The 72,089-nt window shown below is 43.4% G+C and overlaps 1 long non-coding RNA gene across 1 annotated transcript; it reads right to left on the bottom strand.

Moving 5' to 3' along the window:
* Positions 1-19,924: 19,924 nt before the first annotated feature.
* Positions 19,925-58,529, bottom strand: LOC138750316 (uncharacterized). Its single transcript, XR_011349256.1, has 5 exons — positions 58,061-58,529; positions 55,646-55,745; positions 32,394-32,534; positions 21,327-21,391; positions 19,925-20,466 (listed from the first exon to the last, which is right to left on the bottom strand). It is a non-coding gene; the product is annotated as an uncharacterized lncRNA (long non-coding RNA).
* Between the last annotated feature and the right edge of the window lie 13,560 nt (positions 58,530-72,089).

The raw sequence follows: 72,089 nt of genomic DNA on the forward strand, positions 1-72,089 counted from the left end.
AATATCGTGCATTGCATCGAGCCACAAGGCACTCCAATTTGTTTTGGAGGGTTGGCATTTCACTGTGTTCACAGACCACCAGCCACTCGTCTTTACCTTCAGCAAAATAACAGATCCATGGTCGGCAACACAGCAGGGCCACTCTCATACATTTCAGAATTTACCACGGACATGCGCTATATTTCTGGTAAAAACAATGGCATCACGAATATTCTGTCCAGACTGACTGTATATCATATTCAGGGTGACTTTGATATTCCTGAATTAGCCAGTGTCCAGGCAATGGACCCCGATGTTCAGGCATACAATACGGCCATTACTAACCTGGACATACAGCATGGGGCAGCACAACTGGGTGGCCAACCTTACTTTGTGACATGTCTTTGGGCTACACTTGACCAGTGATTTCACCATCTTGGAGGCAATGCCTTATTGACCAGATACACAGCTGTCTCATCCATCCATCAGAACATCTGTCAAGCTCATGTCAAATAAATATGTAGGTCATGGACTGAAAAAAGGTGTCGCGCCATGGGTCTGCACATGTACCTCCTGCCAGACAGCCAAAATTCAGTGGCACACTAAGACACCTCTTCAAACTTTCACGGCATTATGAAGGCAGTTTGAACACGTTCATGTGGACCAGCTTGGATCATTGCCAGTATCTCAAAACCTGAGATATATTCTAACATAACATAACAATTACAGCACGGAAACAGGCCATTAGGCCCTTCTAGTCCACACCGAACCAAACACCCCTTTCTAGTCCCACCTCCCTGCACAATGCCCATAACCCTCCATCTTCTTCTCATCCATATACCTGTCCAACCTTTTCTTAAATAATACAATTGACTCCGCCGCCTCTATTTCTCCTGGAAGAGCATTCCACACGGCTACCACTCTCTGAGTAAAGAAGATCCCCCTCATGTTACCTCTAAACCTCTGCCCCTTAATTCTTAACTCATGTCCTCTTGTTTTAATCTTTCCTCCTCTTAATGGAAATAGTCTATCCACATCCACTCTGTCTATCCCTTTCATAATCTTAAATACTTCTATCAAATCCCCTCTCAACCTTCTACGCTCCAAAGAATAAACACCTAATCTGTCCAATCTCTCCCTATACTCTAGATGCTTAAACCCAGGTAACATTCTGGTAAACCTTCTCTGCACTCTCTCCACTCTGTTTATATCCTTCCTATAATTAGGCGACCAGAACTGCACACAGAACTCCAAATTAGGCTGCACCAACGTCTTATACAATCTCAACATCACCTCCCAACTCCTATATTCCATGCAATGATTGATAAAGGCCAGCGTACTAAAAGCCTTCTTCACCACCCTATTCACGTGAGTTTCTACCTTCAGGGAACGATGTACCGTTACTCCTAAATCTTTCTGCTCTTCTGTATTCCTTAATGCTCTCCCATTTACCACGTATGTCCTATTCTGATTCTTCTTACCAAAATGAAGCACCTCACACTTATCAGCATTAAATTCCATCTGCCATTTTTCAGCCCACTTTTCTAAGCAGCCCAAATCCCTCTGCAATCCTTGAAAACCTTCTTCATTATCCACTATTCCACCTATTTTAGTATCGTCTGCATATTTACTAATCCAATTCACCACCCCATCATCTAGATTATTAATGTATATAACAAACAACAATGGGCCCAATACAGATCCTTGAGGCACACCACTGGTCACCGGCCTCCAACCTGACAGACAATTATCCACTACCACTCTCTGGCCTCTCCCTTTCAGCCAATGTTCAATCCATTTGACTATCTTAAAATTTATACCTAAAGACTGCATCTTCCTAACTAACCTTCCATGTGGTACCTTATCGAAAGCCTTACTGAAGTCCATATAGACAACATCCACTGCGCTACCCTCATCCACATTCCTAGTCACCTCTTCAAAAAATTCAATCAGATTGGTCAAACATGACCTTCCTCCCACAAATCCATGTTGAGTGCTCCTGATCAGACCCTGTCTATCCAGATGTTTATAAGTACTATCTCTAAGAATTTTCTCCATTAATTTACCTACCACAGACATCAAACTTACAGGCCGATAGTTGCCAGGCTTCCTCCTTGAACCCTTTTTAAATAACGGAACCACATGCGCAATGCGCCAATCCTCCGGCACTATCCCCATATCTAATGACATTTGGAAAATTACCGCCAGAGCCTCTGCTATTTCCTCCTTCACTTCTCTCAATGTCCTGGGGAAGATCCCGTCTGGTCCCGGAGACTTATCCACCTTTATATTTATATTTATATTGTTGAACGTTTCACGCACTGACCAGAGGCCATCTCGTTGCCATCCAGTGACATTGAGACAAGTGCCAGAGCATTCATTGTCAATTGGATGACTAGATTTGGTTTTCTGACTCACATTACTTCACACCACGGAGCACAATTCACCCACAGTCCAATGGCCTTATAGAACATTTCCACCGGCAACTGAACTCAAACTTAAGGCCTGACTCACCGGTCCCAATTAGGTCAACGAGTTGCCATGGATTCTATTGGGAGCGTGCATGGCTCCAAAGGAAGATATGTCTGCATTGTCCGCAGAGATCGTTTATGGTACGGTCCTTACATTTTCATGGGACATTCATTTCACAGCCAACTCTGATCTGAATGTTCTTCATCAGCTTTGACATGGTGTCATGATCAGCAAACCTTTTCCTACCCACTGGCATGGATCCCCTAAACAGAATATGCCCCCACCACTCCTGGACGCTGATTTTGTTTTTGTGTGCAGACAGATCCCAAGAGCGCCGTTACAATGAACGTATGAAGGCCCTTTACGCGTGTTGAAGAAGGATGAGGTTGTGTATACATTGGACATTGGGGGACATTCACAGCTGTTTCTGGCGACTGTTCGAGGGGAGGGGGGTGGTTGGTGTAGCAGCTGTCTAGTGGCCGAGCTGGCAAAGTTCTTTGGCAGGCGTGCAAAATAATGAGACAGACAGCTGGAAACTCATCCATTTATTTGACCGCTCATGCATGGTGCTGCGTGCTGTCGAATGGCACCTTCTCTGTAAATTCTCCTGCCAGAAGGTGCAGAACATTCACAGGGCTTAGTTTAAATCTGTGGTCCCGTGGATTGGCAGCAAACTCATAATGATGTCCCAGCTTGTCCCATGGAGCCCGGGACATGCTGTAAATAAAACAAAGCCTGTAAAGTCTGAATAAAGCAGTCGTGTGTTGACTAAACTGGTGTGTGTATGTGTGTTGCTTTAGTAGCTCTATCAAAGTAGCTGCTACATATATAAATATTTTGGGTGATTATCGCACTTCTAGCTATTCCCTAGCCTGTCAGTCCTGATTTTGATGATGGACATGGTTATAGATGCTGTTCACTGGATGGAAATGGTCATTTTATAATTCCTTGAGCCCTATTTGAACAACGCTTCCAGTAAATGCAATCTAAAGAAGTAAGGGAGACCCCAGTGATCCTCACAACTCTGCATAATTCCTGTCTGATGCTTTACAGCAACTAGACCATCCAATGATGCAGCCAGACAGGAGACTCAACTGCACTCCTGTAAAATCTCAAGATAAGAGCTGTTGGCCTTAACCTCCTCAACCTCCTTGGGAAGTGTAGGTACTTCTGACAAATAAGGAGGTGTGATTGTTTTGTGTATTAATACATGTGCAGTATGGATGGGAATTTTACGTGATTGTATTGTCTATTCTTGCTGTTTAACAATCTTTAGTGGATAGAAGTAGTCATTGTACTTTAGGATGTACAATCATGTACAGATTGTCATAAAATAGCCATTTGGCCCAGATGTCTATTCAGTCGAAGAATACTTTCGACCACAGGCAGATTTTGAACAATAACCCCATTCATTCTGCAACAACTGCCACTTAATTTTGCCAGTTGTTCAAAGTTAAGCTCTATGGGGAAAACACCACTGTCAACTCTTCTACCTTAAAGGAGTAAATATATTGAAATGGGCAGTAGATCAAGAGATGGAAACAGTGAAATCAGACAGAGGTAAATGGCTGCTTAAAATTAGAAACATTCGTGTTCATGCTATAGAGTTTAAGGCTGCCCAGGAGGAATATAATGTGTTTTCTATAAGTTTATTTGCCCTCACCCTGGCGAAGGATGGGGCCAACAGATATGTTGCTGGAAGGGTTCGGGAATTAATATTTTAGGCCACAGGAAGCTCAAGGTTCGATCCACAGAGCACAGGTGTTTAGCAAAATGGCCACCCAGACTGTATTTGGTCTTGCGGATATCGAGGTCAACTAAGTCTACCAAATATAGTAGATTAGGTTCGATGGGATGCATGTGAAACATTGCCTCACCTCGAAGGTCTGATTGTGACTTTGGATGGAGGTGAAAGGAGATGTAGGGACAAGTTTGGTAATTTCTGCAGTTCCAATGGGGAGTGCGTCAGGTGGTGGTGGGAGGAGAGGGTAGTGCTGTCGAGGGAGTCACAGAAAGACATAACCCTGTGAAAAGAGGATATGAGTGGAGCAGGTTAGATGTAGCAGGTTATAGGATGGTGCTGAAGTTGGAAATGTCCAAGGATAACATGTCAAATGTGGCAGCTGATGGGTGGTAAGTGAGAAACCTAAGGGATTTTGTCATTGTTCTGCCAGAGCGGAGGTGGGGTAAGGGCAGAAAAAGAATTTGAGATAAGGGTGTAGGCTTTATCAAAGACAGTATGGGGGAATCAGCATTTATTGAAGAAATAACATATTTTGGGTATCCTGGAGTAGAAGTCCTCATCTTGGGATTTTTACAGGCCCAGAGGACCCCAAAACCTAGCAGCAATAGAAAATCACCAAGACAAATGGATACTTAAACAAACATCATTTTTAATTATCTTTGAACACAAAACAGGATCAAATTTTAATTTAACACTATTAACTTAATAGCCTCACATTACCCCCTTCTAATTCTAAGTGCCGGTGTATTTAATGTGTATAAAGTTCTTTGAAACAACTCCAAGTTCACCGGTGTCTATCAATTCTTAAACTGTGCACAGAATTCAACATTTATGAATTTTCACCAAGCTCTGGTACTTAAAAGTAAATGTTTACCCCTCCAGGAAGGCTCTTGTTGGTTTCAGAGAGGACTTACTTGGTCATTGGACACACAAAGACTGATTCCCTCTGATCAGCCACTTTGGAGTCTTGCCAATGAAACCCATCAGGGTTTTCCAAATGATAACCTCTTCTGCAGGTCAACATAGAGTTCCCTTTGTTTCCCTTATTTCAGGTGAAACACTCGAGCCAGCTATTTCCTCTTGCATGGATGACAAAGTTTTGCAACAGGCTGAACTGAGAACTCACAACCCGTGTTCAAAATGGGTTTCAACAAGATGCCAGCTTGCCATCTCACTCTCTCTCTCTCTCTCTCTCTCTCTCTCTCTCTCTCTTAGAAAAAGTCTATTTGGTGTCATCTCTCTGCTTGCAAAACCACATGAACTTCTTAGAACAGCAAACTGGAACATGCTTTTGAAATTCTTTAGCAAAACAGTCTCCTTGTTTTGTCTTTGCAAATGCTCTCAGTACCTGCATGACTCACTCTCAGCAAAGCCTTTGCAATTTAAATAAGAGCTGTTTTGTGGAGTGTTTGTGTTTGTTTGTGACCTAAATGACTCCTACAATCCATCTCTTTCAAAAACATATCTTTGTACAATGTAAAATGTATAATCTGTCACAGGACAAATGCAGTAGAGGAGTTGTGATAAAACCAATGGTGTCCTTGCAAACAAAAAGTGGGAAGAGGTATACAGTTAGTTCTGGTGAGTGGAGTTTGTAATAGTTGAAACGTGAAACTCTCTCTAGTTCAGGAGACAATTTCACATAAAATTGCTTTTTTCCTGCTGTAAGGTAGACAGATTCGCCATTGGCAGAAATTGCTGAAATGACTCTTGCAGTCTGAGAAAGAAGCAAAAGAGAGTAATGCTCTCCCCCCCCCCCCCCCCACCCAACCATCCCAAACCCTGGGCCAAGTTACTGAGGGTCTGTGGATTCTCTTTCAATGCTCACAGACCAATCCAAGTCATTTGCAATGTGAGCTACACTTTTTAACCTCTGACACGATTAGGAACCATTTAGCACCCACTCGTATCCCAAGTCTGATACCTGATACACTTTTAGCCAGTTTTGAACCAGTCTCTAGCAATCCATAGCCTAGTGTGAGTTCCTTGACTACTTTGTCCAGAAGCCCATAGCCTGCATGGGTTCCTCTCCTCAAGTCACCAACAGCCTGCCACCTTTGTGGGTCCTTCAGCTGCAAAACCCCTCACTGGTCTGCTTCCATAGTCACTGACTCATGGAATGAATCCTCTGCTTCTGAGATGTTGATGGGGTGTGGTCTTTCTGTTTTCTGGTGCCCTGGACTAGTCGTCCGCTTCCCCAGATTTCACAGTGGCGAAGAAATCTAACAAATCTAAATAAAAAAAATTTAACTAAGAGGAGAATCTCACATGTGTGGAGGGATGGAAAGGGCATTATTACAAATTGAAGCCTGATATTTGAATATTCAGGTGCCAAATTTGCAAAAGCATCGAGTATATATTTCTCAACCTATATGTAATTTTTCCTAAAGGAATACAATTTTGAATTTTTGCATGTCATCTTAGCATCTCTAAAAATATATCTGATTTCCAAGTAAGTGCAATACATTTCCTCATCACTGCAAATGCTAATTTAACAAATTTCAATTGATATATGAATAGTTTTAATTTGGGCCTTGTTCCTTCAATATTTCCTAATAAAAAATAAAGTTGAATTTTGCGGAGAAACAACTCCTGTAACTTGTTCCACAAAATTTGTAATTTTCCCCAAAAAGATTTCCATTTGGACAAAGCTAAGTTGAATGCAAAAAAGTTGTGACATCTTCACCACACCTCAAACATTGATCTGATCATTCTGATTTTAGTTTATTCATTTTCTGTGGTGTAAGAAGTAACTGTAGAAGAAAAACTAGTTGTGAATTCCTTCCTCACTGCTGCAGTGTGGAACGATGGTCAATAGTTCCAGACTGCTGAGTTGAAGTGAATTAATACAACTCCCCTGGATCACATGATCTCTGTTTCCAAATCAGCTTCCTGTAGAGCTTTTCAAATCCAAGTGCCTGAGTTACTTGACTCCAGGTGCAGCTTTCAGATAAAATCCTTGCTGACATCTGCTACATGACTGATGTAAAAACAATTATACTGAACTAATTTATATCTTATATTGAGATCCTTATACGGATCTACCCATATTTGCCAATCAATTACAATATTCAGATCCATTTCTCACCTTTGTCTGGACTTATGGACACATCAAAGTAATTTTTTAACAATTCCTCTTTATAAGGAATTTCTATTTCAGTACAACATGGTTGGTCCTAACTTATCCTTCAAATATGCTCTTGGGTGGAAATAACAAAAGAAATTGCTATGAGGTATACGATATTTATTTCTCAGTTGCTCAAATGACATTAATTGACCCCTTTCATAACAATCTTCAACATTTATAATCCCCTTACGAAACCAGCTATTCAGAAATTGATGATGCTTTGAAAAAGGCGAGGATTTTGAATCATAGCCATTCTGGGTGATGTACATCCACTTAAACCAATTTCATCATTTATTTTATTCCATATATTAATCAAATGCTTCAACAATTGTGTATCTTTATCACCAACCATTAATTTCTATTCCCACTTATCTATAAATTCTTCTGCTTTTCCTCTCTTCTATTTTATTTGATACAATTTTAACCCATGGCAATTATTCCCTTTCAAACAAAGAAGCAAGAAATCTCATTTGAGCAACTGGACACTAATTTTTAAAATGAAGAAGCTGTCGTCGTGTCAATGTAGAATTTGCATTGAGAGAAACGCAGCTGTCTTTAGTTACCTTATTGAATTGGCTAAAATGGCAGAACATGAGAGCAAATGTCCTGGAGGAGTGTGGGTCACTTGTAACATGGGATTAATTCGGAAATGTGTTCACATGAAATAAACTCATGATGCAGACTGTTTTCTAAGAATGGAATACAAGAGGAAGGTTGACTAGGTCTCCAGCAGAATATAGATTACAAGATATAGGAGCAGAAGTCAGCCCACGGACCAACTTTCTCCCCTTAACCCTTGATTCTTTGATGAATCAAATACCTGTCAATCTCTGTACTAAATACACCCAATTACCTCAGTTCCATAGATTCATGACCCACTGACACAATCAATTTTTCCACATCAGTTTTAAATTGACACCCTTATATCCTGTAATTATGCTCTCTTGTCCAAGCATCCTCCACCATGGGAAACATCTTTGCCAAATGGACTCTGTACAGGCCTTCCATTATTTTAAATGGCTCTGAGGTCCCCCTTATCCTTCTGTACTCCAACTAGTACAGTCAAAGAGTCGACAATTGTTCCTCATACACTAACCCTTTCATTCCTGATATCATTCCAGTAAATCATCTCTGGCCTTCTCCAACACCAGCACATCTTTTCTCAAATATGGCACCCAAAACTCTAAACCTGATTGAATGGAAAGGTAATTCTCTAATAACACAAACACAACAGTTAAATGATATTATGTCTTGTTGAAAATTACAAAAAATTATTAAAGAGTCAAATAAAAATTTCAAAAGATGCCGTGGCTCATTTATGGACTCTTATCATAACCTAAAGAATTCAGGTTGTTCTGCTGTGTTACGAGACCAGAAGATCCCAAAACCCACAGCAATAGATATTCACCAAGGCAAATGGTTACTTAAACAAAAGTTGATTTTAATGATCTTTTAACATGAAAACAGAATTACACTTTAACTTACTTACTTTACCTAACTTATCCCCCTTCTAATTCTAAGTTCAGAAAAGTTCTTTGGTTCACAGTCCAATCTCACTTCTCATTCATCCAAGTTCACTGGTTGCAGGCCATTCTTATACTGTGCACAGAATTTAACATATATAAAGTTCACCAGGTTTGGTGCTAGAAAGGTAAATAATTACTGTTCAGAATGGTTCTTGTTGGTCTTCAAAGAGAGGTGTGTTGTTCAGGGAAGTATTAGGGTGTTTTTGACTCAACGTTACAGCATCTGAGGTCCGTTATCTCTTCAGAAAACCCCTGATAGCTTTAGCATGGAGCAGAGCTGAGCCAGGACTTTGCAGGTGTTTAAGGGAGTGTGAGGGCAGGGTTTGTTCTCACCAAATGTCTCTGCTTGAAATCAAGATTCAAACCATTTTGAGGAATACAACAGGAATTGTTCAACAAGAGCCTGGTGATCCCTGAGGAGTTTTCTTTCAATAGTGGACATTATTTTTTCTTTTAAAAAGTCCATTAATCTTCCTGATGCAGATCTTTGTATTTAACTTTCAGGTTGCTATCTGTTGTTAACTTGGAGGCCTTTAATGGGGTGACGGGGTAGAATCTTAGCTTTAACCAAGCAGTTCGCTTGCAATTTTCCAGCTGTAGGATGCGGTGCAGTTGCTTGCAAGTTTAGCAAGTGGGATTATGATGTGAATCTGCAAGTCACAGTGTCATTTTTGTTTTTGAAAATGCCAAGGTGAAAATTTTAACTTTGGTCTCCTTGGTTTGCCTAAGTTTACAGAGAAGACAGAGTTGGATGCCCATTTGGCGAATCGGCTGGGCAAAGCAGAAAGCACAAAAAATAATGAAGCAGACTGAAGTGACATTGAACCCAAACCCAGGTAAAGAATTTAATTTTGTGCTGTGTACTTAAGAGATCAAATGATTTGGGCTTTTAGTGGTGACCTATTTAAATGAAAAAACTCTGATTAGAATTGAAGTTTATGGAATGTTTGGAAGTTACCAAAAAAAAATGGAGCATATAAATTAGATGTTGTAATTAAGATAAATGAACAATACAATGAGCCTGGTGTCACAGTATCTGCCTCCCTCTACCATACATCACCATTAAACCTTCTCCCCAATATGAACCTGATGTCACAGTATAGGCCAGAATTTATTGTACATCACTGTTAAACCTTCTCACTACAGTGAATCTGGTGTCAGCAGTATCTGTCAAAGTTAACTGTACATCACCTTCAGCATTCTTCCTATTCTGAACCCGGTGTCACAGTTTCTGTCCCAGTCTACTGTACATCACCATTAAACGTTCTTCGCACTGTGAACTTGTTGTCACAGAATCTGCCACAGTTTAATGTACATCTCGTTAAACATTCTCCCCACTGTGAACCTGGTGTCAAAGTATCTGCCACAGTTTATTGTACATCACATTAAACATTCTCCCCACTGTGAACCTGGTGTCACAGTATCTGATACAGTTTATCGTACATTACTGTTAAACCTTCTCACTGCTGTGAAGCCAATGTCACAGTAACTATCTCAGTCGTCCATATATCAGCATCTCTCCACTGTGAATCTGGTGTCACTTTGCCTGCCACAGTTTATTTTACATCACCGTTAAATTTAATCCCAATGTGAAAGTGGTTTTCACATTATCTGACGCAGTTTATAGAACATCACTGTTAAACTTTCTCACGACTGTGAATCCTGTCTCACAGTTTCTGCCTCAGTAAAGTGTACATCAATGTTAAACCTTCTCCCCCCTGTGAACCTGGTGTTACAGTACCTGCCTAAGTCTACTGTTCATCACCGTTAAAACCTACCCACTGTGAACCTGGTGTCACAGTATCTGACACAGTTTATCGTACATTAATGTTAAACATTTTCACTCTCGTGAACCCATTGTCCCAGTGTCTATCTCAGTCCACCGTACATCACCGATAAAAATTCTCCCCCCTGTGAAGCTGGTGTCAGAGTATCTGCGTACGTCTATCGTACGTCACCATTAAACATTCTCCCAACAGTGAAAACAGTGTCACTTTCTCTGTCACAGTTTATCATACAGAACTGTTAAACGTTCTCCCCACCGTCAATCCCGTCAGTGTCCCAGCATCTGCCACAGTTTCTCGTGCATCACCAGTAAATCTTTTCCCCACTGTGAGGCCGGTTTTACTGTACCGACCACAGTTTATTGTACATCATCATTAAACCTTCTCCTCACTGTGCACCTAGAGTCACGGTATCTACCTCAATTCACCATATATCATCATTAAATTTTCTTCCCACTGTGAACACAGTGTTACAGTATTTGCCTCAGTCTACCATACATCACTGTTAAACCTTATTCCCCACTGTGCACCTGGTATCACAATATCAATCTCAATTTACCGTACATCACCGTTAAACCTTATACACAATGTGAACCATTTGTCAAAAGTTCCTGCGAGCATTTATCATACATTAAGTTAAACCTTCTCCCCACTGTGAACACTGTGTCATAGTATCTGCCTCAGTTTCTGTACATTACCAGTAAACCTTTTCCCCACTGTGACCCCTATTTTACTCTACCTACCGTAGTTTATCGTACATCACCATCAAATCTTCTCCGCTCTGTGCACCTAGAGTCACGGTATCTTCCTCAATTCACCATACATCATCGTTAAATCTTCTCCCCACTGAGAACACAGTGTCACAGTATCTGTCTCAGTCTACTGTACTTCACTGTTGATCTATCTCTCAACTGTTAATCCAGTGTCACAGTATTTGCCACATTATATCATACATCACCGTTAAACATTTTCCCCACTGTTGATCTGATGCCACAGCATCTGCTGTAGTTTATTGTACATCACTGTTAAACCAACTAACGACTGCTGTGAACCCGGTCACACAGTATTTTTCTCATTCTTCCGTATAGCAACATTAAACCTTCTCCCCTCTGTGAACCCGGTGTAACAGTATCTGGCTCAATCTGCCGTACATCACCATTAAACCTTCTCCCAACTTTGAACCTGTTGTCACAGCATTAGCCACAGTTTATCGCACATCTGTTTTAAACCTTCTCTCTTCTGTGAACTAATTTTCATGGTATCTGCCAAAGTTTACCATACATCACTGTTAAACCTTCTCACTACTGTGAATGCCGTGACACTGTATCTGCCCCAGTTTAACGTACATCACTTTTAAACCTTCTCCCCACTCTGAACCCAATCTCACAGTATCTGCCACAGTCTCCCTTGTATCAGAACTAAACCTTCTCCCCACTGTGAACCTGTGTCATGCTTTGTGCCGGAGTTCGTTGTACATTACTGTTAAAACTTCTCCCCACTCTGAACCTGGTGTCACAGTATCCACCTCAATATAACTTATATCACCCATAGACCTTCTCCCCACTGTGAACCCGGTGAAATAATATCTGCCTCAGTCTTTTGAAAATCACCATTATAATTTCTCCCCACTGTTAAATCTGTGTCTCTGTATCTGCAACATTGTTTAGCGTGTCACCTTTAAACCTCTTCCGCACTGTGAACCTGGTATCACACTACCTGCCACAGTTCATTGAACCTGAATGTTAAACCTTCTCACTAATGTGAACCCGGTTTCACAGTATCCGTCTCAGTCTCCCATCCCCTCTGTGAATTCGGTATAACAGTATATGCCAGAGTTTATTATACATCACTGATAAACCTCCCCACTGTGAACCGGGTGTCATAATATCTGTCTCCATGCACTGTACATCACCATTGAAGCTTCCCCCCCACTGTGAACTGAGTGAAACATTTTCTGACACATTTTATCATACAACACTGTTAATCCTCTCATTGCTATATAACCATAAAACCATATACAGCACAAAACAGGCCAGTTTGGCCCCATTAGTTCGTGCCGGAACAAATCCCCACCCTCCAAGTTCCACTGACCAGCACCTGGTCCATACCCCTCCAATCCTCTCCCCTCCATGTAATTATCCAGTCTTCTTCTTCTTCTTTGGCTTGGCTTCGCGGACGAAGATTTATGGAGGGGGTAAAAGTTCACGTCAGCTGCAGGCTCGTTTGTGGCTGACAAGTCCGATGTGGGACAGGCAGACACGGTTGCAGCGGCTGCAAGGGAAAATTGGTTGGTTGGGGTTGGGTGTTGGGTTTTTCCTCCTTTGCCTTTTGTCAGTGAGGTGGGCTCTGCGGTCTTCTTCAAAGGAGGTTGCTGCCCGCCAAACTGTGAGGTGCCAAAATGCACGGTTTGAGGCGATATCAGCCCACTGGCGGTGGTCAATGTGGCAGTCTTACATTAAATGTAAATAACGTCCCTGCTTCAATCACCTCCGCCGGAAGCTTATTCCACATCCCAACCACCCTTTGTGTCACAAAATTTCCCCTCGTGTTCTCCTTATAATTTTCGCCCTTCAACTCAAACCATGACCTTTGAATATCCCCCACTCTTAACTGAAAAAGCCTATCCACGTTGACACTGTCCCTTTTAAAATCTTGAACACCTCCATCAAATCCCCCCTTAATCTTCTACGCTCCAGAGAAAAAAGCCCCAGCCTGCTCAACTTTTCTCTGTAACTCAAACCCTGACATCCTGTCAACATTCTCGTGAACCTTCTCTGCACTCTCTCTATTTTGTTTATATCTTTCATATAATTTGGTGACCAAAACTGGACACAGTACTCCAAATTTGGCCTCACCAATGCCTTGTACAATTTCATCATAACCTCCCTGCTCTTGAATTCAATACTCCGATTTATGAAGGCCAACATTCCAAATGCCTTCTTCACCAAACCATCTACCTGAGTATCAGCCTTGAGGGTACTATTTACCATAACTCCCAAATCCCTTTGTTGCTCTGCTCTCCTCAATTGTCTACCATTCAATGTATATGACCTATTTAGATTTGCCTTTCCAAAATGCAACACTTCACACTTATCCGTATTAAATTCCATCAGCCATTTCTCAGCCCACTCCTCTAGCTTTCCTATATCTCTTTTAAAGCTATGGTAATCTTCTTCATTGTCCACAATACCACCAATCTTTGTATCATCTGCAAACTTACTTATCCACTTCACCACCCCTTCTTCCAGATCGTTAATATATAGAACAACCAATAGTGGACCCAGGACTGATCCCTGAGGAACTCCACTAGTCACTGGCCTCCAATTTGACAAACAATTTTCTACCACGACTCTCTGACACCTCCCATCCAACCATTGCTGAATCCATTTCACTACCTCCTTATTTATACCTAATGCCTCTACCTTTTTACCTAACCTCCTATGGGGAACTTTGTCAAAAGCTTGACCAAAGACTAAATAGACACATCCACAGTCTTCCTTTTATCATTCTTTTTTGTAACCCCCTAGAAAAACTCTATAAGGTTTGTTAAGCATGATCTACCCCTGACAAAACCATGCTGACTACTACCGATCAATCCCTGTTCTTCCAAATATTTGGAAATGCCATCCCTCAGAACACTTTCCATTAACTTCCCCACCACAGACATCAGACTCACATGTCTATAATTTCCAGGCTTACATTTGGACTCTTTCTTAAACAGCGGAACAACATGAGCCACCCACCCTCCAATCCTCTGGCATTACCCCCATGACCAGTGACATCCTAAATATCTCTGTTAATGGCCCCACTATCTGTACACTAGCCTCCCTGAGTGTCCTTGGGAATACTTTGTCCAGACCCAGAGATTTGTCCACCTTTATCTTTTTTAACATTGCCATCACTACCTCCTCGGTTATCCTTATATGATTCATGACCTCCCCACTATTTTTCTTTACTTCAACTGGTACAATATTTTTTTCCCTAGTGAATACCGAGGAAAAGAAATCATTTAAAATTTCCCCCTTCTCCTCTGACTTCTAACATAGCCTACCCTCCCTATCTAAAGGGGTCCAATTCTATCCCTCACTAATCTTTTACTTTTAATGTACCTATAGAAACCCTTTGGATTTATTTTTACTCTGTCTGCCAAAGCCTCTTTGTGCCTCTTTTTGGCCTTTCTAATTTCTTTCTGAAGATTTTTTCTACACTCCTTGTAGTCCTCTTTCAATTTCTCATCACCCTGCTGTTTATACCTCTTGTACACCTCCCTCTTTCTCCTAACCAAATTTCTAATATTCCTCGAAAACCAAGGGCTCCCTATGACTTCCAGCCTTTCCTTTGATCCTCACTGGGACACATCTACTCTGTACTCTCAAAATTTCTTCTTTTAATATTCTCCATTTTTCATTTACTTCCTTTCCTGAAAAAATCATGTCCCAGTCAATACTCCCCAAATCCATTCTTATTCCTTTGAAATTTGCTTTTCTCCAATCCAGAACCTCAACTTTAGGCCCTTCTTTGCTCTTCCCTAAAACTACCCTAAAATTAATAGAGTTGTGATCACTAGACTCAATTTGTTCTCTAACATTAACCTCAGACACCTGACCTATCTCGTTCCCTAACCGGAGATCCAGTATTACACCGTCCTGAGTCGGTTTCTCTACGTATTGATTAAAAAAACTATCTTGTACACATTTGACAAACTCTAGCCCTTCCAGCCTCTTACTGTATGGGTATCCCAATCAATGTGAGGGAAGTTAAAATCTCCCATGATCACTACCTTATGTTTATTACACATATATGCTATCTCCTTACAAATATGTTCCTCCAATTTTCTTGTCCCATTTGGTGGTCTATAATACACTCCTATTCGTGCCCTCATGCCTCCTCCACCCCTCAATTCCACCCAAACAGCCTCACTGGACGATCCCTCCAAACCATCCTGCCACCTGACAGCAGTAATGTCCTCCTTCACAAGTAGAGCAACTCCTCCCCCTTTTTACCCCCTGTTCTATCACATCTAAAACATTTGTATTCTGGAATATTGAGTTGCCAGTCCTGTCCCTCCCATAACCAGGTCTCACTAATTGCCACCACATCATAATTCCAAGTGCCAATCCAGGCTCTAAGCTCGTCTACCTTGTCACTCTGCTTTTTGCATTGAATGACATGCATTTCAGTATCTGTCTCAGCCCACTGTACAACAACATTAAACCTTCTCCCCACTGTGAAACTGATGTCACAGTATCTGACACAGTTTATTGGACATCAGTATTAAACATTCTCACTACTGTGAAACAGGTATCACTGTATCTGCAACATTGAATCGTGTATCACTGTTAAACCTCCATCCCACTGTGAACCTGGTGTCAAATTATCTGTCTCAGTCTACTGTACATCACCGTTGATCTATCTCTCAACTCTGAATCCATTGTCACAGTATTTGCCACATTATATCATACATCACCATGAAATCTTTTTCCCCACTGTTGACCTGATGCCACACCATCTGCTGTAGTTTATTGTACATCACTGTTAAACCTTCTAACTACTGCTGTGAACCCGGTCACACAGTATCTTCCTCATTCCTCCGTTTATCACCGTTAAACCTTCTCCCCACTGTGAACCCGGTGTAACAGTATCTTCCTCAGTCTGCCGTACAGCGCTGTTAAACATTCTCACCTCCATTAACCTTGTGTCTCAGTATTTGCCACAGTTTATCTTATATCACCGTAAAACCTTATTCCCACTGGAAACCTGTTGTCAGATTTTCTGACCCAGTTCAACATACATCAAATATAAACCTTCTCCCCACTGAGAACCCGTTGTAACTGTGTCTGCCTCAGTCTGCCGTACATCACCATTAAACCTTCTCCCAACTGATAACCTGGTGTCACAGTATCAGCCAGAGTTAATCGTGCATCAATATTAAACCGTTTCACTTCAGTGAACTCATTTTCCTGGTATCTGCCAACATTTACCAAACATCACTGATAAACCTTCTCACTACTGTGAACCCTGTGTCATAGAATCAGTCTCAATCTACCGAAAATCACTGTTAAACCTTCTCCCTAATGTGAACCCACTGTCACAGAATCTGCCTAATTCTACCATTCTTTGTTCTTTCTTTGGCTTGGCTTCGCGGACGAAGATTTATGGAGGGGGTAAAAAGTCCACGTCAGCTGCAGGCTCGTTTGTGGCTGACAAGTCCGATGCGGGACAGGCAGACACGATTGCAGCGGTTGCAAGGGAAAATTGGTTGGTTGGGGTTGGGTGTTGGGTTTTTCCTCCTTTGCCTTTTGTCAGTGAGGTGGGCTCTGCGGTCTTCTTCAAAGGAGGCTGCTGCCCGCCAAACTGTGAGGCGCCAAGATGCACGGTTTGAGGCGTTATCAGCCCACTGGCGGTGGTCAATGTGGCAGGCACCAAGAGATTTCTTTAGGCAGTCCTTGTACCTTTTCTTTGGTGCACCTCTGTCACGGTGGCCAGTGGAGAGCTCGCCATATAATACGATCTTGGGAAGGCGATGGTCCTCCATTCTGGAGACGTGACCCATCCAGCGCAGCTGGATCTTCAGCAGCGTGGACTCGATGCTGTCGACCTCTGCCATCTCGAGTACCTCGACGTTAGGGGTGTGAGCGCTCCAATGGATGTTGAGGATGGAGCGGAGACAACGCTGGTGGAAGTGTTCTAGGAGCCGTAGGTGGTGCCGGTAGAGGACCCATGATTCGGAGCCGAACAGGAGTGTGGGTATGACAACGGCTCTGTATACGCTTATCTTTGTGAGGTTTTTCAGTTGGTTGTTTTTCCAGACTCTTTTGCGTAGTCTTCCAAAGGCGCTATTTGCCTTGGCGAGTCTGTTGTCTATCTCATTGTCGATCCTTGCATCTGATGAAATGGTGCAGCCGAGATAGGTAAACTGGTTGACCGTTTTGAGTTTTGTGTGCCCGATGGAGATGTGGGGGGGCTGGTAGTCATGGTGGGGAGCTGGCTGATGGAGGACCTCAGTTTTCTTCAGGCTGACTTCCAGGCCAAACATTTTGGCAGTTTCCTCTACCATACATTAATGTTAAACCTTCTACCTACTGTGAAACCGGTATCACTGTATCTGCAAAATTGAATCGCATATCACCATTAAACCCCCTTCCCACTGTGAACCTGGTGTCACAGTATCTGCCCCAGTTTATCTTACATCACTGATAAACCTTCTCCCGACTGTGAACCCGGTGTCACAGTATCTGCCCCAGTTTTTCTTACATCACTGATAAACCTTCTCCCCACTGTGAACCTGGTTTCACAATATCTGACACAGTTTATCGTACATTAGTGTTAAACCTTCTCACTGCTGTTAACCCAGTGTCACAGTGTTTGTGACAGTTTTTCGTACATCTCCGTGAAACATTCTCCCCACTGTGAAGCTGAGGTCAGATTACCTGCCTCAGTCTGCCAGATACAGCACCGATTGCTCTCAGCCAAAGGTGCTGTAGTTGAGTTCGGGTGGCCAGAGGTATCTGCTCAAGAAGGCCAGGGGCTGCCATTGCCCTTCAATGAATTGCTCCAGTGCGCCCCCTACTGCTGTGCTGGAAGCATCTACTGTGAGAGTGGTGGGTGTCTCTGGCCTGGCATGTACCAGAAGGGTGGTGTTGGCCAGTGAGTCCTTGGCCCTCTGGAACACCTCCTGGATGTCTCTGGATGCTCTGCTCAGTGGACCACCCCACAGTATCCCATCAAGCCTAGAGTCTCTGTGTCAGCAATTCTCTGCTGACCACTGGCTGATGGCTTTGTGGTCAAATGTGTTTGTCTATGAAACCATTCCCAGGAAGGTGAAGGGGCAAAGTCTTGCTGACTGGGACATTGAGTGGCACCCGGGCCAGACCAATCTTTCGCAACACCTGAGCCAGGTAGAACCTCAGCACATAGTGCCATTTGGTGCCCTTGCACTTTGGTTCCATGCACAGCCACACACAATGATGGCCATGCTGGTTACACCCTTGCCCCCATTGATTGACCATGTACATGGACCCCCACATGAATAGGAAAACTGTTTTGAGAATTGCCAGGGTGGAGGTGTGGGGATGCCCCACATGTAGCAGTACCGAGAGTTCCTTGTACCTTGCAACTGATCATCAGGTTTTATCTGATTGACAGAGTTGGGCATCTTTGTGGTTCTCCCTGTCTCCTGGAGCTGGGGGTCTCTGTACTGCTCCCCATCTCCTTGAGTTGGTGCATTGTTCTCCACCAGCCCCACAAGACAACCAAGACCCTTGGATGGAGGGCAGAGGTGCAGAGAGATCAGTGAGAACATGGGTAGTTTCAACAGTGTGGGGACCATCCAGGTGCCTGATAACAGGAGGAAACCAAGGGGAAGGCGAATGCAGGACATTTATTCGCAAGACATTGCGAGAGAGTGGATTCCTCGAACTCCTGAGGGGAGAAGGTGCTGATCGATCCATTGGTTTAGCTGGGCCAGGGTCTTGATATGGCAGCTGACTGGAATTGTCAGCGGGATACTGAGACTTGGGAGAGGAGGGGAAGGAGGGTGCAGTAGTGTTCTGACGAGAGAGTGCTGAGGGAGATGCAACATGGGTGGAAACTCAAGGCAAGGGACCCCTGATTGTTTGCAGGGATGGGATTTGTAAATAGACTCATAGATATCCAGCACAGAGCATCTTTGTCCCCCTGCCATCAGGAAGGAGATATGGAATAAAAGCAGGACAGCCAGGCAGCTTCTTATACAGGCCATGAGATTGACAAGGCAACATGAACTGGATGGGAGCAAAGAATAAAAACGGGGAGAGGAATATGGACTGAATACAACAACTCAGCCAGCAGGAGAGAGGGGCCGAAGAGCCTAATTCTGTGTTGTCTATCTGGACCAGCCTTTTGCATTCTAGCTTTAAAAAACCCAACCATTTTTAAATTTAATAATAATGGTACAGAATGAATCAAGAGACAAGATATCTGTCCAGCAGCGAACGTCTAAGGCACTTCCTGAAACGGAGGCTCTGAAACCACAGGGAGGTTCTGGCCGGAATGAGGCCCGACTTCTGCTAGAAGGAGGAGAAAAGAAGCAGGGATAATGTGGGGAAAGGGGTGGGGAGGGGAAGGGGTAGGGATGGCTTCCTCCGTTTACCTCTCCTTACCTCCACCCCGTTCCCTGTCTTGCGTAAACTTGTACTTCTCACTTTGTTCGTTTGAGATTGGTCACAGTGTTTGAGCTACCGAAATAAAATAGACACCCACACCGAGAGCAGTTCAGTTTAAACAAATGTTTATTACAAATTCAAAAGTGGATTTCAAACTACAATATGCAAGCCCTTCCCAATTATACTTATCAACGCCTGGACTGGTCCCAACTGCCGAAGCGAGGCAACGACTGCACACTTGTCGTAGGTTGTCGGTCGCCGGTAGCAGCTTCTCCACCTCCCTCGACTGGGACGTTAGCTGGACTCCAGAAATTCTTCTTCTTGCTGACGGATGTTGCCACTTCTCAGAGAGTCTCAAACTTCAGCAGCGGGACCATAGCTTATATTACCCGAAAACTGCTTACCCAAGCATCTATTCCCAGCACAGTAAGAAAGATAAGCGAGTAAGCTAGCATGTTAGGCTTCGATTGAATAACATAATTCTCAGCTTATCACTTTGAATACAATGGTTATTTTGCATCAAGGCAAGGCCTCTGACAGTCTGTGACCAAAACAAGCAGGAAGATTAAATGTTCTTGGTACACAGATGTCCTTTTGTCAGATAACTGCATCTCTGGCCCCTTGGTGGAATTTAGCTTATGTCTGCTGATTGTAAAAAACAAGCAGGTTCTCAGCCTTGCAGAAGCAAAGTCTGCAAAAGTATAAAACATGGTTTAAATCTTCCATTACATTCCCCTCCCCCTTTCCTTCCCCCGCTCGCCTCCCGGTTCCCCTCCCCCTTCCCATTCCCCTACTCCTAACCTTAACCCCTAACAAACCTTAACCTTAACACTACCGATACCCCCTATCACTACTCTTCGTCCCCTAACTCTACCCCTACTCCGTCCCCTAACTCTATCTCTACCCCTATGCCGTCCCCTAACCCCAACCCTAATCCAACCCACCTTCTCCTAACCCTCACCCTACCACTACCTCCTACTCCCTTCCCCTAAACCCAACACAAACCCACATCCCCGAACTCAAAATCTCACCCTTAACCTACACCTAATCCGAGCCCATGTCTCCTAACCCTAACCATAATGCTACCTCTATCCCAGCCCTCTCTAACTCTAACTCTACCCACCTTCCCCAACCCAAACGTAAACCCTACCCCTATCCCCTACACCTATCCCCTACACCTATCCCCTTCCCCTAACCATACCCCTCACCCATACCCACACCCCCAACACTACCCCTTACTCTTACCCTTACCCCCTTCCATTACCCCCTTTCTCCTACCCCCTTCCCCTACCCCTCCTTCCCCTAGATTAAGGTTGGAAGGGGAAAGGGGAGGGGGAAGGGGGAGGGGGAAGGGGAGGTGAAGGGAGGAGGGCTGGGGTTAGGGCAGAGGTGTGAGGGAAGGGCAAGGTGAGCGGGAGGGGGTTGGGATCGAGGAGGGGTAGGGGAGAAGGGGGGGTGGGTGAAGGGACATGGAAGATGCAGGGAATGGGGTTGGCAGGGCCAGAGGGAGAAGAAGGGGGAGGAATTCAGGACATCATGATGTTATCTGACCTCTGATCAGCTGGGATACGAGGTTCTTCTGGACTTGTGTCTTGTCTCTGAGATCGCTCCTTCTCCTGGGAAGAGAAATATGGGTGATAGAGATGCTGTCTGCAAAGCCTGATCACGATGACTTTGGAGGGTCCCAACTCTTCCCCTATCACCCCCCTCCCTACCCCTGCACACTAGGGCCTTCCCCCTTCCTCTGCTTTACCTGAGGAAGTGTGTTTTGGAGAAAACCACGATCTATCTCTGCAGAGCTCAAAGCAACGTGTCTCCATCAGGCAACACCCTGGTTCACCACGACATGGCAGCAAATGCTGGACAAATCATAGATGGATTGGTTGAATCCCTTCAGCTGACCCATATGAACCTACCCCACAACGATATTACCCTTTCCTCCCTCACACCAGTACCTTCTGTTTTTCATTTATTCCTGACCCCATATTAAAATCATTTTCATGCCTTTTATGGACCAGCCTCCACTACTACCCCTGGCAATGCATTCCAGGCACCCACTATTTTCTGTGTGAATAAAATATACCCCTCACATCTTGACTAAAGTTCCCTCCTTATTTAGACGTCCTCTGGTATTCTCGCTCCAGGAATGCAAACAATATTCCAAGTGTGGTCTGACTTGAATTTTATACGTCTGCAACGTTACCTCTCAGTTCTTGAACTCAATCCCCTGACTCCTGAAGGCCAGCACACAATACACCATCTTAAACTCCCACTCAATTTTCATAGCAACATTGAGCGATTAATGGAGCAGGATCTAAATATTTCTCTGTCCTGCACACTGTTCATAATCCTGTCACTAACCAAGTGCTCTGCCCTCACGTTCTTGTAATCCGCATTCAATAAAGAAATTGGTCTATATGAAGCTACTTTTATGGGTATCCAACCTTCTTTGGAATAACTTTTATTCGTGCCCTTGAAAATGACTCTGGAAATAAACCTGGACCAGTTGCTTATTTAAGTACATCTGTATTTACAGGATTGAACTCCATCTGCCAATTCTCTGAAAACTGGATGACCTATGACAACCTTCTACACTGTCTACAACATCTCTACCTCTGTGTCATCCCCTGACGTACCCACCCTTTCACTCCCATCATCATTCATAAAAATCACAAAGAGCAGGGGTCCCAGAGCAGATCCCTTTGGAGAGCCACTAGTCATTGTTCCATCTACTACTACCCTCTGTTTACTGCAGATAAGCCAATTCTGAATCCACACAGCCAAGGCTCCATGGATCCCATGCCTCCTGACATTCTAAATGAGGCCACTGTGAGGACCTTGTCAAGCACCTTACTAAAATCCACATGCAGCGCATACACACCTTTACCTTCATCTATTTCCTTTGACATCTCCTCGAAATACTCAATTTGACTCGTGATGCAGGACCTGCTCCTCAGAAAACTATCCATGAGTTTCCCCAGCATGTTTGTGCATTGCCCTCGGACCCAGCATCTGCAGACTTCCTGGCCAGTCCCTCCCTTACCCCTTCCCAGAGCTTCCGCATCCATTACAACATCAAACATTGCTGCCCAGTACAGGCCCTTTGGCCCATAAAGGCTGGACTGACCTTTGTAAACGTTCTCCACAACCAACTAACCCTTACCCGTACCACACCCATAACTATGGGTGGATAAAATATCCAATTAACTTCTTTCTGAAATAATGCATCATGAATTTTATGTTGATTCCAATTTTGAATAACTTTTCATAATTCTAGTTGAGCTCCTGTAAAGTTAGATCCATTATCAGAACATAATTCTTTGACTTGACCAGGTCTAAGAATAAAACGCTAAAGAACATTAATAAAAGAGTCTCTGTCAAGCAATGACGCTACTTCAAAATGAATTGCTCTCATAGTCAAACACGTGAAAATAACTCCATATCGTTTTTCAACACTTCGTCCTCACTTTACTTGCAAAGGACCAAAATAATCAACTTCCACGGATGTAAATGGGAATTCATCAGGTGAAACTCTGTCCTGTGGTAAATCTGCCATTTGTTGTTGTCTAGGTTTTCATTATCTCTGTCAGTCACAAAGAGATGAAACTTCATGATTTCATTATTAATATATTTAAGCACTGATGGGTAGACGTGTGGTTCCACCCTTCCCCAGTTAGACTATTAAATGCTTGATTTTAAAAGTTGTAAAAGTGGTTAAAAATACTGTTTATAGACTTTGGAATAGTGGAGGATCGAAATGGCTGCAAATGTGAAAAAATCGAAAACTCAGTTACAGAAGAAATTACCTTACAAAGTGTTGAAGAATCGAGGCCTAGTTCAAGTTGAAGCAACGGAGTTGTCAACTGGAGTCCCCAAGTCTCAGAGGACTCCTGCCCGGCTAAGTATCTCGTCGGTACCACTTGCGCTATCGCAGGATGGCGCCAGCTCAGTGATGTGTTCAGCGGTTTCGACTCATGCACTCGTGAGGGCGGGCCAGCAGAACACAGGCGTGAGGGCGGGCCAGCTGAGCGAGGACAGGCCCGTGAGCCTGCAGCATTGCCTGGTGGTCAGGAGAGGTACAGTGTAGCATCAGAAGACGCACCTGCGCAGTCGGTGGCCCTACCAGGCATGCACAGTGCGTCGAGGGTCCACAAACCTTTGGAGAAGGTGTGGGCTGTGGGGGAGCCTGAGCGACGGTGAACTGACGAGGTCGGCACACTGTTGTCGGGTGTCCAGACCTGCAGCAGCACCGGAAGAGGACCTATTGCTATGGAGGAAGAGGATGCTCAACTTCATTAGAACTTGAAGAACTGGGGACTGAGGCAAAAGAAGGTCGGCCTCAAATGGAGGTTATGGATCCTGCACTGGATTCTGTGTTTCCAATTCTGGAAGGGATTGCTCAGCTCATGGAAGTTATGTCAAATATGTCAATGCAGATGACTCATCAGATGACTCAAGGATTTTTGGAAATGAAAACTCAAATGAACACTGTGTGTGAAGAAATAACTTTCATGAAGCAAGATATTAATGTAGTTAAGAGTGATGTTACGAGATGGACACGATCAGTGGATACTGTGCAAGATCATTTTAAAAAGATTGTGGAGGCTTTTTTGAATGCAAGAGTCAAGTGGAGCGTAATAGAGATAAAATGGAAATAGTGGAAGATCCTTTTGTAGATTGGGGGATTCAGAAGAAGGAATTATTGAAGTTTGACATTAGAAAACCAAAGTCGTAGAAATAATGTTAAGATAGTAGGTCTTCCGGAAGATATGGAAGGTTCGGATCCGGAGAAGATTTTGAAGAAATGGAACCCAGAAGTGTAGGGCAGGTAATTCATTCCGGATGGACTGGAATTAGATCGAGCAAACAGAGCGTTAAGGAAGAAACCGTTTCCAGGCCAATTACCACGAGCAGTTTTGATTCGCTGTTTTAAATATCAAGACAGAGAGGTGATCCTTCGATTGGTGGTGCAGAAAACACGGCAAAATCAGGATCCACTGATGGTTCAAAATAATAGGGTTTGTTTAATGCAGATCTGAGTCAAGAAATTATCAGAAGAGACCGAGAATTTAATTCAGCCTAAGAAGTATTGTGGCGAAAGTGATATAAATTTGCTTTTAGTTATGCGGCAGTATTGAAAGATTTTTATGGGAATTCTCAATCTCAGTTTTTTGAAAATGACCACGATGCTTTAATATTTGCAAATTCATTGCCAGATGTACGAGGAAATGGGCGATCTTCACCATTGTCACCGAAAGGAAGGGTCAATGGGAATGGAAATGGGAAGATTGGAAAATATGGAAAGAATGGGAAAAAAGTTGAATTGACGCAAAGTCTTCTCGATATTGATGATCCGGAACAATCATTGGGATTGGAATCACTGGGTTGAATGTTTTTGTTTCAGGACTTTGTAAAAGTCTGACTGGGGATGGGTGACACTGAGTCCTTTAGTCACCTGCCACTTGTGGACTTTACCACACCCAGATTTTTAGGGGACTGCTACTTTTGAGCAACTTGTTTTGGGATTGATTTTTCTCTATTTTTGGAATTTTTTAAATAGGTGGGATTCAATACAGTGAGACTTAGAAGGGGAGTATTATTTTATAGTGGGATGCACATTTGTGAGAAGGTTTAACAGTGATATACTATGAACTGTGTCAGATACTGTGACACCAGGTTGACAGTGGGGAGAAGGTTTAACAGTAATGTACGATAAACTGTGAGATACAGTGACACCCATTCACAGATGTGTAAAGGTTTAATGATGATGTATGGTAGACTGATAAGAGATACTGAGACAATTGTTATATAGAGAATTTAGGTTAAAATGACTTAAGTTAAAATGTGATGATTAATCATAAAAAGGGAAGCCAGAACGGACAGGGAGCTTACTAGCAGCCAAGGACAAAAGGTTCAGCTGGATATGTTTTTTTAAACCTATCTTTCCATGGTCATAGTGAGAGACATGCAGGAGACAAAAGATTGATAAGAAGGGTGAGAAACAGAATTTAGTGTATGTAGAGTTCACAGCGTACGTAACGAACGTGATAATTAAAAATGCAGTTATACTTAGAATGCTTTTGCAATACTAACCAATTAAAACAGTATTAATAAGAAGGGGAAGGGCAAACAATAAGGGTATAAAAATCAATGCACTGTATGTATCGGGGCTTAACTGGTGAGAAGCCAGTTGAGTCCAACTCTGCAGACTTGTAAATAAAGCTTGTCGTGTCATCAGTTTTAAAGAGACTCATGTGTGAGAAGTTTTATTTCTGACAAATGGGGGCTCGTCCGGGATCTACACTCCGGCCATGAGGGGAGGCGAGAAGAGGGACATCGGAGGTGGTGCACCCCGCTGAGTTCAGCGGCTCCTAGTCCCTTGCTCGTCGCTTCGGGCGGCTTGAGCGAGTGGTATCCGGACAGGGTGACACGACAAGACGGAGAGGAGAAGGGTGACGGTTCAATCCCCGGGAAGACACCGGTAAGTGACGACTTACGATTGTGGTGTGGGGATTGGGTAACAGGTGTAACGGGATACACCTGTTTGGATAAAAAACCTAACGTAATAGATCAGGTATAGAGCTTTTGTCGTGGCGTGAGGACCCTGTCGTGGGACTCTAGGATAGACCCCAGGGAAACCTCGGCGGTAACCGAAGGAGGGACAGCACCTCCGACGAAGTGCCGAGAAGAGAGGGGTCAACCCCAGGGAAACCTCAGCGGTAACCGAAGGAGGGACAGTACCTCCGACGAGGCGTCTGAGAAGAAGGGAGTAGGGTCCAGAACGAGAGGGTCCTCAGCAACGATAAACGGATCTAGGTGGGAAAATGGGAGGATCAAAATCTAAGGGCTCGTCTGAAAATTCAGGACAATTCCTGGGAGTTCCCCTTGACAGCCCTTTGGGGAGAATGTTTGAAAATTGGGATAGTAAAAGATATCGAGACAAAAACAAGGAAAAGATGGTCCAATATTGTCTCCTTTGGTCGAAACAACCTATTAAAGGTTCCTCGGTCTGGTGGCCGAAATTTGGATCTGATGAGGATTGGGTTAGACAAGCATTAAACATATATGTAAATTCGAGACCAAAGGTGAATCAAGAAGAGTCAGCATATGCATTTTGTTGGGTTCCCTGGCCAGGATCCTTAACAAAATGTTTTAAATTGAGGGTAGCGGGAGAAAAGAAGTGGGAACCTCTGGACAACCTTCCCCCTCCTTATATTCCCCCGGTGCCTACTGCGCCCGAGGAAAGCTCATTACCGGAGGGGAAAGGTGATGAATCTGATTGCCCCGAAAGGGGCCGGGAAAAAAAGGATGAATTAAGGGAGTCGGACCCTAAACTTCCACCGGTAAACCGACCCTGGACAAGATCCCAGACTGGTCCAGGACCATCAAAGTTTTCAATAAGCCTAAATCCCCTGAGGGAAGTTCCTATGGGAGGACCGGGAGGGGGAACGGGATATGTGAATGTTCCCCTAACTAGTACAGAGGTGCGGGGATTTAAGAAAGAAATGAAAAAGTTATTGGAAGATCCTATAGGACTGGCTGAACAGCTCGACCAATTCCTGGGACCAAACACATATACGTGGGAAGAGATGCAGGCAATAATGGGAACATTATTCTCACCCCAGGAGAGGCAGATGATTCGACGGGCTGCCCTCCTCATGTGGGAATATGAACAACCTGGGGACCCCAGACCCCATGAACAAAAATATCCCTTAAATGAACCCAGGTGGGACAAACGAACACCCGAGGGATTGGCAAGTATGAGACAATATAGAGAGTGGACAATTAAAGGGATACGGGAGGCTGTGCCAAAGGGTCACAATTTCACCAAGGCATTTGGGAACCACCAGGAGAAAGACGAGTCCCCTACTGATTTTTTGGAGAGGGTGAGAAAGAATGTCCAACAGTATGCGGGCGTGGACCCTAGTACACCAATGGGTGAACAGCTTATTCGAATTGAATTTGTTTCCAAATCATGGCAGGACATTAGAAAGAAACTAGAAAAGGAGGAGGACTGGAGCGAAAAACCCCTAAGCGACCTGTTAAAAAAGGCGCAAAAAGTATATGTGCAGAGAGAAGAAGAAGATCAAAAGAAGGCGACAAAGGTTATGGTACAGACTATCCGACAGATGAATGCTGAATCCAGAGGGGAAAGAAAACAAAACCTTCCTCTAAACTTACTTTTGGAGGAAAGATGACTGTGTACACCTCCCATTCTGTGAGTGTTTTATTAACACAAACTGCCCATCGATGGCTGACTGATTCTCGCATATTAAAGTATGAAACCATTTTAATGGTCGGAGAAGATCTACAGTTTGCAAAGATTAATAGCTGCAACCCAGCTCAGTTTTTATATGGCAGTGAAACAGAGAGAGAGGTGGAGCACGACTGTGTCGAGTTGACGGATCTTCAGACCAAGACCCGAGAAGACCTTTGCGATACTCCGCTGGGAGAAGGATATGAATTCTACATTGACGGCTCCGCCAGATGTGTTGACGGAATGAGAAGAAGTGGATATGCTATAATAGAAGGAAATACTTGGAAAGTAGTAGAATCCACGAGACTACCCGGAAGCTGGTCAGCACAATCCTGTGAACTATATGCCTTGCAGAGAGCCCTCAGAATACTGGCAGAGAAAACTGGAACGATTTACACTGATTCCAAATACGCATACGGGGTAGTGCATACCTTTGGTAAGATCTGGAAGGAGCGTGGTCTAATTACATCAAGAGGAAAGGAATTGGCACACGAACAAATGATTACTCTGACTTTAGAAGCCTTGACATTACCCCAGGAAATAGCAGTGGTCTACATACCAAGCCATCAGAGGGGAGATACCCCGACAGCAATTGGAAACAGACTGGCTGATGAAGAAGCCAAAAGGGCAGCCATGCAACAAGAAGTCCGTTTGCTGACCTTAATCCCAATAAGGCAAGGCATAAAGAAGGCTCCCATTTTCACTGCTAAGGAAGAAAAGGACATGGCTCAGCTGGGCGCAAACCAGCTGCCTGATGGAACATGGAAGACACCAGATGGAAGAATGGTTCTAAATAAAGAAATAACTCGCAATATTTTAAAACACCTGCATCAACAGAGCCACTGGGGCACCCAAGCCTTATGTGACACAGTGCTTCGAGAATATGTGTGTAAGGGAATCTACACCTTGGCCCAACAAGAGGTGCAAAATTGTTACCTATGCACAAAAATTAATAAGAAAATAATGAGGACAGGGACCATGGGAGGTCAACCATTAGCCATACGCCCTTTTCAACGTATCCAGATCGACTTCACAGAGTTACCTCAAGTCCAAAGATGGAAGTATCTGTTGGTGGTAATAGATCACTTTACCCGATGGGTGGAAGCCTTCCCAACAGTAAATGCTACAGCCTCTACAGTAGCTCGCCTCCTCCAAGAGCAGATAATCCCCAGATATGGTATAATGGATTCTATAGACTCAGACAGGGGTCCACATTTTTCTTCAAAAATCCAGCAATTGATTTGTAATGCATTACAGGTCTCTTGGAAATTACATACCCCTTGGCATCCACAAAGCTCAGGGAGGGTTGAACGTATGAATGGAACCCTAAAAATGCAATTGACAAAATTAATGGTGGAAACTAAAATGCCTTGGATAAAGTGTCTGCCCCTGGCTTTATTGAGAATTCGTACAGCCCCACGAAAAGATTTAGGGTTGTCCCCTTATGAAATGATGTTTGGGCTTCCTTTCTGGAGTACAGTTGAGGGGTGTCCCACCTTGGGGGAAGGGGATATATTTGTTAGGAACTATTTACAGGCACTGTCACGCTCTCTTACAGATTTACGAAAGAGAGGACTATTGCCTCTAGACTTTTCTTTACACAAAGTAGAACCAGGAGACTGGATTCTCATCAAGACCTGGAAAACTGAAAAACTCCAGCCCCAGTGGGAAGGTCCATACCAAGTTCTCTTAACTACAGAGGCTGCAGCACGAACAAGAGAGAAGGGGTGGACGCACGCATCCAGATTTAAGGGACCTGTAGAGGCGCCTCAGGACCCTGATACGAACTCAGATTGGACTTGTGTTCCTGGAGAAAAACCTCTTACCTTGCGATTTCGCAGAAAGACTTGATTCACAATGTTATTGTTATGTTCTTTGATTTTTCTTAGTTTGCCTATGTCTTTATCAGGTGTGAAATGTAAGAAATGCAGAGACACAGTGGTCCTGTTTCAGGACCACATTTGGGGAAGAAAGGAGGGTAATTTTATTTCCCATACCTCAGTTCCTGAGAAATGCTGGGCAGAAAATACCACCCAACATCCATATACCCCTTGTGTGGAAAAAGAAGGAAATAATATGGGTCATTATATACAGATTCCTAATACCACTCCTTTCCCTCTTAACGGTTGGAAGGGTGACTCAGGCCCACCATGCCCTGATGGACTCTGGTTTTGCATACACACATTTTAAAGAGAGAAAGGGGTGGATTGTTATATAGAGAATTTAGGTTAAAATGACTTAAGTTAAAATGTGATGATTAATCATAAAAAGGGAAGCCAGAACGGACAGGGAGCTTACTAGCAGCCAAGGACAAAAGGTTCAGCTGGATATGTTTTTTTAAACCTATCTTTCCATGGTCATAGTGAGAGACATGCAGGAGACAAAAGATTGATAAGAAGGGTGAGAAACAGAATTTAGTGTATGTAGAGTTCACAGCGTACGTAACGAACGTGATAATTAAAAATGCAGTTATACTTAGAATGCTTTTGCAATACTAACCAATTAAAACAGTATTAATAAGAAGGGGAAGGGCAAACAATAAGGGTATAAAAATCAATGCACTGTATGTATCGGGGCTTAACTGGTGAGAAGCCAGTTGAGTCCAACTCTGCAGACTTGTAAATAAAGCTTGTCGTGTCATCAGTTTTAAAGAGACTCATGTGTGAGAAGTTTTATTTCTGACAACAATGGGTTCACAACATTAACAAGGTTTAACAGTAATGTACGATAAACTGTGTGAGATACTGTGACACCAGGTTCACAATTTGAATAAGATTTAACGGTGAAGTAAAATAAACTGTGACAGATACTATGACACCATGTTCACAATGGGAATAAGGTTTAACGCTGATGTAAAATAAAATGTGGCAGGCAAAGTGACACCAGATTCACAGTGGAGAGAGGTTTAATGCTGATGTGTGGACGAATGAGATTGTTACTGTGACATTGGCTTCACAGCAGTGAGAAGGTTTAACAGTAATGTACAATAAACTGTGTCAGATACTGTGACACCAGGTTCATGGTGGGGAGAAAGTTTAACGAGATGTATGATAAACTGTGTCAGATACTGTGACACCAGGTTTACAGTGGGGAGAATGTTTAACAGTAATGTACGATAAAATGTGTGAGATACTGTGACACCAGGTTCACAGTGGGGAGAATGTTTAACAGTCATGTACGATAAACTGTGTCAGATACAGTGACACCAGGTTCACAGTGGGGAGAAGGTTTAACAGTAATGTACGATAAACTGTGTCAAATACAGTGACACCAGGTTCACAGAGGGGAGAAGGTTTAACAGTCAAGTACGATAAACTGTCAGATACAGTGACACCAGGTGCACAGTGGGGAGAATGTTTAACAGTAATGTACGATAAACTGTGTCAGATACAGTGACACCTGGTTCACATGGGGAGAATGTTTAACAGTCATGTACGATAAACTGTGTCAGATACAGTGACACCAGGTTCACAGTGGGGAGAAGGTTTAACAGTCATGTACGATAAACTGTGTCAGATACAGTGACACCAGGTTCACAGTGGGGAGAATGTTTAACAGTAATGTACGATAAACTGTGTCAGATATTGTGACACCTGGTTCACATGGGGAGAAGGTTTAACGGTGATGTACGGTATGTTGAGGTAGATAACGTGACACCAGGTTCATAGTGGGGAGAAGGTTTAACAGTAATGTACGATAAACTGTGTCAGATACTGTGACACCAGGTTCACAGTGCGGAGAATGTTTAACAGTAATATACGATAAACTGTGTCAGATACTGTGACACCAGGTTCACATGGGGAGAAGGTTTAACGGTGATATACGGTAGACTGAGGCAGATACTGTGACACCAGGTTAACGTTGTGGAGAAGGTTTAACGGTGATATAATGTAAATTGAGATATATACCATGACACCATGTTCACAGTGGGGAGAAGGTTTAACGTTGATGGACGGTAGACTGAGGCAGATTCTATTACACCAGGTTCACAGGGGGAGAAAGTTTAACGTTGATCTACGATAGACTGAGGCAGAAACTTTGAGACAGGATTCACATTCTTGAGAAGTTTAACATTGATGTACGATTAACAGTGTCAGATACTTTGACATCAGGTTCATATTGGGGAGAAGGTTTAACGGTGATGTATGGTAGAGGGAGGCAGATACTGTGACACCAAGCTCATTGTATTGTTCATTTATCTTAATTACAACATCTAATTTATATCTCCATTTTTTTGTGACAACTTCCAAACATTCCATAAACTTCTATTCTAATCAGATTTTGTTCATTTAAATAGGTCACCACTAAAAGCCCAAATCGTTAAGTCTCTTAAGTACACAGCACAAAATTAAATTCTTTACCTGGGTTTGGTTCAACGGCACTTCAGTCTCCTTCATTAATTTTTCAGACCCTCATTTTGTGCTTTATGCTTTGCCCATCCGATTCACCAAATGGGCATCCAACTCTATCTTCTCAGCTTGACCCAACGTCTCCTCTGTAAACTTAAGCAAACCAAGAAGACTAAAGTTAAAATTTTCACATTGGCATTTTTAAACACAAAAATGATGCTACGATTTGCAATTTCACATCAAAATCCCACTTGCTAAACTTGCAAGCAACTGAATCGCATCCTACAGCTGGAAAATTGCAAGAGAACTGCTTGGTTAAAGCAAAGATTCCACCCAGTCACCCCATTAAAGGCCTCCAAGTTAACAACAGATAGCAACCTGAAAGTTAAATTCAAAGATCTGTATCAGGAATATTAACGGGCTGTTAAAAAAAATACTGTTATTGAAAGAAAACTCCTCAGAGAACAACAGGCTCTTGTTGAACAATTCCTATTGTATTCCTCAAAATGGTTTGAATCTTGATTTCAAGCAGAGTCATTTGGCGAAATTGTTGGTCCAGAACAAACCCTGCCCACACACTCCCTTAAATACCTGCAAAGTCGTGGCTCAGCTCTGCTCCATGCTAAATGTATCAAGCTTTTGTGAAGAGATAACGGACTTTAGATGCTGGTTCGTTGAGTCACAAAAACATTAATGATTCTCTGAACAACACACCTCTATCTGAAAATCAACAAGAACCTTCCCGAGTGGTAAATATCAACAAGACATAATATCATTTCACTGTTGTGTTTGTGTCGTTGGAGAATTCCCTTTCCATTCAATCAGAATTGGAGTTTTGGGTGCCGTATTTGAGAAAAGATGTGCTGGTGTTGGAGAAGGTCAGAGATGATTTACTGGAATTATATCAGGAATGAAAGGGTTAGTGTATGAGGAACAATTGTCGACTCTTCGACTGTACTAGTTGGAGTACAGAAGGATAAGGGGGACCTCAGAGGCATTTCAAATGCTGGAAGGCTTGCACAGAGTACATATGGCAAATATGTTTCCCATGGAAGGGGATTCTAGGACAGGAGAGCATAATTACAGGATATAAGGGTGTCAATTTAAAACAAATGTGGAAAAATTGATTTTGTCAGTGGGTCGTGAAACCGATGTGAGATCATTAAGGCAGAGATTGACAGTTATTTGATTAGTCAAGGAATCAAGGGTTATGGGGAGAAAGCTCGGGAGTGTGGGTGAGTGGAAGAATGGTGGAACAGACTCGACGGGCCTACTTCTGCTCCTATATCTTGTGATCTATATCCTGCTGGAGACCTAGACAACCCTCCTCTTGTATTGCATTCTTAGAAAAAAATTCTGCATTGTGGTTTTATGTCATGTGAACCCATTTCCGATTGAATCCCATGTTACAAATAACCCAATGGAAATTCTGCATTGAAAGGACTGCAGCTTCCTTATTTTAAAAATAGTTATGGAGCAGTTCAAATGAGATTTCTTGCTTCTTTTTTTGAAAGGGTTAAAATAGAATCAAATAAAATCGGAGAGGGAAAAGCAGAAGAATTTATATACAAGTGGGAATCAAAATTAATAGTTGGTGATAAAGATACACAATTGTTGAAACATTTGATTAATATATGGAATAAAATAAATGATGAAATTGGTGTAAGTGGATGTACATCACCCAGAATGGCTTTGATTCAAAATCCTCGTATCTTTTTCAAAGGATCATCAATTTCTGGATAGCGAGTTTTGTAAGGGGATTATAAATGTTGAAGATTGTCATGAAAGGTGTCAATTAATGCCATTTGAGCAACTGAGAAATAAATATCATATAACTCATTGCATTCTTTTTTGCTATTTCCAACTAAGAGCATATTTGAAGGGTAAGTTCGGACCAACCATATTGTACTGAAATAGAACTCCTTGTAAGAGGAATTGTTAAAAAAATTATTTGATGATGACCTCTTTATTACAAGTAGGAACTTTCAAATGAGGAGTTCATAAGTTGAGACAAAGGTGGGAAATGGATCTGAATAATTTAATTGATAGGCAAATATGGGGAGATCCATATAAGGATCTCAATGAAAGACATAAATTAGTTCAGTGTAATTGTTTTTACATCAGTCATGTAGCAGATGTCAACAAGGATTTTATCTGAAAGCTACACCTGGAGTCAAGTGACTCAGGCAGTTGGATTTGAAAAGCTCTACAGGAAGCTGATTTGGCAATAGAGATCACGTGATCCAGGGGAGTTGTATTAATTCACTTCAACCCAGCAGTCTGGAAGTATTGACTAGAGATCCACACTGCAGCAGTGAGGAAGGAATTCACAACTAGTTTTCCTTCTGCAGTTACTTCTTACACCAGAGAAATTGAATAGAATAAAATCAGAATTATCAGATCAATGTTTTAGGTGTGGTGAAGATGTCGCAACTTTCTTGCATTCAACTTATCTTTGTCCTAATGCAAGATCTTTTTGGGGAGAATTACAATATTAATGGAACAAGTTATCGGAGATTTTTTCCGCAGAATCTGATCTTATTTTATTAGGAAATATTGAAGGAACAAGGCCCAAATTAAATATATAAATATATCAATTGAAATTTGTTAAATTAACGTTAGTGGTGATGAGGAAATATATTGCACTTATTTGGAAATCAGATATATATATATATTTTTACAGATGCCAAGATGACATGCAAAAATTCAAAGTTGTATTCCTATGGAAAAAATTACATATTGATTGAGAAATATATACTCTATGCTTTTGCAAATTTGGCACCTGAATATTCAAATATCAGATTTCAATTTGTAATAATGCCCTTTCCATCCCTCTGGACATGTGCGATTCTCCTGTTAGTTACAATTTTGTTAGATTTCTTCGCCACTGTGAAATCTGGGGAAGTGGACGACTAGTACAGGGCACCAGAAAACAGGAAGACCACACCCCACCAACATCTCAGAAGCAGAGGATTCAATCCATGGGTCAGTGACCAAGGAAGCAGACCAGTGAGGGGTTCTGCAGCTGAAAGACCCCATAGGTGGCAGGCTGTAGGTGTCTTGAGGAGAGGAACCCACGCAGGCTGCGGGCTTCTGAACAAAGAAGTCAAGGAACTCACACCAGGCTGTGGAATGCTAGAGACTGGGTCAAAACTGGCTAAAAGTGTTTCAGGTATCAGACTTGGGAATTGAATAAGTGCTAAATTGTTCCTAATTATGTCAGAGGTTCCAAACTGGAGCTCACATTGCCAATGACTTGGATGGTCTGTGAGCATTGAAAGAGAATCCAGAGACCATCAGTGACTTGGCCCAGCATTTAGGGTGGTGGGGGTTGGGGAGCACTCAGTCTTTCTCTGACTGCAAGAGGCATTTCAGGCAATTTCTGCCAGAGGTGAGTCTGTCTGTCTTACAGCTGGAAAAAAGCAATTTTGTGTGATATGACACTTTTTAATTACATGACTGTAAATTGTCTCCTGAAATAGAGAGAGAGGTTCAAGTTTCAAACTATTACAAACTCCACTCACCAGATTATACCTCTTCCCACTTTTTTTTTGCAAGGACACCATTGATTTTATCACAGCTCTTCTGCTGCATCTGTCCTGTGACAGATTATATATTTTACATTGTATATAGATATGTTTTTGAAAGAGTTGGATTGGACGAGTCGTTTAGGTCACAAACATATACATCCACTTCACAAAACAGCTCTTATTTAAAATGCAAGAGCTTTGCTGAGACTGAGCCAAGAGCCTTTGCAAAGACAAAACAAGGAGACTTTTGCGAAAGAATTTCAAAAGGAGGTGTAAATGGAATATTGTTTTTAAAGCAACAGATGAATGGACTCAGAAGTTTGGGTCTGGTGCAATCATCTGGCTGGTACCAGTTTGCTGTTCTAAGAAGGTCATGTGGTTTTGCAAGCAGAGAGGAGAGACCAAATAGGCTTTTTCTAAAATTGAGAGAGAGAGAGAGAGAGAGAGAGAGAGAGAGAGAAATGGCAAGCTGGCATCTTGTTTTGAAGACGGTTTGTGAGTTCTCAGTTCAACCTGTTGAAAAACTTTGTTGTCCATACAAGAGGAAATGGCTGGCTAGAAATGATGTTTCACCTGAAATAAGGGAAACAAAAGGAAATCAATGGTGACCTGCAGAAGAGGTTATCATTTGGAAAACCCTGATGGGTCAAGTTTCTTTGGCAAGACACCAAAGTGGCTGATCAGAGGGAATCAGTCTTTGTGTGTCCAATGTGCATGAAATCCCTCTCTGAAACCAACAAGAGCCTTCCTGGAGGGTAAACATTTACTTCTAACCACCAGAGCTTGGTGAAAATTCATAAATGTTGAATTCTGTGCACAGTATAAGAATTGATAGATACCGGTGAACTTGGAGTCATGTCAAAGAACTTTATGCACATTAAATACACCTGCACTTAAAATTAGAAGGGGGTAATGGAAGGCTGTTAAATTAATAGAGATAAGTTAAAGTTTGATCCTGTTTGTTTTTCTGTTTAAAGAAAATTAAAACCAATGTTTGTTTAAGAACGAATGGTGTTATTGTTCAAAATCTGCCTGTGATTCTAAGTATTCTTGGACTGAATAGACATCTGGGCCAAATGGCTATTTAAGGACAATCTGTACATGATTGTACATCCTAGAGTACCATGACTACTTCTATCCACTAAAGATTGTTAAAGAGCAAGAATGGACAATACAATCACATAAAATTCCCATCCATACAGCACACGTATTAATACAAAAAACAATCACACCTCCTTATCGGTCAGGAAGTGCCTACACTTCCCAAGGAGGCTGAGGAGGTCAAGGCCAACGGCTCTCATCCTGAGATTTTACAGGAGCGCTGTTGAGTCTCCTGTCTGGCTGCACCATTTGATGATCTAGTTGCTGTAAAGCATCAGACAGGAATGATGCCGAGTTGTGAGGATCACTGGGCTCTCCCTTTTTCTGTAGATGACATTTACTAGGAGTGTTGTTCAAATTGGGCTCAAGGAATAGTGCAAAGACCATTTTGATCTAGTGAACAGCATCTTTAACCACGTCCATCATCAAAATCAGGACTTACAGGCTGGGGAATAGCTTCTTCCCACAGGCTGTTAGATGGATGAAAAGTATCCTGTAAGTGTGATAATCCTCCTAAATATTTATTTATGTAGCGGCTACTTCGATAGAGCTACTAAAGCAACACACACACACACACACACACACACACACACACACACACACACACACACACACACACACACACACACACACACACACACACACACACACACACACACACACACACACACACACACACACACACCAGGTTAGTCAGGCTTCTTCTATTTACAGCATGTCCCGGGCTCCATGGGTCAAGGTGGGACATCATTATGAGTTTGCTGCCGATCCACGGGACCAGAGCTTTAAATTAAGCCCTGTGAGTGTCCCGCACCTTCCGGCAGGGGAAATCACAGATCAACGTGCTGTTCCTCGGGACGCAGCACCACGTGCATGCGGTCAATTAAATGGATGAGTACCCAGCTGTCTGCCTTATGATTTCATGTGCCCGCCAAAGAACCTTGCCCAGTCGGCCCGCTTCACAGCTGCTACAACCCCCAGAATCGTCACCAGAAAGAAAAACACCAGCTGCATGCACCTTAGGTGGACACCCTCATCGTCTGGGATGGGGGCACTGAATGGGTGAAGCGGGATCCACATGTGCAGTCTGTCCAAACTAAACAGCTGAGAATGTCCCCCAATGTCCAAAGTATACTAAAATCCATCCTTCTTCACCACGCGGAAAAGGCTCTCATACGGTCGTTGTAACAGCACTCCTGTGTACTGTCTGCGCACAAAAACAAAATCAGCGTCCAGGAGTTGTGGGGCACATTCTGTTAAAGGGATCCAAGCCAGTGGGTAGGAAAAGCTTTGCTGATAGCGATACCATGTCGAAGCTGCTGAAGGATATTCAGATCAGAGTTGGTTGTGAAATGAATGTCCCATGAAACTGTAAGGACCGTACAATAAACCATCTCTGCGGACAATGCAAACATATCTTACTTTGGAGCTGTGAGCACTCCCAAAAGAACGCATGGCAACTCATCAACCTAATTGGGACCAGTGAGTCGGGCCTAAAAAGTGGACTTCAGTTGCCAGTGGGAACGTGGGTGAATTGTGTTCCGCGGACTGAATTAATGTGGGAAAACCAAATCTAGCCATCCAGTTGACGATGAATGCTCTGGCCCTTGTCTCAGTGTCACTGGATGGCAACGGGACGGCCTCTGGCCAGCGCGTGAAATGTTCTACAACTGTTAGAATGTATCTCATGTTTTGAGATTCTGGCAATGGTCCAAGCAGGTCCACATGCACGTGTTCCAACTGCCTGCATACCGGCAGGAAATGTTGAAGAGGTGGCTTAGAGTGGCACTGAATCTTGGCAGTCTGGCAGGAGGTACATGTGCAAACCCATTGTATGACACCTTTTCTCAGTCCATGCTATACATATATATTTGACATGAGCTTGACATATGTTCTGATGTATGGATGAGATAAGCTGTGTCTCTGGTCAATAAGGTGTTTCTTCCAAGATGCAGGAAACATTGGTCTAATGTAGCCCAAAGACATGTCACAAAGTAAGGTTGGCCACCCAGTTGTGCTGCCCTCTGCTGTATGTCCAGGTTAGTAATGGCCATACTGTATGCCTGAACATCGGGGTCCATTGCCTGGATACTGGCTAATTCATGAATATCAATGTCACCCTGAATATGATATATAGTCGGTCTGGACAGCATATTCGTGATGAGATTGTTTTTACCAGATGTTATCCAAGTAGATGTAAGGGAACTCTAAATCTCTGTCCAAAGTGTCTATAACCCGCTGGCAGGTTTGAACACCATTCTTCAACTTAAGTCACATCCTAAAACATTCGAAAAGCCCAGAAGGGATAATAATCACCGTTTTAGGAATGTCTTCCTTATGGATGGGATCTGATGGTATCTCATGACAAGATCAACCTTGGAGAAAGCACAGAAATTGTGCAGATGGGGGCAAAATCTTGCATATGAGGGACGTTAAGACAGTGGGTCTTATCCTGAGATATGGTCTGCTGGCCTTCGTAAATCATAGCATAGACTAGAGTATAGCTGGAAAGTGATGCTGCACTGTTTAAGGAATTGGTGAGGCCAGGTTTGGAGAATTGTTTTCAGTTCTGGTCTCCAAATATAGGAATGAAATAGATAAGGTGGAGATGGTGCAGGAAAGATTTACAAAAATGTTACGTGGCTTACAACATCTAGATTACAGAGAAAGATTAAGGAGCCAGCAACTTTATTCATTGGAACGTAGACGGTTGAAGGGGGTTATGATAGAGGTATTCAAAATTATGAAAGGAATAGATAGACTAGACATGAGTAGACTCTTTCCCCTGAGGGCAGGGGAGTTTGGAACAAGAGGGCATGAGTTCAGGGTAAGGGGGCAAAACTTTAGGAGGAATGTTAGAGGATGTTTCTTCACTGAGAGAGTGGTGGCAGAATGGAATGATCTTCCAGAAGAGATAATTGCGGCAGGGTCCTTTCTGTCATTTAAGAGAAGGTTGGATGTGTACATGAATATCAGGGTGTTGGAGGGATGTGGCCAGAGTGTTGGAGGGGAAAACTAGTGGAGTTGTTCATGTGAACTGGCACAGACTCAAAGGGCCGATATGGCCTGTTTCTGTGCCGTAATCTGTCATATGGTTATATGTGCTGGGCTCCACAGGACAAGGTGGGACATCATTAAGAGTTTGCTGCCGACAGGTTTGAATTAAGCTCCGTGAGTATCCCACGCGTTCTGGAAGGAAGAAACGTCCATATCCTCTGCGCATCCAGAGATGCAAGATGTCGCCAAAATCTTTGGCCTGGCGGCGGGCCAGGAGGAGCGCGAGCATGGAATCTGACCCGAGCCTGGCTTGACTAAGGAGATGGGGGGTGGGTGCCTGAATGCGAGCACGGTTTAGCAGGAAGGCGACTGACAGTATGCAGCGGCCCATCTGGAGATGCTCCCCTGCGTGCTACTGAGCCTCTCAGCATGGATGAATGTTATCACATGCAGGAAATTCTGGATCAGAACCACAGTAGGGCTGCCAGGTATGAGGTGAAGGAGGACAACTCAGAAATTCGAGAAGAAGAGGAAGAATTACTACTTGCTGCAGTTGGACTCACTGAAGGAAGGCCTTAGGCTTTCAGAACATCTCCTTCTCCAATGAAAGCTGTTGTTTAACCACAGACACTTTCCCCAGTCTTCAAGGCCCCTGCAACAAGGATGGAAGTCAAGTTCATGTCTACAGAACTGATCCAACCAAATGAAAAGATGATGTCTTCTATGACCTAAAATTTTGAAACTTTAAATGATCAATTTGCTGGTATAAAGGAAATAATGGCTGGTATGTGTGAAGAAATTACATTTATTAGGGGGCGTGGCAAGATGGCGTAGGGAACAGACGTGCCTTCCAGACCTCTCCTGACTCTGATTTATTGTTTTGTCTTTAGGTGCCCGTTAAAGTTCTTTTAAAAGTTCATAAATAATAAGAGGTGTTGGATTAGTGCCTAATCGTTTATATGCAAAGAAAAAGGTAAAAGAAAACATCAACAGACTGTTAAAAAACTACATTTTCCGAAAATGTCTGAGCCTACTTGTTTACAAGAAGCCAGGACTCAGCGTAGAATGGATCCAGAGGAAGACGTACAGAGTTTGGCATTGAAACTCCATTTTATGCCGGTGAGGCACTCTGAAGGTCGCACTCAACAGCTTTCAGAACAAAGGGCTGGACGGGTGCCAGTATTTCACACAACGGCCACTGTGAGTGCTGTTACTGAGACTTTGACAGTTGAATCAGCTGCGGCGCCACCAGCTGGAGAGTTAAAGAGCTGTCATTCAACTGCTACAGTGGTGGCGCTGCAAAATGCATCTTCAATTACAACGGTTTTTCCAGACATTGATTCAGTGAAGATGATTAAAGAGATTTGGCTTAAAGATAACCCTGATCTTCAGTCTCCTGGCATTGCTGGGGGGACTTTGAGAGGGATTTTTATACAAAGTCAAACTGCTAGAAAAGATACTAAATTAAGGGAAGGGACAGAAGATCCCGTGGTCTCTAAGACCCCATTATGCCTGAATCTACTTCTGTTGAAATGTCTGTTAAGGATCTTGAAGATAAGATATATTCTGTATCGAGTCACTTAGCTAATTTTGTGAACCTGTTTATTTCCAAGATTAATGCAATGGCGGAAGTCATTAATGGACCTTTTAAGCTTGAAACCATTGAAAGATTTGAAATGCGTGATCAAGGTTTAGTCGATGCACAGGATCAACTGCAAGATGAAAATAGAATAATTGAAACATTGCAGATCCAAAATAAAAATTTAGCAAAAAAGTTTGATTATTTGGAGAATCAATCTAGACGGAACAATGTGAAAATTGTTGGTTTGCCAGAAGGCATAGAAGGACCAGATCCAAGAAAATTTTTTACTGAATGGATTCCACGAGTGTTAGGACAGGATAAATTCCCTGAAGGTTTAATACTAGAATGTGCTTATAGAGTTTTAAGAAAAAAATCTTTTTCAGGACAGAATCCAAGATCTGTTTTGATCTGTTGTTTAAACTACTGTGACAGAGAGACAATTTTACGTACGGCTATTAGAAATGCCCAGCAAAGTAGATCTCCTTTGATCGTTCAGAATAATCCTGTTTTCTTCTTTCAAGATTTGAGTCAAGAAATTATGTTTCAACGATGCGAATTTAATTCTGTGAAAGAACGGTTGTGGAAAAAAAGACATAAGGCAACATTCAGGTATTCTGCGGTACTGAAGATTTTTTAGGATGGAAATTAGCCAAAGTTCTTTGACAATCCTAAAGAGGTTATGGACTTTGCTCAGTCTCTACCAATCATGCAGTTTCAGGAACGATGTAGTCCTTCAAGGTCTCCAAAGAGAGTAGAGATGTAAGGTGGGATCCAGTTTTTTAAAAGAAATGAAAGCAATGGTGATAGAAGTGGTAACGTTGATTTAAAAAAATAAATCTTTTATCTTCTATTTTTGAGAAGAGTTTAAATAGTTTAAATAATGATGATAGTTTAATGAAATGGGAGTTGGTAGAGGGAACTGGGTGGGCACTAGTTTCCAGAAGTCATCAGCTACCTGTGAGTTATCTCACACCCAATATTTTGGGGGAGTTACCTCTTTGGACGGTTTAAACAGGAGGAGGTAGTTGTGACCTCCGACCTGTTTTTTTTTTCTTTTTAATTTTTGGGTTAAGAAGTGAAGGTTTTTTTTATTATTTTTTAAAATAAATATTTTTTTAACTCTTTTTGTTTTCTGATTGTATTTGAGAGGGAATTAGGAGGTTTTTTTTCTCTCCTTTTTTTCTCTTTTTTTTGGGGACGTTTTCTCTTTTTTCTTTCTTTTTTAAGAGGATGATGTCACAGAAGATAAAAGTCAAAAATTGAGGATGTTGAATTAGATGAAGAGGAAGATGAGGGGAAAGGTGATAAGAAGAAAAAGAAGAAAATTAAGTACAAATACATTGAGGGAGAAGAGTTTAATAAAATTAAGTTAATTTCGATAGAGAATTTTGAAGATGTTATAAATGAAGCATATGGAGAATTTTTTTAAGAGTTTGAACTTTTTTATTTTTTTATATAAGGGGAGGGGAAGGGAATAAAAAGTTTATCTGATTGTTTTTCTAAAGGATGCTTTTGTTCTCTCGATGAATTATAAAGGAAACTTGGTATTAATGGAAATTCTGTATTTATGTATTATTAATTATGATTTTTTGTATAACAGGTATGTGGTTGATATATGATTTTAATATTTGAACTTAGTTTTAAAGTGGATTTCATTTGTTAAATACATGTATTATGTTTGATTTAAATATATGTTTAAGGGTATTATTTTAGTATTGATATTTTTTTTTGTTGTTAGTAATTTTTTTGTTGTTAAGTTTTATCCTTTTTTTGTAAGTGGGGTTTTTTCTATTTTATTTACAACATTGTTAATTAATTCTTCACTCTTTTTTTGGGGGGGTTGGACTAATTTTAAATTAGATGATTAATGTTGTGTTATAATTATTGGGGGGGGTTAATTTGTGTAGTTTAACGATGTAGTATTCTAATTTTTATTATCTTATCTTTTATTATTTTTTTAAATATAATTTTTATTTTATTCATGTCATAAAATTTTAAATAAAGTTAAAAAAAATGACTATGGAAAGGATATCTTTTTCTGCCTAAAAGTGGACCACCACTCGAGTCCCGACACTCCGCATCATCCCACTACTCATCCATAGACCAAAGAAGTGTTGGTGCAGACTCCCCCACAGACACACCTCCACCCTCCCAGTCGGCAACAGTGATGACCGGCACAGAGGGTACCCGGGCTCTGCACTCACCACCTCCACTGATGTCACCAAGCTGGGGAGCCCCTGGACCTTGAATGGCACCCACTGGGTAGGCGGCCACAGTGCCTACCCCTGGCTTCCTACCACCTGGTAGGGCTGCCATTTCCCCACATACGAGGTGCCCTACATCCACTCTCTCGATGACCTAGGGGAGCACCCAGCCTTTGGCAACCACTGCAACAAGAGGGCCTTTACTGCAGCTGAACTGTTCTGGATGATCGCCTTCCGCAAATATGGCACCGCATGGCTCTCCAACGAAATGACCTGGTTGGCCACCCTCCTGGAGATGTTGGCCAATGAGACAGCAGTGTCCCTGCACCAAACAAAGGACACCCTGACCTGAAGAGTTGTGGAGCTGAAGGAGAGACGTATAGTGGCAATGCCAAATCGGATGGTCCTGGACTACTTGCTGGCAGCTGTGCTGTCATTGGCCAGGAGGGCCGCAGCTACATTCCCAAGGAATCCTCTAACATCACCCAGCTGACTGACCACATTCGGGACTCAGTGGCCAAAATTCAAAAATCCAAGGACCAGATCCACCAGCATCACCACCTCATGGGGACCCTGGGGGCCATTTGGCTCCACGAGGGGCATTTGGGTGACTATCGTTCATTGGGGGATTGCACTTATTTTTGTTATCATAGCTATAGTTATTCCATGATGTGATTGTCAATTTATAGGCACCTTTGCATTGCCCCGTTTGACCTTCTTATTACTTGTCGCACTTTATTGGCAAGCAGCATGTCTTCCGAAGGGGTGGATTGTCATGGAGAGGTAGTGTCCACCACCTGGTGGCGCTGCTGTACTCCTGTTCGGTGGACATACTACCTGTCAATCCAGGTCAAAGACTCACTCCAAGCCATCAAGGTGACCCTTGCGATTGGCCCACCTAAATCACCAGGAGCTGCAGTCCAGGCAGCCCGGCTAGACTCAGCCCTGACCTTCACCCAATTGCCCCACCTAAACCACCAGGAGCTGCAGTCCAGGCAGCCTGGCCAGACTCAGCCCTGACCTTCACCCAATTGGCCCAGGTGAATCACCTCGACTGACCCCTGCCGAGCCCCTGAACTTGGCTTCGAGCATTGGCCACAGCAGTCAATGGGGCCCAGCCTTTCCCGAGTGATCGGCCCTCCCAGCACAGTCCCCCAGAACTATAAAGAACCATGTCCCCCTTTGTTCTGCCTCTTTCAACTCATTGTGGCTAGGAAGTAGCACCTTCCACACTGGGTTGGGGTGAGTCTCGAGGTCAGCGAGGAAGAGCCGTGTCCATATCGGTCAAGGGGTGGGAGCTCACAGTATCACCTTGATCCTGAATGTTGAATGTGTAAGTTCATGTAATTTCCCCCAAGCTCTGTCGGTTTCTCCCTCCTAATTAGAAGTGTATATTTACTCCCTGCGTACTCTGTGTATAGAGGTTTGCCTAACATATCGACCCTGTTGTCATGTTTCCATCCCCGATATAAAAGTGTGCTTTGTACCTCCGCTTTGGTCTGATTCTTAACGTTTGGGACCCACATGAACCCGACAACAATGAAGGAGGGGAAGCAAAGTATTTTATCAGTAAATGGAGAGTCAAATTACTAGAAAAAAAGACAGATAGATCCGATCAGAATGTGGCAAGAAATTAATGTAGGTTTATGGAAAAAAGGTAGGGATCTCAAGAAAAACACCAGTGAGTAAAAATGTGTTATTGCCTATGAACAGAGGGAATAGAATATTAAATTTGTGGGAAGAAGATTTTATAGACATCAAATATAATATGGGGAAAAGGATTTATATTAATCGAAACAAAGGTGGAAAGAAGATTAAAATATACAAATTCAAGAAGAAATAGGGTCAAGATTGTTTCAAGAGTGTTATAAATATGATTTATGTCAATTATAAAAGTACAATTGTCTACATCAATTCTGCTTTACTCCATATAAATTAAATGGACTTATCTCCAATTATTCCGAGAAATGTTTTCAATGTAATCAGGTGATCGGGATTTTTTTTTCCATTCGGTTTGGATCTGTGTAAAAGTTGAAGAATTTTGGAAGGATTTCAGTATATTATTAGGACAAATTATGAAGATAAAAAATCAAAAAGACACAAGAATATTTGTGCTTGGTCAACTTTATGAAGCAGATACAAAACTGAAGTTGGATAAATATCAAACAAACTTTCTGAGTCTAGCAATAGCAGCAGTGAAGAAATGTGCAGCACTAACATGGAGAGCAGAGAGATTTGTAACGAGGGATGGGACATTGAAATGCAAAACTGTGCCACCATGTAACCACATAACCATTTACAGAGCAGAAACAGGCCATGTCAGCCTTTTGACTTCGCAACGGTTCACTAGAACAACTCCACTAGCTCAATCCTCCCATTCTCCGCCAATATCCCACCAACCCCTTCACCTCCATGTACACATCCAACCTTCTCTTAAATGACAGAAGGGACCCTGCTGCAACTATCTCATTCGGAAGAACATTCCATTCTGCCACCAGTCTCTGAGTGAAGAAGCATCCTCTAATATTTCTCCTAAAGTTTTGCCCTCTTACCCTTAACTCATGGCCTCTTGTTCCAACCTTCCCTATCCTCAGGGGAATGAGTCTGTTTATGTCTAGTCTATCTATTCCTTTCATAATTTTAAATACCTCCATCAAGTCCCCTCTCAGTCGTCGACATTCCAATGAATAAAGTCCCAGTCTCCTTAATCTCTCCCTGTAATCCAGATGCTGTAAACCAGGCAACATCCTTGTAAATCTTCTCTGCACACTCTCCACCTTATCTATATCCTTCCTATAGTTCGGAGACTAGAACTGAGCACAATACTCCAAACCTGACCTCACCAATGCCTTTAACAGCTGCAGCATCACCTCCCAGCTCCTGCACTCTTTCTTTGGCTTGGCTTCGCGGATGAAGATTTATGGAGGGGTAATGTCCACATCAGCTGCAGGCTCGTTTGCGGCTGACAAGTCTGATGCGGGACAGGCTGACATGGTTGCAGCGGTTGCAAGGGAAAATTGGTTGGTTGTGGTTGGGTGTTGGATTTTTCCTCCTTTGTCTTTTGTCAGTGAGGTGGGCTCTGCGGACTTCTTCAAAGGAGGTTGCTGCCCGCCGAACTGTGAGGCACCAAGATGCATGATTTGAGGCGATATCAGCATACTGGCGGTGGTCAATGTGGCAGGCACCAAGAGATTTCTTTAGGCAGTCCTTGTACCTCTTCTTTGGTGCACCTCTGTCTCGGTGGCCAGTGGAGAGCTCGCCATATAACACGATCTTGGGGAGGCGATGGTCCTCCTTTCTGGAGAAGTGACCTACCCAGCACAGTTGGATCTTCAACAGCGTGGATTCGATGCTGTCGGCCTCTGCCATCTCGAGTTCTTTGATGTTGGAGATGAAGTTGCTCCAATGAATGTTGAGGATGCAGCAGAGACAACGCTGGTGGAAGCGTTCTAGGAGCCATAAGTGATGTCGGTAGAGGACCCATGATTCAGAGCCGAACAGGAGTGTGGGTATGACAACAGCTCTGTATACGCTAATCTTTGTGAGGTTTTTCAGTTGGTTGTTTTTCCAGACACTTTTGTGTAGTCTTCCAAAGGCGCTATTTGCCTTGGCGAGTCAGTTTTCTATCTCGTTGTCTATCCTTGCATCCGATGAAATGGTGTAGCCGAGATAGGTAAACTAGTTGACCGTTTTGAGTTTTGTGTAGCCGATGGAAATGTAGGGGGGGGGGGGGGCTGGTAGTCATGGTGGGGAGTTGGCTGATGGAGGACCTCAGTTTTCTTCAGGCTGACTTCCAGGCCAAACATTTTGGCAGTTTCCGCAAAACAGGACGTCATGCGCTGGAGAGCTGGCTCTGAATGGGCAACTAAAGCGGCATCGTCTGCAAAGAGTGGTTCACGGATAAGTTGCTCTTGTGTCTTGGTGTGAGCTTACAGTACTCCAAACCTGGCCTTACCAATGCCTTTAACAGCTGAAGCATCACCTCCCAGCTCCTACACCCTACACTATGATTTATGAAGGCCAGCAGACCATATGTCTTCTTAACTACCATGTCTACCTGGGAATCCACCTTCAGTGAACTCTGTACCATAACTCCAAGATCCCTGTTCCTCTGCATTCCTCGACCCCCTCCCCTTAACTGCATAGGTCCTATTTTGGTTATTTTTTCTGGAATGCAGCACCTCTAACTTGTCAACATTAAATTCCATCTTCCATCTTTCAGTTCACTTTTCAAAACAAACCAAATCCTGTAATCCAAGAAAACCTTCCTCACCATCCACAACTCCCCCTATTTTTGTATCGTCTGCATATTTGCTTTCCCAGTTCGCCATCCCCTCATCCAAATCATGAATATAAATGATAAACAACAGGGGACGCAGCACCAATCCCTGAGGCACACTGCTCGTCACAGGCTTCCATCCTAATAGAGAGTTGTCCACCATGACTCTCTGCTGTCTTTCTCCCAGCCACCTCTGAATCCATCTCACTATCTATTAATCCATAGTGATGAACCTTCCTAACTAACCTTACATGCAGTACTTTATCAAAAGCTTTACTAAAATTTAAATAGATCTTGTCAACCGCCCTACCTTCATCCACATTTCTTATCACCTCTTCAAAAAACTCAACAAGATTCATCAAACATGATTTTCCCTTCACTAACACATGCTGGGTGCTCCCAATCAATCCCTGCCTATCCAGATATTTGTACATACTATCTCGAAGAATACCCTCCATAACCATCCCCACCACCGAACTCAAACTTACTGGCCGATAATTACTTGGCCTACACCTACTGCCTTTTTTGAACAACAGAACTACATTTGCAACCCTCCAATCCCGCGGCACCACACCCTCCTCCAGTGAAATTTGAAAAATCGCTGTCAGTGCCCCTGCTATTTGTTCCCTGACCTCGCTTAAAGTCCGGCGAAAAATCCCATCAGGACCATGAGACTTATCCACCTTAATTGACCCCAGAAGCTCCAAATCTCTCGCTTTACTAATCCCTATCCTTTCCATAACTAAACCATTTACCTCTCTGATCTTGTATAGCCCAATGTCCGTTTCCCTCGTGAATACAGATGAGAAAAATTTGTTCAATATTTCTCCATCTCATACGGTTCCTGACATAGTTCACTGGTCCCATCATCCAGTCGACCTATTCTATGTTTAACCCTCCTTTTACTGTTCACATATGTGAACAAACCCTGAGGATTCACCTTCGCCTTATTAGCTATAGACACATCCCTTTTTACCTATCTGCTCAATCCCTTGTTTTTTATATTTGGTGTAGGTCTACCTCTTGTCCCGTACCAACTTCTTAATTTCACCAGAAAACTATGGCTCCCTCAAACCTTTAGTCTTCCCCTTTGGCCTGATTGGAACATAAAGATCCTGTACTCTCAAAATCTCACCACTAAATGTCCCCCAAATTTTCTCTACATCCTTTCCAGGAAAAAGTTCAACCCACACAACTCTCTGCAAATCCCTTCTCATTTCTCCAAATCTGGCCTTCCCCTACTCGAAGACCATCAACCTCGGACCCGACCTATCCCTTTCCATCATTAAGCTAAAGCTAATGGACCCATGATCACTGGATCCGCAGTTCTCCCTAACGCACACCTCTGTCACCTGCCTCATTGCATTCGTAAACAACAGATCGAACACTGCTCCCCCTCTAATTGGCGTCTCAACATATTGCTGCAGAAAGCAATCCTGAACACAATGCTTAGCCATCCTGCCCTTTTACTGACTGCGTTTCCCAATTGATGTTTGGAAAATTGAAATTCCCAACCAACACCACCCTATTTCACTTGCATATCTCACCTATTTGCACATTAACTCTCCTAGCTCCCTTTCTCCATTTGGAGGCTTATAATATACCCCCATAATAGTAACCTCACCCTTCTTATTTTTCAGCTCTACCCACACTGCCTCTCTTGACGAGCCCTCCAGTCTACCTTGCCTCAGCATTGCTGTAATATCCTCCCTGACATTTAATGCCACACCTCCCCCTCTTAATCCACCAACTCTGTCACATCTCAAGCAGTGAAATCCTGGAACATTCAACTGCCAGTCACAACCTTCTTTCAACCACGTCTCGCTAATGGCCACAACATCATAATGCCGCATGTCAATCCACACCTTTAGCTCATCCAGCTTCCTTACTACGCTCCTCACATTAAAATAAATACAACTCAGGGATCTCCTACATCCTACCTTCTGAATATCCTCCTTTCTACTATTCTCACAATTTTCACTGCAACATCTGTTTACGACTTCCTGCTTTTCTTCCCTCAAATTATTTAAACTTGTCCCTTTCCTTATCCTACTAACCCTCACCCTATAACTCTTGCCCTTTTTCTTTTTTCCCTACAGAGGTTGACACCACACCTCTGCCCACCATGGTCTGACTATCCCCCTCCTCAGTATTCAAGGTGGAGTACTGATTTCTGAAGATTACAGACTCGGGTGCTTGCACATGAATTTGCCCCCTTCCTTTCCTCCTCCTAACGGTAACCCACTTCCCCTCATCCCGTGAGCCCCTGGGCGACCACCTGCCTGTAGCTCTTGTCTACGATAGCCTCATTTTCCCTAACCAGAGTAAGGTCATCGAGCTACAGCTCATGTTCCTTGACCTGGTCCTTCAGGCCACACTCCTTGTCCGTGATGGCCTCACTCTCCTTAACCAGAGGGAGGTCTGGTTGTTTGTCTCTGGATTCTCTGCTCAGAGGATCACCCCGCATTATCCATCAAGTCCTGGTATCTCTGTGTCAGCAGGAATTCCGTGCTGACCACTACCTGATGGCTTTGTGGTCAAAATGTTTGTCTATGAAAACTTTTCCACAAAGGTGATGTGGCAAAGTCTAGCTGACTGGAACATTGCACCAATCTTTCAGAACATCTGAGACAGGTAGATCCTTGGTTCATAGCGGCACTCGATGCCCTTGTACTTAGTTTCCATGCTCAGTCTGATGCAACCTCACACGATGAAGGCCACATTGGTTACGCCCTTAACCCCATTGTCATGGAATATATATTTGGGAGAATCTGGTAAAATTAGAGTAGGTTAAAGACATACACACATTTTAAAACATATTTTATTTGAAATACTGAAGAATTCATATTCAGTTACATCACAGAAACTATGGAGAATGCTATGCACATTTCACAAGTAGCTGCAAATTGAAATGAGGTCATGAAATAACTAGACCATTGTTTTGGTTTGGAGACAGGCTGGCTGGTTGAATATCTACAAAGTGCTGAAAGAAAGGTCACCCCTGGGTTTTGTTTAGCTAAGACAACAGCTTGACCAAGAAGGATAACTTCTGTTGTTTTCTGAAAAAGGTGGGGGGGGGTGGTTTTCAAGTGAGAGAGTCACATGCAATCTCAGTTGGAGTGAGAGAGAGAGAGAAAGGGGTGAAACAAGCTCTCTCAGCCAGAGTGTGCATGGCATTGAAAGCAGTTGAACAGTGCAAGCCAGGAGAATATTGTAGGAAACAGAAATCTCAAGAGTGGCGGATGGCTGGAAGTGCTATCTGTCTGATGTTTCTCTCGGAATAAGTGCAACAGGAAGGAACACTGTGGTAGCCTGAAAGAAAGAGGTTATCATTTGGAAAACCCTGATGGGCCAAGTTTTATCAGCGAGACATTGTGGTGACTAATGGTGGTAGCTCAGTTGTGGAAATCCTGGAACAACAAATCTCTCTCTGCAAACCCTACGGAACTTTCTTGAGTGGCAAAGCCTGATGAACTTTATACATGTTCAATTGTGTGCACAGTATTAGAATTGCCTACAACCAATGAACTTGGAAGAATGAGAAGTGAGATTGAACTGTAAACCAAATAACTTTTCTTAAATTTACACACACACATCATACACGTGCACTTAGACTTAGAAGGCGATTAAGGTTAGTTAGGTTAATAGAGATAAGTTAAAGTTTGATTCTGTTTTCATATTAAAAGATAAATAAAACAACTTATTTTTAAATAACGACTTGTCTTGGTGAATGTCTATTGCTGCTGGGTTTTGGGGTCCTTTGGGCTCATAACACCATAGTCTGGTGACGTACATGGATCTCCTTCCCACTCCATCCATTTTGGATCCCCACATGAAGAGGGAAACTGCTCTGGTAATCGCCAGGGCAGAGGTATGTGGGATGGGCCACGCCTGCATCACATGCGGCAGTACCGAGAGCACCTTGCACCTGATAACCAGGTTCTTCCCCATTTCTGAGAGGGAATGTCATTCCCACACACCCAATTTCTGGTGGACCTTTACAATCGGCTCTGACCAATTCTTGTTGCATGCCTTGGCCCCTCCAAGCCAGTTCCCCGACACCTTCAGCTAGTCAGATCTGACTGTGAAGAGGACAGCGGACTAATTTACCAAAGTGCATTGCCTCGCGTTTGTTCCAGTTTACCCTGGAAAATAGCATTGTGTACTTCTGGGCCCAGCCACTTCCAGACTTGTGTACAACTCAGCCGTTCTCCCAGAACTGGGGGTCTCTGTGCTAGTCCCTGTCTCCTGGAGTTGGGAGTCTCTGCAATGTTCCCCATCTCACAGAGCTGGGGGTCTCTACATTGCTCCCTGTCTCCTGATATTGGTGCTTTGTTCTCCACCAGTCCCACAATACAACGCTGACCCCTGGACGGAATGTTGAATTACAGAGGGATCAGTGAAAATATGGGTAGTTTTGCCAGGGTGGGGTCCATACAGGAGCCTGATAACAGCAGGGAACCTGTGGAAGGGGGATGGAGGGCATTCGATGGTGCACCAGCAGGACACTGCTGAGGGTGCGGATTCCCTCGGGCTCTCGAGGGTAGAAGGCGCTGGTTATTCCAATATTTTAGGTGAGGCAGTGTCCAAATTAGAGCTGGCGCGGGTCAGCAAGGGTCGACATAACAGGTGCCTGGAACTGTCATGAGGATTCTAAGGGCTGGTAGAGGTAGGTAAGGAGGGGGTAGTTGTGTACCGACGAGGGATTGCTGAGTGAGAGGCCACATGCATGGGACTTCGAGACAAGGAGCCTCTGATTGTACAGGGATGGGGCCTGTAAATAGACCCGCAGACATCCAGCACACAGCATCTTTGACCCACTACCATCAGGAAGGAGATATGGAGGAACAAAATCAGGCTGCCAGACAGGGAAATAACTTCTTCCAACAGGCCGTGAGATTGACAATGCAATGCGAGTTGAATGGGTCCGTGGAATGAAAAGGATGAGAGGGATATGGACTGTTTGCAAGCAGCTTGGCCATCAGAAAAGAAGGGCCAAAAGGATGGTTTCGGAGTTGTCTATCTTGTCCACACTTTTGAGTTGAATCCTTAAATAATTCATGACAGGCTGGACTATCATTTTAGATGGAAATTTTAGATTGACACATGCAGCCCGGGAACAGGCCCTTTCAGCCTCTGAGCCACAACCACTCAATTACACCAATGACCTACAAACCCCGGTACGTTTTAAATGGTGGAAGGACCAGGAGCAACTTGTGGAAATGCACGCAGACACAGGAAGAATGTACAACTCCCCAGAGACAGTGTCAAATTTGAACCCGGCTCGCTGGCCCCTTATCAGCGTTTTTCTAACCGCGGCACTAACCTCGCCACTCTCAATTATTCCCAGGGTTCTTCCTCCTACTTTCCATGAGCTGTGATTGCTTCCAATTCCAGTGCCCATGTTTCCCTGAGACTCTGACCCCTGCCCAGTGACTCTGTCCCTAATGCCTCTCCCTGGACAGATGATCACCAGTCTCTCCTGGCTCTCACCCAAATTTTCTTGCCCAATTCCACCACCTACAACCCCCTCGTCATGGCCCACCCACTCGCCCACAGGGCCAAGGGTAGCAAGGTGGGGGAAGGTCCAGCCTGTAGTCACAAAGCTTGTCGAAGGACAAGTGAGAGCAGGAGTCCTGGGGCAAGAGGTGAAGGGCAGTGTGTACTGTAGCAGCCAGCTACACAGGGTCACAGCCTCCAGGGTGGGGGGAGAGAGAGAACTGGCTCAGATGGGACAGATGTCCCGGTGCCAAGGGTCAGGGAATTCCCGGCTCGCTGGCCCCTTATCAGCGTTTTTCTAACCGCGGCACTAACCTCGCCACTCTCAATTATTCCCAGGGTTCTTCCTCCTACTTTCCATGAGTGTCTGGGATACTGCCACCGGCAAGGAGACTGGACCACTGCCCTCCCCACATCACCACCAAATGGGGGTCTCAGGAGCAGCTCAGGTTCCAAGGCCTGTCAGTGGGGGAAGGGGGAGGTTTGGGAATTGGGGAGGGGTAGTTCTGAATGGTGATCGAGAGGATCGGTCCAGTGGGAGGACAGACATGACAGACATGAGGGCTGGGGCTTCAGGACAGATCCCGTGGGGAGGCAGGAGCTTTGGGGACCAGCCGGTGGGGGACAATGGCTTTGGAAATGGACCTGGTGGGGGTCAGGGGCTTTGGGGAGAGACCAGTGGGTTTGTCGGAGGACCTGTCGGGCAAAAGAATTAGTGACAGACCAAGTTGGGAATGGCATTGGGGATGGACTCAGCAGGAGATGGGCTGTTGATGGACCCGGCGGGGATGCGTTTGGGAATGGATCCGGTGGGGGATGTTATTGGGATGGATCAGGTAGGGGACGGTATTGGGGTTGGACCCAGTGGGGGACAAGATTGGGGATGGACCCAGCGGGGGGTGGGATTGGGGATGGACTCGGAGGGAGACGGGATTTTGGATGGACCCGGCGTGCACAGAATTGGGGATGGACCCGGCGGGGGACGGTATTGGGGACAGATTCAGCGGGGGACGGTTTTGGGGTTGGACCCAGCAGGGGACGGGATTGTGGATGGACCCGGCAGGGGATGATATTGAGGATGGACCTGGCGATGTCAGTTTTGGAGATAGATATGCTGGGGGATGGACCCGGCAGGGGACTGCCCATTGACTCCGTCTTCAATGCCTCACACCGGCCGGATTATCACCGTTCTCTTTCCCAGGTCTCACCCAAACTTTCTTACCCCAATTCCACCACCTACAAACCCTTGTCATGTCCCACCCACTCACCCACAGGGCCAAGGTTAACTAGGAGGGGGAAGCTCCTGGCTGTGGGCACACAGCTCGTTGAAGGACAAGTGGGAGCAGAAGTCCTGGGGAAGAGGTGAAGGGCAGTGTGTACTGTAGCAGCTAGCTGAACTGGGCCACATTCTCCAGGATGGTGGGGGGAGAGAGAGAGAGAGAGAGAGAGAGGACTGGCTCAGATGGGATAGATATCTGTGTGCCAAGGGTCAGGGGATTCCCCAGCTTTGTGAAGGTATGGGACACTGTCAACGGGAAGGAGATGGAGCACTGCCCTCCCCACATCTCCACTGTCTAGGGGTCCTAGGAGCAGCTCAGATACCAAGGCCTGTGGGTGGGGGAAGGGGAAGGTTAAAGAACTTTGGTGGGGTAGTTGTGATGGGTAATCGATTGGAGAGGGTCCCAGTGAGGGAACTGGTCTGGTGGGAGGACAGACCTGATGTTGGGCCTTTGGATACAGGTGAATTGGCGTGGGGGACGGGGACAGGGACTTTTGGCTGGGCATGTTGTGGGACAGGGGCTTGTTGAAAGCCCTGGTGGGAGACAGGAGCTCTGGAGACGGTCCAAGCAATGGGTGGAGCATTGGGGATGGGCCCAGTGGGGAATAGGGGCTTTGTTGACAGGCCTGACAGTATTTTGGGGATGATCTCAGCAGGGGGAGGGGTTTGGGGACAGGCCTGGTGGGAGATTAGGGCTTTGGGGAAGGGCCAGGTGGGTGACAGGGGACAGTATTAGGGAAGGACCCAGAGGACAAACCACCCCTGGAGCTCTGGTTCACCTCGGGTCACTCACCTTGGCCCACGGACGTGCTTTCAGAGATCTGCGGGAAGCTGAATTCGTTGCAGTTTGGGTTCATCTCCCGGATCTGCTCCCTGGATGACGTCCGCCACACCTGTTGGGACAGAAATCACCTTCACTACTGGCTCGGGGTGGGGGGAGCAGGAGGGTGACAAAGGGAGGGAATGCAGTGTATGTGTACCAGGTCATGGACATGGGACGAGCCCTAGAACTGGGGTAGTGGTGAAGGCTGAAACGTTAGGGGCATTTAAGAGGCTCTGAGTCACGTGGATGAAAGAAAAATAGAGGGTTATGAGGGAGGAAGGGGATAGTTATTTTTATTTTGGTATGAATACATCGGTCGGCACAACATCGCGGGCTGAAGTGCTTGTACTGTGCTCTCATGTTCTATGTTAAACGTGTCCTGTCAGTCTTTCAGCAAGCGGATATGTCGGGGAAGGACCGCTGCCGACTGGCATATTCCAGGCTGCAGGGGTAGATGCTGAGGGATGCAAGGAGGCTTGGCATAGCCAACACGAAGGCACTATGGGGATGGATCATAATCCTTCCATAACCGTGCACTGAGAGGCTGAGACCAAGGGGAACTCCAACAGCAGAGGGGGGCAGTAACCACACGGTATCAAAGTGGTGGCAATGAAGGTAAACAGAGACGTATGCAGCAATGTGCAGTGAAGGGAATATCTGGATACAACAGGAGGAGGAGAAAAGACTTGGAATGGTCTTCCTCTTTGGAAATAATTTGTAAATAAAGTCTATTTTGCGGGGTTGGGGGGAGGGGAAGAGAAAAGCCCTACTCAGTCAACTTTGCTTCATGAGATACATTCTCCAATCCAGAAAATCTATTCTGCACCCGCTCCAGAGTACAACATCAAATTTATTACCCTTGGATAGCACAAGTATGACCTGATAAAACAGAGTTCTTGGGATAAACATACGCAAACACACAACCAAGCCCTCACACAACAGACAAATGATACATGAGCAGCACGTCCAGAAAAAATTACTCGATATTGTTGAATAAATAGCAGAGTCGAGGAGTATTTGTATGAGCAGCTCATCAATCGTTCCACGTTCTCCCTGCCTGGAGGAAGAGGCTGTTCCTGGGCCTAGTGGTACTGGCTCTGAAAGTCCTGGATCTCTTTCCCGACGGGAATAGCTGGATGATGCTGTTGGCCGTGTGAATGGGTGCTCGATGATTTTGTCAATGATCATAGTGGATCACATTGATATTTGGGGTGGTGGGGGGGTGGGGCAGGAGGGTGTCCCCAGTGTTGCTCTAGCCCACTTTACGTCCTGTGGATTGACCTCTGATTATTTTTAAAAAATATTATTTATAAATAAAATCCACAAAGAATTCACAAAATTAATAATAACACAAATAATATATAAATACACTTGTCATAGTTAAAAGAAAGAATAAAAAAATCCCCCCCCCATTAAACCACCCCATCTCCCCTCCATCCCCTTTCTAAAAGAAAAAGAAGAAAAATGAGGACAAGGGACCCCCAACAGGAGAACCAATTACTTTAACGTTCCTTTTCAAAAACTGAGGCCTTAAGGAGAAAGGGAATGTTAGAGCCACCTTTGTAAATATGGGGTCCATATTCTTCCACAATATATGGTTGAGGCGGCCTGCTCACCAGGACGAAAGCCAGTACACAAGATGGATGACGAATGCGGTGACTACACAGATCCTGCGGCAACCAATCATCTTCGTCCCAGGTGACATCCCGCACAGTGGGAAGCAATGAGCAATGACGAGAACACCCACCAATCCGAGGCTGGCTTTGCCATCTCGAAAGACCTGTCATCAGTAGCGGGAGAGTATATAAGCAGAGCTGCCAGTTCAACGAACCAGTCTTCGACTTCGACTTCACGGGTGTGTATCATTCATTCCACACATCATGGTGAGTGTGCTGGATATCGGTGCAAAGGAAGAGACTTTCACCATTGACCACCTCAAACCAGCACATCTGGACATTAGCAAATTCAGTCCCCATGACCCAGATATAGGCGACCGAAAGCAGCGAACAGCGCTGGTTCTAGGGAGGTGGGGCATCATGCTAACTGGGATGCCACCCTGTACACAAGATGGCCGACGAATGTGGCAACTGTTCAGAGTCCACGGGGACCAACAACTTTCATACCAGGGGACAACGCACACGGCAGGAATCAACAAAGAAGGGAACACCGAACAATTGGAGGCCGGCATGGATGTGACATCACTCCAGTCGACAGCAGCAGGGAGAGAATAGAAGCAGAGCTGCGAGTGTCATAAAGGCGTCTTTGACTTTGAATGTTTGGGCGTGTGTCCGCCTTTCCACCCATCACAGTAGCGCGCACGCTCAAATTTCACATCGAATGGTCTTGCTCATCTTACATCGGGAGTCACGTGTACAGTTTCCTTACCTGAAGCATGAGAAGTGCACAAAGATCGTCAGATTTGTTTCTGGGGTGTTTTAAGCAGGTGATAGAAGGAAAGTTTGAATGTGGATCTCTTGGTCGTTGGTAAAAAGGGAGATGACCTTACAACATTATGAGAGGACACAGCAGCACGGATCGAGAGAGGATAATGCAAAGGAGCCGAACACCAAGTGTCACAATTTCCCAATAACCGATCAGCTGCTTAGACTTTAAGAAATGTCTTCAATGAAAATGTAATATCCTTGGAATTCTCTCCGCTTTTGAAGGTGCATTTGAAATTGGGATCCGTGGACTTGTGATGAGTTTATTGCCGTACCCACTCGTAGAGGGATCATATACATTGAACTTAGATGTAGATACTTTGAAAAAAGTAGCAGACATTAAATTGGAAGCGGTAATAAATATGAAGGAAAGATTGAGAATAAATAGTCTCCCTTGCAGTTGGGGTACAATGTATTGCTTGAGATCAGAGGAATCCTGGAGCCAGGACAAAGTGATCCTGTGTTTCCCAAGGATTTGATTGTTGTTGGATTAGTAAAAAGTGGAAGGGCCGAAGGGTCTTCTGATCCTTCGACTGCTTGATTTGTCTTCTGATGCTGATTGGGTTCACCTGTGTATTCGCTCGCTCGCTCGCTGATTGGTTGCTTCAGTTACGCGAGGCAACGGGTTGATTCGGTGAGGCCGCTATTTGATTAGACCCTGAAGTCGGGTTGGATTGATGGGCGGGTTCGCGGGCTGATTGGCTCTTGATGTGAGGAGGCGGGACATTTGCGGCAGCGTCGTCTGCTCCGGGTCCGTCGTGTCGCCTCGGGCGCGAATGGGAGTAAGTTGGCGGAGGCGCCGGAACCTTCCACAGCCGCGCGGTCCAGGGAAAGCGGGCGACCCGCAGCCCACCGGGCCCCACCCGGGAGCGGCCGGTACCGGCGGGGTGTTTGGGTGGAGCCGAGGCGTCGGTGCGAGGCCTGATGCCGCCGACAGGGCGAGGCTGGAGGCCGCGGGGTTACTTGCAGCGGGAAGGGGCGGTGTCAGGTGATTGGTAAGTCTGGTTTGCGCATGCGTGGTGAGTTCGCGCATATGTTGAAGATACGCATGTGCCGATTGAGGGCGACGAAACGAACCCTTTGCGCTCGCGGCAACTGACGACTGGCGCATGCGCACAGAAATTAAGATGGCTGCCCCCAGCTAATGGACCTTGAGTCACAAAGTCAATCCTGTGACTGTTCTCGTTTGTCAAATCATTTGATTTTAAAAATAGGCTCTCAGACTTCAGGGCTCCTCGCACGGGGGCAATACCCCGACTTGCGACCATCGTGGTCCCACCCTCCCCCCCCTACTCGACCATTGTGGGACCTTTGGACTAAACTACTTTAATTAAAATAATAACTATTTATAAACTCCTACAAGACTTCAGGGCTCCTCGCACGGGGGCAAAACGCCGACTTGCGACCATTGTGGGGTCTGATTGATCCTTTGGACTCCATTATGGTCGCAGGTCGGGGAGGACCTGTCGGGGTCATTGGGTCGCTGAGGAAGGGATGGAAAACCAATCCATTTTTTGCTTCCCAATGCTCATAGAATGTGTCTGATTCCATCCGTTTTTCCTGTTGTTGTATCACATTCTTCATAAAGTTAGATGTTATTTTTTAAATTGTGTCACCTGAACAATAATGCTCCAATCCTTCTGATCCTGACGTACCATGTGTTTAAAATGTAATGTTTCTCAGTTACTTGATCGAATGCCTTAAAAATATAGGGACTTTGGTGTTAAAAATACAGAGTAAAGATTTCACCAATCCTTTTGAATTTATGATCTCTGGGATTTCTGGTCATGTTTTCTATTTAGGTTGGTGTATCTTGCAGACCTGTTTGGTTGTAGCAAGTAAGAAGTTATCCATTTGTAGCATCCGCTGCGGCAGCGCTACCAAATAAAGAGACATCCAACCAAGGTGAGTGTAAAACAAAGACTGGCTTTTCTGGTTTAAATTTCCCACGTGTGCTCACTGGCCCACCCACTTCTGGTAACGTACCCCTGACTTCCAGCATCACTCTCCAGCTGGCTGGCCGCTACGCGGAAGTGAAGGGCATCTCAGCCCGCACATGGTGCAAGGCCCAGGCTCCTGCTCAGTGGTAAAGGGGACTCTGTGCCATCTTGGACTGTCCAAGTGTTGCAGTGATTTGGCCATTTTTGCTTGCCCAGTTGCCTGGTGCGCTACAATCTCAGCGTTGATAAGGGGGAAATTCTTTCAATGTTTCATTCACTTTTATTACAGAATTCTTCCTAGTTTATCTGTGTAACATTGAAAATTATGGGTTTTCATGAACAGGGATCATGATTTTACTCATAATTTGGTGAGCCAATGGATAGGACAGTTTTTGCTAATGCCCCATGGGAAGCAAAATAAAAATGAAGTGACAAAATTAGGAAGGTTTGTTGACCCTTTTTTTTAAGCAGTATGTCAGGATGATTTTCATCTTGCTTGCTGAATTAAAATGTGATTTGTCACTTCTTAATGGCAGCTGCCATTATTGGCATTGCAAGGAGAGATGGGAAATGGGTCAGGTCTTTGGTGGTCCCAGTAATGCAACGGAGAAAGATGTCACGGGGCTGAATGTGGTTTAGGGAGGGAGAGGGTATTAATTTTTAGGAAAAGTATGTGGCCAGCCACCGATCAATATTTTTTTATCAAATAGAAATTCCTGCTGGTAGAAGCCATTTCCTTCTTTGAACAGGCCCAATGTCATTATCCAAGCAGATATTGTTAAGAGCCCAAAGGATCCCAAAACCCAGCACCAAGAGACATTCACCAAGACAAGTGGTTTTTAAAAGAGAAGTTATTTTTAATCAAATTTAATCATGAAAATAGAATTAAACTTTATCCTAACTCTATACTTAACAAACCCAAATTAACCTCTTTTTAATTATAAGTGCACATATTTGTAATGTGTTTAAATTTAAGAAAAGTGATTTGGTTCACAGTTCAATCTTACTTCTCTTTCTTCCAAGTTCTCTGGATGCAGGCAATTCCGCTGTGCACAGAATGGAATGTGTATAAATTTCACCAGGATTTGGTGCTCGAAAGGTAAATGTTTACCGCTCAGGATAGTTCTTGTAGGGTTTTTAGAGAGAGATGTGTTGTTCCAGAATTTCCACAACTGAGGTACCACCATTAGTCACCTCAATGTCTCACTGATGAACTTTGCCCCGTTAGGGTTTTCCAGATGGTAACTTATTTCTGCAAGCTACTACAGAGTTCCATTCGTCTTATTCCAAACAACAGGAGTTCTTTCTTCTGCTTAACCTAGTGTTAGATAAACAAAACCTAGGAGTGACTTTCCTGTAAGCAGCCTGCAGAAAGGTACTTGTAGCCATCCTGGCTCCATTTCCAAACAATGGTCATTCATTTTATGACATCAGTTCGCTTAACACCTACTTGTGAATGTGCAGAACATTCTCCAGAGATCTTCAATATTTCTTCAGTCTTTCAAATAAGATGTTTTAAAATGTATGTGTGTGTATGTATGTAACCTACTCTAAATCTTACCAAAATACCAAATATTACCAAATTCTCCAAATATATTTATCCATTACAATATCACGTAAGGAGCATTTTGAGACTCTTAGACAGTCATATATGGGTGAAAGAAAAACAGGGTTGTAGCGGATGCACAGCGCAGTATTACAAACCACCACCATCAGTTCACAGACTTACCTGACACGTCGCGGGCTAACAGTGCTGGGTACCAAAGTACAGTGAGTGGATCAGATGAAGCCCCTGCCTAAAGGCATGGGGCACTAATGGCTCGTAGCTTTAACCTGCTGGTCCTGTGGACCGGAAGGTGTTCACTAATATTCTCATTGACAGGCAGGGAATAAAAGGTCTGTGTATGTCTGCAATAAACCAGTCTTGAGTTGACTACCTTTGTATGTGTTTGCCTTTATTTAGTAGCATCTACCGCAGTAGCCGCTACAGGGTATTATTTTTTTGTTAGAAATATCAAGATCAACACATCGTGGGTCAAAGGGCTTGTACCGTGCCGTAATATTCTGTTATTTCTGTTATTGCTTGACTTTGAATATCTGTTGTAAGTACTGTGAGACTTCAATAATGTAGCAAATGTGCACAGCAACATTGCAGTCAGGAGTTTGTATCTCCTGGTTGACGAGCTTTTCTCTTTTTTACACAATGCTTTCTAGTTCTCGTCAGTAAGAAAAGAAATATTGTGCATGTTGAATATGTCATTATGTCTAAAATTAACACTGGAAAAGAGTCAGTAACACCAAGGTAAATAGCACCCTTTTGTGGCTGGTGCAGTTTCCTGACGGGCACAAGTTATCACTCAGTGGCGACAGTGATGTGAAAATGTGGGTAAATTATTTTGTATATGATGTATACATGTTAAAATTAGCTGTTGTCTGTTCCAATTTCAGGTAGGAGTGGTTGCAGAGTGGGTAATGATAGAAAATACTTGGGGATCAAAAACTGGGGCTTGCATTTGATGGTGTGAAAGTCAAAATGGAAACTCAGAATAAGGCTCATCTGATTTAGCAAGCCACTGGCTCTTATACTTCCACCAGAAGTGAGTCTAGAATTGAATTTTGAGTCATTTACGGTGGGTAACTTCAAAGTCTGTTGATTGTAAGACTAAATTAAGAGCCCTTTTTCCCCTGGCTGTGCTGAAAGATTGTTTTGTTTATTAACTAAATCTTTTTCCGAGGGAGAATAGACTGAAGCTACTTTCCTACTCGTTGGTGATGAATCTTGCAGTAGGATCTTTCAACTAATTACAGACTCCTAATTCCTCCCTGTCCTCGGGCATTTTCCCCTGCAATCTACAACAGTTATCACCATCCAGGGATTCTCATGCAGGGGAAAGTTTCACATTCTCCTCCTCCAACCATGTCCGAGCCCTCTGTGGAAGGAAACCCAATGGAGAGTAAATGACAGATTGGCTGAACACCTGCACTTTGATCACAATGGCCATCTGGATCATGGTCACAAGGTATTTTAAATTCTCCCCACTAACCTTTGTCTTCTGCCTCCTCTTATTGCACTTGTGTATTCTATGACTCGATGGTATGAATATGGAATTTTCCAAGTTCATGGAACCTGCCGACCACACACCGCCCCCTCCAAGTTTCACTCTCTCTCCTGCTGATTCACCCAGTTGCCCTCATATTCTCCCTTCCAAACCAGATGACATAAATTGGACAGAGAAATGGCAGATGGAGTTTAATCTGGACAAGTGTCTTGCACTTTGAGAAGAGTTGTAGTAGAGTTGCAATGAGGGATCTTGGGGTGCAAGCGCGAGCTCCTTGAAAGTGGCAACAAAAGTGTAGGGTGTTAAAGAAAGTATTCTTCATTGAGCAGGGCATGAAGTATAAACGTGGTTAGACCACATTTCAAGTGTTTTCTGCATTTCTAGTTGCTGCATGACAAAAAGAATTTATCAGGGGGTTGCTTGGGATAGAGCATTGGTTCTGGGGAGAGGTTGGACAAATTTGGATAGTTTTCTCTGGAACATTGGAAGCTGAGTGATGACCTAGTTGAAATTTATCCAATTATTGTAGTCCTGGAGAAGGTAGATTTCTTCTTCCCCCTCCCCTGTGGGAGATGTAAAAATACTATGATGCCTATATTGAACATGAGAGGGGAAAAGGAGAGAAGTGAGGCAGGTTTTTGCACAGTGCGGTGGGGGTCTGGCCCACGTTGCCAGGATAGTGGTGAAATCACCACGATTTAAGAGGCATTTGGTTGGGCACATGAACAAGAGGGAATAATGGGTGATGTGTATGGACCATGTGCTGATAGATGGGATTAATTTAAATGAGCATCATGGTCACCACAGACATTGTTCACCAAATGGCCTATTCCTGGGCTGCTCTGTTGGGTGATGATTCATCTCTTTTCAAGGATTGTTGCCGAAGGGCAATAAACTTTTCACAAAGGTCTATCTCCAATGAATGTATTTAGAACATTTCCATGAGTTAATTCCCTGTAGAAACACCAGTTTATCATTCAAGCTGTGTAGCCACAGCAATAATGCAAAGTTAAAGGCCATCATTACTGAATCCATTTTAATCAGCCTTCACCTTGTACAATGTTCAGTTGAGACAAGAAAATCAAAATGCAACTTTTAACCTCAAGGAAAGATGAGTAATCCTCTGTACCACAGAATTATTGCTGAAAAAATATTTGGAAAATTTTGTGAATTCAGCTTCCAAAGAGGTGATGAAGAGGAACCACAACAACATTTTAAAACATTAAACCCAGAACATTTATTAGAAGATGTTTATCACAATAAACATGTTCAGGTTCAGTCATGATCGATTCTGGATTGGCATGTGGCAGTAATAAATGGAATGCAGGATAGATATATTCCAAGGAAAAATAAATTAATGATTTGAATTGTGGTTTAAATGGTTTTGTGGCCAAATTTGCGGAGGTCACCAAGATAGGGGACAGAGTAGGAAATGTAGAAACCGTAAAGTTGCAGAAGGGTGTCCTTGTGCAAGGAAAACTAAAAGTTAATGACCAGGTGAAATTGGTCATGAAGAAAGCGAATGCTATGTTGGCATTCATTTCAAGATGAATAGTGTACAAGGGAAAAGTGATGTTAATGAGGCTCTATGGGGCACTGGTGAGACCTCCTTTTGAGTACTGGGTGCAGTGTTGGGCCCCCTATCTGAGAAAAGATGTGATGTTGTTGGAGAGGGTGCAGAAGAGAATGATGAGGATGATTTCCAGAATACAAAATATAATGTAAGAGGAGTGTTTGACAGCTCTTGGATTGTATTCATTGGGGTATCGGAAATTAAAAAAGAAAGCTCATGGAGATATTTTGTATTTTGAAAGGTTTAGATAGGGTGGATGCGGGTAAGATGTTTCCCTTGGTGGGTGAGTCGAGGACAAGAAAATTAGAGGTTATCCATCCAAAACAGAGATTGGGAAGAACTTCTTTCGCCAGAGTGTCATGGAGCTGTGGAACTTAATGCCTCATACAGCAGTGGATGCCAGATCACTGGGAGTATTTAAACAAGAAATAGACAAGTATCTCGTTAGTGAGGGCATGAAGGGATATGCGGAAAAGGCTGGAAATTGGAAGGAGTGCAGAGTAGCTCAGTGTGTATTTACGGAGCAGATTCGATGGGCCTGGTGGCCTGGTTCTGTTCTTTTGTCTTGGGATCTTGTTCTCATTTGAGAGAGATTATCGAAGGCAACTGAGAAAAATGGAAACAATTTGAGGCAATTGTTGGAGTAGGTTATTTGTTTGCCATCTCTATGTAAAACTCCAAAATTATCTGTCACTTTGGATCAGTGCTGGTCCCTCCAATCCCTGAGGAACATAGTCTTTCTAATATGTCATGTGTTCTTTCAGCTACAAATGATTCTCTTTTTCAAACATGGCCACAGGTTACTCGTGCTTCATTTCTGTCTTGCAATCTTTTTGGGTAGTTTTTCAGTTGTAAATGTGGAAAATTCCATTTTGGGAGTGGATTTCTTGTCACATTTTTCCGTTATGTATTTGAAAAAACGTTGTTGTGTGGACTGCAGCTCTTGAATGCAACTGAGCTGCATTTGTTGTCCTTCCAATGCCATCTGCTGCCTGACAAGCCTTCAACCTGATTCCTGCCCTTTCCAAGCCTTGCTCAAGTGTTTTCCTCGCCTCGTGACCCCATCGTAATGGTGTACAGACATGCAATAAGCCACCATATAAAGGCAGGGTCTGAGACGCAGGTCGTAATGCCCCCAGATTATCTTAAAATCGCAAGATTGGATTGACAAGAGTTGGGTGTCGTCCTCAGATCTGACAGCTGCTGGGATTCACGGTTGCATATGGTTCTGAAAAATACTAGGGATTGGCGGCCTTGCAGAGATGATCGTCCCCTGAACAATTCCACTGTGCCTGACTGATGCAATATTCCAAATTGACAAGACTTCTCAGCCAACCTCCACGGCAAATATGTATTTGCTAAAATAGATCTAGTACATGCTTACTATTAGATTCCATTTGACTCTCCGGATGTCACGAAGACAGCAGTGATGCTCCCGTTCGGCATGTTTGAGTTTCTGAGAATACCATTCGGTCTATGGAATGCAGCTCAGACATTCCAGTGGTTCATGGACCACGAACTCACTGGCCTTGGATTTTTTTTGGTGCTTGTGTTGATCGAGGAGATTCTGGTTGTTAGTGTGGATGAAGAGAAGCACAAGAGCCACCTTATCTCATTGGTTCCGAGGCTTGAGGAATGTGGCATCGTGATCAATCCCAGGAAAGTGTTTCGGGAGCTGCTGATCTTGTATTTTTGGGACGTAGAGTTATGCAACATGGTATTTTGCCTGATGAATGGGAAATGCGTAAATTTTGAGAATTTCCTCCCGCTGTTAAAGTTGGCCAGTTGTGATGTTTTTTTAAGTTGGAGGAATTTTTATTGCTGTTCCCTGGTGAATGCCACAGCATCTCTATTACCTCTTTCTGAATGACTCAAAGGATCTGATGCCTGTTTCAAAAAGACCTTAACTTTGAAAGACAATGCCGTGTATGCTTTCCATGATGTGAACACTGTTCTTACAAAGGCCACTAAGCTTGTACATCAAATGCCCAAGGCCTTGCTCTCTTACTACAGATGCATCTGTCAGTGCTGTGGGACCAGTGTTTGAACAACGAGTCTGTGGACAATTGGAAACTTTGGCATTTTTTGTTCCAGCCAAGTGGTCACCAGCTCAGGAAAATATAGTACATTTGGGCAAGAACTCTTAGCTATCTATCTCGCAGTGAAATATTTCAGTTTTTAAAAAAAATATATGTATAGTTTTGTATACAGTTCAATATAATTATAGAATCGTATCCAAATGAAACTTACAATTATGAAAATAGAATAAAAAATAAATGGTTGAACTGTACAGAAAAGTGAGAAGAGAAAAAAGTATAAAAGATAAAAAATACAGATCTAGGTGCAAAGCTACTGTGATAACTATTCCCTCCCAAAAGGAAAGGCAGGATATTTATAAAATAGTAGAATTAAACCAACATGATAAGGTTCAACCATTAAGATTAAAGAAAAGTGGTGGTGGGGTGGAGAAGTGAATACATTAGATATCCAAACCCATATCTAAATATGGTTTCCATATTTTGAAGTATGTATCATACCCAGTTCGAATATTATAAGTCACCTTTGCTAAGGGAATACAATTTTACATTTCCCCACAATCAATTTTAAGATGGGATTCAGATTTCCATGGAATTGTTATACATCTCCTGGTAACTGCCAATGCGACTTATTAAAATAATTAATTGTTCTTTGAGAAATTGAATTAGGCTTCCAAATCATAAACATTTCCCAAAAGTAAAAGCTCAGGTGTTAATGGTAAACATTATGATAATTTGTTCCAAAAACTTGCCCACATTTTTCCAAAATGATGTCACCTTGAGAGATCTCCAGATACAATGTATAAATGTACCAGTTTATGTGCCACATCTAAAATATGAATTTGAAAAATTAGGAATAAATTAATTGTTGTAGCTTTAAATATAATTGATGAATAAAGTTATTATTAACTAATCTATCAAAAACAATAATTATTGTCCCAACAAACGTCAGACCAGCAAAAAGGGTCAATTTCAGTTCCCAAATCCAATTCCCATCCTTCTTTTGATTTATTCAAGTTTGGATTTGGAGATTACTCTTGAAATAGTAGATACAATTTTGAAATAAATTTCTTTGTAATTCTCTCATGAATCCCATTTTCCAATTTGATATTTCAGCTTTTTATTGGAAGGTCATTCTTTGACCATTTGTACAGACCACCAGCCTCGTCTGCATACTGCAAGCAGAAGCACACATCTCTATTTGCCCAGAGAGATTCGGCACTTGGACTTCATCCTACAATTTTCATCGGACACACAGCACATCTGAGGAAAAGTGAATGCTGTGGCTGGTGCCCTATTCAGGCTCGACATTACATAAAACTACATCCATCAATTTCAGTGCCATGGCTCATGCACGGCACACTGATGCCGATTTCATCCGGTGAAACCAGATCAACTCTGGTCTCCATTTTCAAGATGTGATGCTGGATGAATCAGGTGAAAAGTTGGTTTGTGATTTTTTTTCCCCAACAGAAAGGACGAGGCTGTTTGTGTGGGTGGCTATGAGGCAGGAGATTTTCTCTTCACAATCTATCTCTTCCTGGTAGAAGAGCATCAATCAAACTGGTTAAGGAACATCTTACCTGGGTTCGTGTTAAACAGAATGTTGGATTATGGGCAAGGACTTGCTTGCTGAGTCAATGCCCTAAAGTCTCCAGGCACATGAAATTCAAGCTGGGGGATTTTGTTGTTTTGGATTCCCATTTCCAGCACATGCACCTTGTGGCTTGGAAGGTCCACTTCCGCCATCTTGGCAATGTACTTCTCTGCTCACGGGTGAGGACAGGACTACCAGGTGGAAGGACGAAATTCCTATCATCGGCATCTCTGCAGAGACAATTGCTTGGGCTTTTGTGGATCATTGGATTCCATCTTTTGGTGTTCTGGGCACTATTACAACAGATCGAGGGTCTCAGTTCGAGTCAGCATTGGTCTGAGCTCTCACTGATCCTCTGGTCACTACCTGAATTATGGCTAAGCATTTCAGGGCCAACAGCTTCTTTGAGCATTTCCATTGACGATCGAAAGCACCATTGACAGCAGGGAGAAAATCATCTACATGGAGCGAACGTTTGCCCATGGTTCTCCTTTGCGTGACTACAGCTCTGAGGGCAGATCATGGATGTTTAGTGGTAGAGCTAGTCTATGACTGTATGCTGACCTTGCCAGGTGAGTTTGTGAATCTGAGTCCAAACACAGTGCTCCATGAACAGGTCAGTTATCTTGACCGTCTTTGAGAAAATGAGATTACTCTGATGTTCTCATATGTGGCAGCATCTTCTGCAGTGGATGTGCCAAATGATTGTCAACACTGTACTCGTGTGTTTCTTTGACATGATGTTGTTCGTAAACCACTTAAGCCCATTTACGATGGTTCTTTCCAGGTCTTATGACACCATCCATAGTGTTTTGTTATTGACAGGAATGGAAAAGGTAACACTGTTTCCATCAACAGGTTGAAGCCAGTGTATTTCGAATGTCCACATTCTGCATCAGGGCCAGAGCAAAAGGACGAGTCGTATCCCTGCATCAGGTGAACTGTCAACCCTCCAGACCGTTACACTGGGGACAGTTCCATTCAGTCGCCTCCTTGCATGGCTCGGAGGCTGGAGGTGAGGGTGGGGAGGGGGCTGTCACGGTGATGCATCTGCCTGCTTTGGGAACAGTGCCATTTGCCGCTGATAATGTATTTGAAGCATCGCGCTGGAGGAATAGCCCATGTGTCCGAGAGTGTTAAACATCAGTGTATGGGTGATGGATCTCCGATGCAGGAGGAGTAGAGAGAGAGGGTCAGGATTACAATGTGGCAATGAGCCAATGCGAAGGTCAAAGGGGTTTGGCTGGGTGGTCTTTGGGGAGTTGAAGAATGCAATGTTGTGTCTGAGGAGGATAAAGAAGGTCGACTCCATTGTCTTCTGGAAGAAACGAGTGAGGGTATTCTTTAATTGTTTGTAAACGATGGTATATCAGTGCCATTACAAATCTAACCCTTCCCTACCTCACACTCATTACCCTCTATTATTTTTCCATCCATGTATCTTAGAGTGTTTTGAATGTCCTTATTGCACCAGCCCCCACCTCCACCCCAGCAATGCATCCCAGACCCTCACTGCTCTGTAATTTTTTTTAAACTTGTTTAGACGATCAAATCAAAAGATGAATGAAGTTCTACTGCTTCATCTCGTGATCTCATCATCATTTCTTTGCAGATTATGGGCAAATTGAGAGAAAAAATGTTTGTCTTAAATAGACACTATGAAGGAGAGGGGGAAGGGTGGATCCCTTATTGTATCTGCTGTGCAAATACTGCGAGCTGCATTGTTACACCTAATAGCAACACATGTAACACCTCATCATCAGATTTTTAAGAATACCGGGGAATATTAATGATCTAAAATGCCCAAACTGGAGAAATAAGTCGAGATGAATGCCTCGTATTCCCAAATCGGAATGCACTTTGGAAGGCATCATTGGGTTTTAGTGACTTGCTCGTGAACCAGAACTTCTCTCCCATGGGTTCTTGCTCCTAAGACCATTCTCTTGCCTCCATTTTAATAAAGTGGCTACTTTCCCTTCCTGGCTCCCATGAAAGCTTGCTGTGCCTTCTTTTGTACTGTCTGTCATTATGTTGTTGCAAAGTACTGTCCATCCATCTTTTCTCAAAATCTGAACTAATCCATACCAATTCACGAAATATTGATGCTCGCCATTTATTGACTTTCTTGATTTGAGTTTCTTCCTGTCCAACATGGTTCGACAGTGGATGGCACAATCGGAACTCTGTTGCGCTGCCAGTGATAGGGGTGGGGTTCAAATCCTGCTCTCTCTATGAGGAGTTTCTATGTTCTCCCTGTGTGTGCTTAGGTTTTCCCCAGGGTGGGGGAGGGGCCTCCAAATTTTTCCCACTGTTCAAAAAGTATGGGGGTGTTGAAGGTCAACTGGGAAGCACAGGCTTGTGGGCCTAAACGGTCTGTTACTGTGTTGTAACTAATCTTAAAGTATCGCATTGACTCTGATATGTCACTAATGTAAATCTTGGTAGTAATGGTGTGCATGATTCTGCTTTGTCTTGATCTCTGCAGCTATTGGCCTCGTCTCTCATATGGAACCCCATAACTTGGATGATTTGGAATTACCTAGTTGTAAGCAGTATATTTGAATGAATAGCTTTGCTAATTCCTCACCATGTTCATGTTTAAAATCTATCTATCCTTGTCTGCCCAGGCTGGACTGGAAAATTGTAAATGTTACTCCACTCTTTAAGAAGGAAGAGAGGCAAAAGACTGTAAATTTTAGACCACATCTTCACATTAAAAAAATAATTATCACGTAAATTATGTTATCTTTTCCAAACAAATACAAGTTTTCATTTTGCCAACGATTCATATTTAAATCCACATCATTTTTCCACGTAATAACAATAGATTCCCCAACCAATGCTAATGCGAACCGAATAAACTAAATTTGAGATTTATCCATTCTTAAACCCATTGTTAAAGTTGTAATGTACCCCATTTAAAAAAAAGCAGTGGATCTAACATTAAAGTAGTCTCTAATAAATCTGCCTTAAACTCTTTAATTTTTATCCAAAAAGACTTACTTTATCACACAACCAGACAGAATTGAAAAAAAAAGTACCAATTTGAGTCCCACAATGAATACATAAATCTGAATGATGAAATCCATATCTTTTAACTTTTCTGGTGTTTAATTCAACTGATGGAGAAAATTGTAGTTCACCAAATGTAGTCACACTATCTTCACACAGAGTAGTCCATCCTTCTTGGGATAATTCTAAGGATAAATCTTTCTCCCATTTAAGCTTTGATTTATCTCAATCCAGTTTAGCCATTTTCTCTTGCAACAAAGAATACATTTCTGAAATAAATCAATTTCTGCCCCATTTACAATTAAATTTTTAAATTTAGTTAACTTTGGCATGTTCGATTCCCGCCCAAAACTCTTCACTACTGGAGCATGTACTTGAAAATATGCAAGCAAAGAATTTAACGGTACCTCAATTTTTTCCTGAAGCCTAACATAAGAAAAAAATATCCCATCTTCAAAACAATCTGCTAACACTTGAACACCTTTCATCTGGCAAATCTTTAAACACTGAGATTATTCATCGAGAAGGAGATGTATTTATCCTGATATGATGGAATTTGTAATGAAACCTTATCTCCAGTTCCTATTGACAGATTTCTTTTATACCAAGTATCACATACATGTCATAATACTGGCAAATTATAATAAAGCAAAAGACGAGGAGTCCATCTAAATATACACTAATGTATAATAAAATGTGAAATCTATGATAATAACACTTTAGCCCAGTGTGGAGGTTGATTAACATTGAACATCC

This window comes from Narcine bancroftii, unplaced genomic scaffold (assembly GCF_036971445.1).
Source record: "Narcine bancroftii isolate sNarBan1 unplaced genomic scaffold, sNarBan1.hap1 Scaffold_116, whole genome shotgun sequence".
Classification (NCBI taxonomy): Eukaryota; Metazoa; Chordata; class Chondrichthyes; order Torpediniformes; family Narcinidae; genus Narcine; species Narcine bancroftii.